Consider the following 52,652-nt stretch of genomic DNA (forward strand, 5'->3'; position numbering starts at 1 on the left):
TTTTGAGAGTCTTAACGGCGTCATAAAATTGCTGAACCTCTTCAATAAGTTCATTATAACCCAAAATACTACAAATAATAATGCGCAGAAAGTCTGGAAAACGCTTCGATTTTGCGTGGATGCCACAACGTGCTACATGGCGGTGCAAATTCAAAACTACGACGGGAATTTCGGATGCTTCATACACCTCATTGATTTCATAGGGTCGTCAGAACTAGTCAAATTTTTGGAGCGCGTGCGAGGAGTAGGCCATGAATGTCAACATCTTGCCGTACGCTTAAGTTTTCTTTCATTAGCAAGTAAAAATATATTTATTACGTCTTCATTTTCTGCATCATTGAGTTACACGGCGTTCGCTACTGGTGGCTGACAGACGATGCCAAGAGGAAATGTTCAGGAAGCGGGGCACCTTAGTGCCAGTTGATCATTGTCTGTAAAGCGCGGTCACTCGGAAATATCGTTTCCTTGAAAAATTCAAACTTCAGTAAAGGAGGTCTACACATGCGCTTTTGTTTCCTTTTCTCTATATTTGCTGCGTTATTTCTCGTCGATTTCCTCATTTATAGGTACGTTCCATTAGTTTGCCTGCAAAACCTTGAAGAGCGAGTCCTACAGCGTGAAAAAAAGACTGATGCCGCAGTGTGGTTAACTTTGAGTGCCAGTTTAGCTCGAGATTGACCCCTTTGTCATACAACTTATTTGACAGAACATCTAACAGGGGTTCCACCGAAATTATTTGCAGTGATAACAAGTTCAAGTGGTTGTGGTTGCAACACTAAAGCAACAGAATGGCCCAATGGATCACCAACGTCGGCACAGCGGGTGGAGAGGGCATTTCAAGAGATTTCCAATACTCTCCTCTCTTGTTGCTTTCGTATCACCTGTGCATTCCAAACGAGTGCGACGTATCCTGAAAGAAATAACAAGGAAAAGAAGAAAAAAGTTGGCTATATTATGTTTTATGGCACACAGACATCTAAGGATATTATGCGCCAAAATGAATAACGGGTACCAAAGACAAATAGGATGGAGGTGTAGGGCGGAAGCTGCTCGGAGATCCTCAGACAAGATCCTCAGACAAGTCTGTGCTGTTCAACCGTGTATTCTCTGAGTAACGGAACTGCGGCTGGGAGCGCGGGAGGCGCAGCCCTCCGCTGCGAGAGGGAAAAGGGAGGAGAAGGAAAGAGCGCGCCTGATGCGGGGGCGCGCGGGGTGCGGTCTGGATCCTTTGAAGGGACACCGCAGACTTCGACCGCAACGGCGTTCACCTCACGCTGCCGGAGGCGCAGGAAAGAAGCACGCGTAAGTTGTGCCGGCGAGAGCTGGCGCCATAGCTGGCGCCATGGCTGGCGCACTACAGAGGCAATCTTAGAGCAGTTGACGTGAAAGCCAAACTTCTCTCTGGCGTCATTCGCGGGAGTCACTGCACGAACGCGCGCCTTCTTTCCGTAGTGCAACAGGTCGCAACCACAACGGGTTTGTTCCTAAAAGGCGTACACTAGACAAGTGTGAGATCCGCTAACTTTTAGAGCGTTCAAAACACGGTTATGCTGATGACCAATGCGCACTCCGTGAATGAAGTCGAGAAGGAAGGAAGGGAAGGAAGGGAAAACTTTATTTACACTAATGGTTTTTCCTGCGGTTTGGGGGCATCTTCAGAGACGTCTTGGTTCTACCCCCAGGAGCCTTCTCTGTCGAAGTCGTCCGCCTCTAATCAGTGGTCGGTTGCCCTCAGTCCAGGGCTCCGCTGGCCACTGCCGCCCGTTGAGCTCGCTGTACCAGACCTTGTTGGTCTTCGCAGCGGTCGCTGGACAGCAGAGTCTCCCACTGCTCCGCACTCGGGTTTTGTATTTTGGGGACCACGTCTATGTTTTGGCAGGCCCATGTGATGTGGTATAGTGTAGGTTTTTCGTCGCACCAGGGACATTTGTTCGTGTATATCGTAGGGTGCATTTTGTTTAGTATATGTAGGTTTGGGAAAGAGCCTGTTTGTAATTGTCTCCAAGTGACAGCTTCCTCTCTGCTGAGAGATTTGTGCGGTGGGGGATATCGCATTCTTCTGCCTCTATAGTTTTGTAGTATGGCCAAGTATTCCCTGGGTGCTGGCGCGAGTTCCGCGGTCTCGTCGGAAGCTCGGAAAGTAATGTATCCTCGAGCTATCCTGTCGGCCTCTCGGTTCCCTGCCACCCCCGTGTGCCCCGGTACCCACACAATTTTGTGTCGGATCTTGTCGTTTTGTTCTTCCCGGTTTTTAATTCTGTCACTCGCTGCGAGGAGTATACGGAGCACGTGACGACCTATCCTGCCATTCATGTAATTTCGGCAGGCTGTTTGAGAGTCCGTAAGTATTGTTAGTGACCGCCCGGTTCTATAGCCCTCCGCCAACGCTAGAGCAACAGCTACTTCCTCGGACTCTGCAGCTGTGCAGCCTCGGAGAGACGCGCTGGTCATTTCGCGTAAAGACGAATCGACCACCGCCGCTACAGCGATTTTGGTATCTCCTCCTCTCCAAGACGCGTCTGTATACACGGTCGTGGCTTGAGGAGCGTATGTTTTCTCGATGAATTCGGCCCTCGCTTCTCTTCTGCCTCGATGGAGGTTGGGATCCATGTTTTTTGGTATTGGCGCTACCTTGAGGGTCTTGCGAAGCTCGTCGGGGATTGTTGCCGTCCTCGACATTTCTCGCATCTGCTCGCGGTATCCGAGCCTCTGCAGGAGCGCTCTTCCTGTCGTTGTTTGCAACAACCTGAGTTTTTGCGACTCAAGCTGCGCCTCTCGTAGCTGCTCAAAGGTGTTGTGTAATCCCAGGGCCATGAGTTTTTCTGTAGACGTGTTGCGTGGTAGTCGGAGCGTTGTCTTATACGCTTTGCGTAGCAGGGCATCCGCTTGTTGTATTTCATTTTTGTTGAGGCACTGGTAGGGTAGGCTGTACGTGATTCGACTAACTACTAGGCTTCTGACTAGTTTTAGTGTGTCTTCTTCACGCATGCCATGTCGCCTGTTGGTGATGCGGGTGATCATGTGTGCGACTTGTAGCGTTGTTGCTTTCAGTAGGGTAAAAGTGTGAGTACTGCGCTGGTTGGATTGAACCCACATGCCCAAAATTCTTATTGTTGTCTTTTCGGGTATGGGCGTCTATGTAGACGCCTTCTATGTAGACGTTGAGTTTTAGGTCCTCGTTGGTTGGGACGGTCCGGTTTTGCTTGCCTCTCCAGACTCTCAGCAGTTCCGATTTCTCGGTCGAGCATGAGAGTCCTCTTTCTGCGAGGTATTGCTCTACACAAGAGGCCGCTTGCTGTAGCCTTTCTTCCTTCTCTCCGAGACAGCCCGTGTTTGTCCAGACTGTTATATCGTCAGCATACATTGCATGCCTGATGCCTTCGATGTTTTCTAGTTTTCGAGCTAGGCCTATCATAGCGATGTTGAAGAGTAGGGGTGAGATAACTGACCCTTGGGGTGTTCCTTTGTTTGGAGTGCGAATTTTTTCCGATCGAAGGTCTCCTATGCCGATGGTGGCAGTTCTATCGGACAGGAAGGCTTTGACGAAGAAGACTGAACGGGTGAGTCTACGACGAGTACGGCTCAGGGCGGCAGACTTTTATACCGGTAGGTGACAGAAAATCCCGAGCGATAAGTTTTTTTTTTCGAGCTGTTTGCCATTAGGCATAATGAAAAAGGAAAGAAAGTTATAAAAAGGAATGCAAAAAAGCCTCGCTTAAAAAGCGGCACAAGTTCGCGATTAAGCGATTATCTTGAGTCCACTTGTTATAGTCGTCTGCAACGTCCCATCGCAGGCCAACCTTTCTTAGGAAACGTCGTCTCACGGAAGCTGTAGCCGGGCAAGTCCACAACAAGTGTTTTTCATCACACTGGTCGGGCGCAGCACCACAATGGGGACACTTGTCTGTCACTTGGTAACGTTTGTCACGCCACCGATGACGCACAGAAGGAGTCAGAGCCGCTCCTGACCGAATCCGGCGCACAGATACCTCCTCCTCCCGAGTGAGACACCTGGGGAGAGGGTACGTACACGGAGGAATTAGAGCGCGTGTTCGCTGACGCAAAGACTGTTTCTCGGAAACATGGGACAGGAATGGATCTGAGGGAAGAGGGGAATGTGGCGGGATATCGTATGTATCAAGGTGTGTCATTGCAGCCACATGAATATTATGCGGATGCTGGGCATGCCCACGAATCCAATGTATACGCACAGGACAGGGGTATTTTGTGCAAAGTTGGTGAATGGATTGTGTAACTTGTAATGTGCGTCGGACAGCCTTAAGCTGCTTAAGGGCGGCAAGGGAATCGGTGTAAATGTGTAAAATATCGAATGTAGGTACGAGTGGAAGGGAAGCAATGGCATTGTGTATCGCCTCAAGCTCCAAGGCAAGGGGGGAGCAAGTATCCGCGCTATATGTAGTGCGGGAGTTGAGATGAGGATGGGAGGGACTGTAAACGGCAGTAACTCCCTGAACTGCTGTGTGTGATGCATCGGTGTATATTATGCACCCTGAAGGAAGATTGGCGGCTGATATCGGCGTCGAAGCAGAGGGGCGATTGTCTGTGAGCTGACAGTATGATCATGGAGGAAGAGTCTGTAAACGATGAAGCTGAAGCGACATCTTGCGTGCTCTGTTTGCCTCACGCTGGTCGATAAGTTCACTCAATGTATTAAGTTGAGCGTACTCTTGCAGAATGGGTATGGGTGTGACACGAGGAAGATAAGTTATGGGACGCATAGCCTCCCGATTGATTGATTCAAGGGAGTCCCACTGTCGGCGAGTGAGGCGATGAAATTGCGCCTGGTTTTGTACAAGTCGCCTGAAAGTTTTGTTCAAAGTCATTTCTGTTATCTTGAAATATGAGGGCACCTTTCAAATTTTGCTATTTTTGTAATGTAAAATGAACATCATGGGTATCAGGGGTCACATGAAGAAAGTTTGATCTGAAAAGCTCCTCCACAAATGCATATATAACAGTTTCACACAAAAAATATCACCGTCTCTCCACCTGGAAAATCCATCTGCGCTTTACACTTATTCCAGCGCATTCCGTTGGGCCTGAAAGTGCCGATAGGTTTTAGCATAACTTGGGAATGAGAAGCTGAAGGAATGAGGGTGTGTTTTTACTTGAGACCACTTGTCTGTTTTAAAGGAGCATTTAAATCTAATGGCAAACACTTTGGTACCGACAATTAAAGCTACTGAAGTTGACAGCGGTGCTCGTTTGCAATAAATGTGTGAATGCAGCGTAGAAGGTTTTTGTCATATATTAATGTATAGATAAATGGTTTCTCTACGAAGATTTTCTGATGACGCTGTCAGCAAGATAGTCGCGTAATGCTGTCATTGATTACAGATTTTATTATGTCGAGGTCAGCACCAAACACCTGTGTTGGTATTTTTGAGCGCTGAACAGCTCTATTAATTTGCTTTGTTTAATTTTCAGATTATGATCAAGATAAAAGCCATCGCTGAAAAAAAGGTGTCTCAAATTGAAGAAGCGGCCGCGCAGAAGTTTTTAAACATCACCGAGTAAGCATATTCGAGGATGCCTCGTTATGTTTAGAGACACGGAATTTTGCAATAGCGACAGTTCCAGGGCAGAAGCCTTTCAATCTGCTCCGAGGCAAATCAAGCATTGTTCTCTTAAGTACTCTATGCCTTTTCGAAAACGAAAAAAAATTGCTCATGTTTCGGACTCTTTTGAAAACAAACTCCCCAGAATTTTAAAACAAACGGATCATTAATTGTGCAGGATGGCCACCCATACGTCTTTGGACACTACGGCTGCTTTGACTTATAGCATCGACCTGGACAGCAAAAATGACAGGGACCACCCTCTACTCAAAAGTCTTAACGCCATCTTTATGAATATAGCTGGCTGGCCCGCTGTGGCGATGTGTAAGTGTCCATTTTTTTTACCTCAGTTAATTATTGCCTGATAGCTTCCTGTTTCCATTAGGCGCCTCATAAGGCGCCTTTATGAGCTGGATTACTACAATGCGTCTTTTGAGTAGACAATGAAAGGCCGCTAAGCGTGCGTACCAGCACTCGATGTGCGTATGTCGAATAAGGTTTTTGAACATTGTACTAGGCACAAGCCTCCGTGAGCATTCTAGCCGCGCGGATGTAGCAGCTTGAGGCGCATATTTTGTCAGAAAACCTTATTACCCCATTACTAAAGAGTTTAAGGTAAATGCAAAGGGCATACGATTGTACGCATCGCAGTGAGTACTCAACACTGGAAGAAACAGCGGCTCTAGATCGTTAGAATCTTGTAAAATGGGGACACTCACTCAAGAAGACTCCGTAATAAAGTGCAATGCAGTAATGCAGGCATCTGTTGTGTGCACTAAGAGCGCGAGAACAGGGCCTACTTGGTTGTACATGTTTACTACGCGGTATATGATGCAAAGCGTATAGCGCGCGTTGTAAGCGTCATGTTGTTTAACACGCCTCGTGCTCGTGATTCGATGCATTCACAGGAAGGCTCCTTTCGCGTGCTTGCGAGGAGTTGTTGCGAACGGTACAAAACGCCAGGTAACTATCATTCAGAGTCGCTGAAGACATAAAAATAATGCGGAAAGGAGGTCAGTACCTGTGTGTTCGGTTCTGATAAAAGAACTTGGAAGGGTGTCTGCCACACGAATCAGGTTTGCGCTAGAATGGTTTTGTAATAATCGCTATACTTCTTCGCCGTTTCACGCTACTACTCGCACTATCGAAACAGCGAAAAATGACGTTTTGTATATATTTATTAAGCACTGTTTTATCAATAATACTATCAGAGACAGCGCACCAGTTCATGTGGTCGCAGGCATGCACTACGATCGAGAGTAAACAAGGAAACGAAAGAAGTATGGAACAGAAGGAGCGTGTAAAAAAAAAGCTAAAGTCTCTTGTAGGTGTTAATAATATATGGTTAGCGCTATTCTGCTGACTGTACGTGCTTCACGGAGTTCATCAGAGGTCCCTCATTAGTGCCTTGTATTCTGTGACCGTTAAATCAGGCGCCTTTTGTTCTGACGTGAGCGATATTGTGTTAAAAGATATCCCAAATCACCGGTCAAGCTTTGTGAACAAGAATAGACCTCATGGCGGCCGCAATGGCTGCCATAAAAAATAAAGACGACGCCTCCAAAAGCAGAACTTTCAGGTATCGTTGTGGGGCTTGACGGTAGAATTTTCCACCTGGTATTCGCAGTTCTAATGCCGAAGATCTACAGATTTCTTCCGCCCGATTACCCTCCGGAATCGAGCACCAATATGTTCAAGGCCTTCGTCTCTCACCTGATTGAAGAGCGCAAGGAAAAGGGCAGGGTAAGTTCTTTTAGTACGCATATGTGGATGAAATTTCTCTGAATATTTTTGAGGATAGGCTTTCGCGAGCGACGCGCTCCAAAGCCTTCTTGCAGACCGCCAAGAATATCTCGATGCACTGGCGTCTTTGATGTATTGTTTATTTTACAATCGCACATGTGAGCCGAGGTCACCGCGTGTCCGTATCACGAGAGCACTACAGAGGCCAGGGAAGAAACATAGCGTACTGTGAATGTTCCTGTCAGAAAGTATAATAATCACGGTATTCACATGCGCATGCAAGGACTGCTTTCAAGTTGTGTGAAACCATTACCTTAACCGTTTGTGAATTTTCATGCGGTAAAATTGGAGCTGTCGTCACAGAAAAACCCCGCTGATGTCCAAGACGAAATTCGCTGATTGGGTCGAGAGAGGTAACATGACCTTATGACGTCATAAAAACCTGCACACCATGGCAACTGGAAATTAAATGATTGGTCGAGAGAGGTCACCCGATTTTGCGAAGTCATCACAACCTGCCTACCGAGTTGGGAGCAACCTGGTTACGAGACAGAAGCCTAGATAGGGAATAGAAATAAAAAATTCAGGGGGCACTTTGACTGTCTAAAGTGCGTAGAGGCGAAAGCGTTCTCCGCACCACTTTCGCTGATTCTGTGGCACTGGTGGCGTCACGTACAATTGAGTACTAATTCCTAAGTGATGACAGATCACTAATTAATGGTTAATTACTGATTAATGCCTGAATACTAATTAACTGCTAATTAATGACGCTTAAGCTTCGCCTTTAGGAGTGGAACGCGCAAGCGTGTTGTAGCGCTGCCAGGGTGGTGGTGGTGAAAAACATTTATAATGCAATAAATATTTACAGAGAGGTGATTGGGGTAGGCCCTATTGGCCCTTTCCCCTAACAATACTAGGTGGAGCCCCTATTCCGGGGCCCCATTGGCAAGCAACGCCGCCCGCGTCCGGTGAACCAAGGCCTTTTGGGTCTTTAGGTCCTGACAGCCGAGCAGGGCCGCCTCCCAGTCCTCTCTGGTGGGGTTGGGGTTGGGGGGGATAGATGGGTTTGACTGACACGCCCAAACCATGTGGAAGGTGTCAGCCACCTCCCCACAGAACTGGCACGCGCCATCAAAGGATGGATTGAAATGTTTAAGCACCGCCGGGCACAGTACAGTGTTAGTCCACGGAACGCCACCACCCGTTCGGCGCGATGCCTTACGCTTTGAACGCAACGCTTTTTGAGGAAAGGAAATGGCGGAGTAATCCTCTGTCACCTCGGTGGACACCTGAACCGCACCGTAGAGGAAGGGAGGAAGTGGGAGTGAAAGAAGAAAGACAAAGATGGCCCGTAATGAAGAAAATGAAAATTCTATTTGAGGAAAGGAAATTACGCAGTAACTGTCTCACATATCTCGGTGGACACCCGTCAAAATTCAGGGGGGCACTTTTTTGACCTAACGTGTGGTCACTGATGTGTGGTTAAGATGTTAAGCTTCGCCTCTAAGATTGGAACGCGACAGCGTCTTGCAACGCTGCCAGGGAGTCCATAGAACGCCATCGCCCATTCGGTTCTACGCCTCGCTCGTCGGTACATTGGTTTTTGAGGAAAGGAAATGTATGTGCCTCTCATATCTCGGTGGCCACGTAAACCTCGCCGGAAGGAAAGGGAAGAGGATGGGAGTGAGCGAAGATACCGTATTCACTAGACGCGCCTTTGTTCATTTGTAACCTTCGAGTTGGCATGGCGGAGTGGATAGCATGCTCGTCTCGCACGCCGAAGACCGGGGTTCGATTCCCGAGCTCGACAAATTTCCTACTCTGTTTTATTTATTTATATAGCCTCACTAGAAAAGTTAATTAGACTGATTGGGTAATTAAGCAATGAACTAAGCACAGTCCCACTTACTTGGAGCGTCACTATACGATCCCTTCAATTGGTTGCATGGCTACCAGCCAGAGTACAATTGGCCCCGTTTGATATTCGCGCACTGTGACGTCACAACCGTTTCGACCAATTGAAAAGCGTGACATTTCTGTCGACAACTGCTGCTTACAACGATGAGACATTAAAGGCTTTCGCCTTAAAATTCGGAAAGAGGTGTGATATGTACGAACGTCGGCACCGTCACAGCTAAGCGGAAACCCGCTACTACAGCTAGCACTCCGCATATGGCGGTTTATAGACAGACAATTGCAAAGAAACTGACGCAAACACACACGGAAGTTACAACAGAAGCTGCGACAAATGTGAAATTTGAGGTTATCGCATTCCACTCTTAAGTTGACTCAAGCCTCCCTACCGATTTTTTTTTAATCTGCCGCGGTCTAGTGGGGAAGCTATTTGGTTGATTACTCTAATATATTCAAAATGCTTTAGCGTTCGTAAACACATGATAATTACACTGTTCTAGGTACGGTGTGCTCGAGAAGCCGAGTCTTATTATTTTGGAGGAAAAAGAAAAAGAGAGACGTACAGTTGTTCCTTCAATAATGTGCCTACGCTATTGTCTTTGAGAACCAAGATAATTTTATAAAAGTTATGCGAGCGACAATTTGAAAAAAATTGGCAGTCGTTTAGCTCTGGTTAAACCTAGGGGATTGCGAAAGCAACGATGAGAGAGAGAGGCGATGGAGAGCGCGCGGCAGCGGCGGCGGCCCCGGCACGCTAGTTATGCGCCGTTACTGCGCATGCGCAACTGGCGAGCGCGGCGGCGGCACCTCTGAGTCACCCACGCAGCGACGGCGGCAGCGCGCCAGCTGTGCGCCGTGTGACGTCACTGCTCCTCGCGCATGCGCAGTATGGCCTTCGTCAGCTCCGCGAAATGGCTTGGCTACTCGCGTAGTGTTGCTTTCGCAACAAAATGATGCACTGAATGACCACGGACACCACGGCAGTGGTGCGCACATAACGCCGATGCACTTATTCGGCACGCTGCCTCCATAGTAACGTGAAGCAACCAACGAGAGTGTTTCACTCAGGAGGCCAAGTAATTTGGTTTGGTTTGGTTTTACCAAATTACTATGGAGGCAGCGTGCCGAAAGCAAAAGCACTGGTGTGTTTTAGCAGAACATTTGTCCTCGTTAAAACGTGGTTGCACAGTTGAAGCAAAAGGCGGCGCCATTAATTACGCTGGTGGCTGAACACAAAATACTGTCTCGCAGATCCATAGACAAAAGTTTGCGGGATACGAATTCAAGGGGGAAAAAATTACTTGTGCGATTCCTTGCTAGGCATTCAGCTGGTATATTTTCAGAGGATGAAACACGCTGTTATGATAGCCGGCGCGAAAGCTGTGCGCCAGCTGGGAACTTTTCTTAGTATATGTTTGTAGTATTCACCCGTTACGTGCCGAGGCCAGCTCGTGCTTCGCTATCGATGCCATATGTGAGCGCGGCTATGTATAGATGTTGTGCTGTGGTACGGAGCACCGATGCCTGTACTTTTATGGTCGCTGAGGCTCCAGCCAGGACGGGAAAATAATACAAAGGCTCACAGCTGCACGGCGCGCGTGTCAAGGGTACATCCAAACGGCCTCCTATGCATGGGCTTGAAATACGTAGGATATTTATGTGAAGAAAACCAAAATGTAGCTAATCGCTCCTAATAATCCTAATCGCTCGTTCGCTAATGATTTCTCTTCAAAAATTAATATTCTGACGACCCGTAGAGGTACTGCGTGCGCAAACGTTTTGTTATTTTGTTTCTGTATGATTAGTAACGTGCTCTGCATGAATGTGTTGTTCAGGACGTGCGCACGTATACAGGGTAGTTTGGGCAGAAATGTACCGGCACCAGAGGAACGCTTTCGTTTTGCCCTAATGGACACGCTACACACACTCATTCTTTTCCGCCCTTCTCTCACCGTTCCGGCTTTTCATTTTTGTGCCATTTTGTTCAAATGTGTGCTACCTCCATGGTGCCAACCGCAATTCAGTAATTTCTCAGAAAAATGTATACTCCTTTCCCAACATCGGCCTCTTTCTTCCCTGGTTTCGAAGTTGACTTTTGTACTTTTTTTATTCGTTCCCATATTTTACAAATAATTTACAGTTAAAAATCTCCCACGGCATAGGGACGCAAGCGAAGATGATTTTTTAAGGACGCTTTTCAGGACGTGCGAGCAACAACTGAGGGAAGCAGATGCGTTACGTACCGAGGAGGCCTGCGTTCTATGCGACACATCTGCAATGCAGGCACCTAGTCCGGTCACTAATAACTCAGGCCTACTTTCGTCTACTCCACCATACGCGCGATCTAAACCCTTTTGTTCCGGCAAACGCGTTGGGACTCATAGAGCGCAAATATGTAGCCTTGCAACTGTAGCATGCAGTACCACGTACGTCATCACAACGTTTAGTCATCTGATCTTGCTTTCTCCGGATTGCAAGTTTGTGTTCGCTAACCTGCGTTGAGTTGCGCCCTGCTGTTCGAATGTGCTTCCCTTTCCTGCCATTTGAGAGCTTTGCTAGAACATATATGTGCTGTGCGCCTCAGATAACGAGGCAACATAGAGAGGACATTGCCCTGAGAAAAATTCTCAAGGGCAACAGCGTCCATAAAATCTCCAACTCATTTCGATTAAATACTTGTTTAAGTTAATCGTTTTTTACTCATTGTAGACTCATTGTAGAAGACGTAATCCAGCTGAATTCTCGAAATGCTTTCTTCAAAATAAGAAGCGAGATATGCAGTAGGATATCACAGACAAAGCTATGAAGCTGAAGGCAACCATGTGCATCTGGTAATAATTATGTTATGAAAACACTTGCAAACAGGTCCTTGGTGTAAGCATATCCTTTTCTCTTTGAATCATTGTGTTAGGCACTCTTACACTTCGTCTCATGTTTGCTGCTTCTTTTCACTCATCAGAAGGAAGATGACTTCCTTCAGTCATTTATGGATGCGGATTACGACTGGGAGGGCGATGGCCTCGAGAAAGAGAACAACGTCGAAGGAAAGAGTGAGAGAATTTATTTTTTGCAACATCAGCCTTGGAGCAATAACGAAAAATTTTAGCCTGATATTGTTCAGTGTGCACGAATGAGATGCAGGTGTTCCATAAGAATTTTTTGTCAAGTGATTTAACCCACTATTCGCACAGGATATATTTACCCCTGAGACGAGCACTCGGTCCCATTATGGCATGATTTTAAGCACGAAACACTTTTAGCTCCTCTCCTAGGCAAAAAATGGGGAACATTGTCTTGGAACACTGTCGAACATGAATCCGAACATGGCAGTGAGCATGAGGGCAACATGACGTAGAACTTATCCGAAACTTCTAGCCTGAACAGTACGCAACAGAAGAAAACCTCATAATAGCAACGCCTCGGGCGGGATTCAAACCGGCGGTGTCGCGAACAGAGCAGCTTCGCTTTTGACCTCCACCTTGCCTTACACCCCTTGGCCATCGCCGGAGCCTCTAGCGTTGCGTGTGTTAACTGGCAGCCTCTCGGGCTGCGTGCTGAGGCTGCTGAAAGGCGGACGAGCGCTATGGCCAGACAGACATTCAAAAAGCAACCTCAGGCGTTCAGCGCGCTTCCCGGAACTAAAAAAGAAGAGGCTGAATGCCATGTTAAGCAACAGAAACTGCGAAGGAAGCCGAGCGTGCTGTTTAGCTAACGAAAGCGTTTGATGACGGAGCATCCTCAAGCTTCTAAAGCAGTCTGGGAGACCATACGCTCTGCATGCGTAGGTCTAAGAACGCAAGAGGGTTATGGCTGGGGCACGTTCAGCAGATAAAAATGATGGCCAACTCCCGAGCGCTGCTACTGCTATCAATGAGTCGTCTTGTCCTAGAACGCGCTAAGCGTTCCCTGCAATATACAGGGTCTGTTCTGAAAGTAGCAGGACTGGTTTTTTCCTGGGCGAACGGGTGGACGAGAGGTGGTCTGCGCGTGCAGGATCGTTGAAGGGGGATATTGGGAATGCTGGGGAAAATCGGCAGTAGGCTCTCGGCCATTGAAGAGAGGAGGTCGCTTGTACTATGAAGCCCTGTCGAAACGTCTCGTCACGCAGAATCGTCGAGCGTTTACTGGATCAGCGATACGCGATATCATATTTCGAGTAAATCTTGGTAAAACGGGCAAAGAGACTCACAACATGATTAAGGAGGCCTATGGTGACGCTTCCATGGGTAGATCAGATGTTTTTTGATTGGTACAAGCTTTTCCGAGAAGGTAAGGAAAGAGTGGAGGAAGACGACCGCTCCAGAAGCCCTTCGACCAGCAAGACCAACTAAAATGTGTAGCGAGTGAAACATTTACTTAACAGTGATCGTATAATGAGTATCAGAAGGATTGCTGATGACTTGAGCATTCCTCAAACCCAAGTTTTTGAGATCGTGACAAAAACGTACCCACGAGGAAAGCGTGCGCGAAGTAGGTGCCAGGAGTGTTGTCAGAGGAGGAAAAGGCCAACCGGTAGGATCTTCTTCATCATGTGAATGAGGACCCCGATTTTTTGCCCAGCACACGGCGGCAACGCTGCCTCAGCACCCCTACAGCCTCGACTTGGCCCCGCCAGACTTTTTTCTATTCCCGAGAATAAAATCGACGCTCGAGGGGAAACATCACGGATCGATAGAGGTGGTCCAACAGGCCGTGACGAGGGAGCTAAACAGCATTCCGGTCCAGGCATTCCTGGAGGCGTACGAAAACTGTAAAACTCATTGGCAGCAGCGTGTAGGTGCGGAAGGGTGCTACCTTGAAAAATTGTAATCGTTATTACTGTTCTCTTGAATAAATTTTGTTTAAAAAAATGAGTCCTACTACTTTCAGAACAGACCATGTATATCATGTTTGCATCTCGATGAAAATACGGGCTATCAATTGTTTTTATTCTGTTGCACGAAATGTGATGGCGTCTTTTTATACGTCGTTAGCGACTACATTTGCATATATGCATAATAAGAATTAAAGGGATATCAGTAGTTGTTAGAATGCGCTCATGTTTGAAGTAATTTCCTGAAAAACATAGATAAATCACTCTCAGGTTGGTCGCTACGAAAGTAATGTAGCTAAAATGCCGAAGGGGAGAAGGAGTGCAGTGTTCTACAGTCTGGCACACAGAAGAAAAATCAATACCCTCTGTCTCTTTTTCTTTTTTTACAAAACATCCCACTTAAAGACATTGTACGACCATCCTCCCCATATCGTTAGTGCCCGAGTTTGCATCGCGGCTTTGCACTTTTTCTATATAAATCTGCAACATGAATACTTTTACTCGAATTTATTATGAGATTAGGAAGACTAACTCGCAGTGAGATAGACGTGTTCAGCGTTGACACGTGTGTTTCTGAAAAAAGTGGCATTCTGACTTCTGCGAACAGGTGCCGAACGATCGTGCTACCACTTGTTCATTGCTAGAGGTATGTGCACGGTACTTTCGAGCTTCGGCAGTAAAACGCAAACTGCTACACTTAAGACGGCATAGCTGTAGGTCAGTTGGTAAGACATTATAACGAGGAAAAATTGCAAAACACAAAGCGCGGAGGCAGGTGGCAACAGGAGGCGGTAAGACACAATAGAAGCAAGCGGCACTGTTCCATGAGACAAGCAATGGCCGTGAGACGTCGGACGTACCGGTCCAAAACCCGGAAACAAGATTTGAACAGAAGAGGGACTTGGCCGGACCAATCGCGTCTTGTAGGTGAGCCGTGGCATTTCGAGATTTAGGGGTTGAATAAAGAGTCAAACAATGCAATAAAGCTGTACAGTACAAACTGCCACACATTGCACACACTGTAAACGTGCCGCTAATTCAAAATTGCTTTCCACCGCGTATAACTACTTCTGCAAATCATGTTTTCAGTCATTTAGGAATACGGGTGAGGAGCAAAAGACTACAAAAAAAAACGCTATAAATGGAACGGTCTTTTGCGTTCACAGGAGTACAAAATATTCTAGATGCATTTATTAGTGCCTGAGGCGTATGAGGCGGATTAAAAATTACCAGCACTTGTTTTCCACTTTTCAGAGATGTCGCTGGACCAGATAACAGGCCACGGAATGAGTTTCTTTATCGCTGGAGTGGAGAGTGTTTCGGCTACCCTAGTCTTCGCTGCCTACTGCCTGGCTCTTCACCCCGAAATTCAAAATAGGGCAATTGCCGAAATAGACAAGGCAACCTCAAAGGTAATTCGGAGCCCTGTTTCCAGCAGTGCATCCAGCTGCTTCCCTAATAAAGAAATTGTCACTTGGGGAAGGCCATTTTGGTGCGAATATAAGTAGCTTAAACACACAGGGGGCCTATTTTGAAAGTATACTTTTAAAAGCAATCTCAGTGGTCTGCATTCTTATGATTTCGCTTTGGGTTCGCCATCTGTCTTGAGTTCGCAAACCTGTGGCTCCTCTAGGGGTCAGTTAAAGCACTATGTGAAGAGAGAAGAAGCGCTTTACGCGACCACTAGCGTGCCTTTCCTTTTGACAACTGGTAACCAAAATGGTGTGGCTGATACCTTCGGGCTACATTTACATTTAAAAAACGGTGGCAAGTGACACGCTGGCGCTGCGTCAATTACTCAAGTGGCCTCAGGGGTGCCCCACAGCATTTAATAAAGTGGCTTTGACAGGGTGGATGTCACAGCTGCTGTTCTAGAGTCACCTACCTGCAGAGTGACGCCCAAACATTTTTCACATAACTCGGGAATAAAATAAGCTTATTACGCATGCTTCTAGTTAAAGGAAATAACTATTGGCAGGTTGAACGCCGTCAGTAATTTTTGCTTTTCTCCTGTTATTTTCAGGGCGAACTGACGTACGATGCCCTAAATGACATGCCGTACCTCGAGGCCTGCATAAAGGAGACGATGCGACTGCGATCAACCGCACACTTGCGAGTACCATAATAAAGGAGACTACAACTAGGGTCGTGATAGCATTCAGTTGGCGAGCGAGTGTGTCGTTCGTGAGCGTTCAGAGTCCTTTCGTAGTTCTCACAGAAAAGCAAAACTGCAGTGCCCTCAAGGCCACTAGTGGTGAAGTACAGAACATATCTTTTATTACTGTTGTGGGATGTGAGAAGCGCGAACTGGTAATGTTCGTTTTTCAGCAGCTACGAGGCCTGCAGTATAATTCGTTGTGCTCAATAATATGAGCAAAAAATTTGTCGCAGTAATAATTGCCATAAGTCGAGTTGTAGGGAGAACCGTGGTGGTGCAATCATTCTTCGTGACATGTCGCAAGTGAGGAAGCGAAAGTACTTGCCGAATCAGGTATCTATTAAGTTATTTGTCTTTTGAACTTAGTCTGTAAAACGTACAGACGGGAACATAACAAAGCACACTGTCGCTTACTAATTTTTATTACGTTTAATTTTTATTTAAGTTTTTCTAGTAAGACAATAACCTGAGGACAGAAAGAAAAAAGAATGCTGCACGACTGCTTCACGGCCTCGCCGCCCCTAAATATGGACAGCAAGCATTAAAATAAACGAAATGCTTCAGTGGCCGCTTTTAAAACATGAAGTTTAATTTGGGTTTTCTATTAAAAATTGGAGATGCGGTATGTGCCTTCTGCTAGTAAGCATTGGTAATTTTTTTTTATGGACACATAAATTTCTCTACACCTGATAATATTGCCGTGGTTTAACTTGGAACCTAACAATGCACTGCGTTCACTTTGTACCCTCACTTGCACACTCCTGGCGCGCTGTCACAACGCCCGCAAAGTTTTGCAGGACAAACTTTCGCGCTAAGGTTTTGCACAGGTAACGGTCTATGGAGTGACTCTGAATCACATTGGCGCGTGCTTCCACGTTATGTTTGCATCTACCTCCTCAGCGCAACGCGTCTGTGCACGGAGGAGACCACTGTGGGCGGCATACACTTCAAGCCAGGCATGTGCGTGTGGGTGCCGTTGGCGGCCATGCACCTTGATCCAGAATATTTTGCTGAGCCCGAAAAATTCATTCCTGAGAGGTATGTTCGAATCCTGGGTTCGAGGAGCGAAAATGATAAGTGGAGTTGTAGCGGTAACATTTTTCCCGTGTTTTCACGCAGAAGTACTTGACGTCGTGGACGTTCGGTTTAGCTTGATGTCAAATCAATTAAGACGGTTGATGGAATTAGATTAAACTGCTTTATTTCTTTCAGTCAGTGACCATCTTACGTGTATGAACTTGCCGTTTTGTTACCTTAACTGTTATTGTCCTTACCTGTTACCAGTTATTGTCGCGTTCGAAGCAACATTTCCTGTATTTTATGCTCTCCTTATGTGATGCCTCTTGCGTCTTTAAAGATATAGCAAATGCTAATGATGATATCTCTCAGCGCTTTCATAATTTTGATAAGCGAGCTTCTTATAGCGATATAGAAATTCGACGGATTTACGCGATGCTGGTTAACATTCCTAACTATCGCAACGGCAGTCTCATCGCCAGCACGTCAGCACTTAGTGCAACGTGTCTAAACTCTAACGCGCGTCTAGATGCTTAATAAAAAGTACGGTTGAAAGAGGCATGAAAATCATTCAGCCCTACGTGGTGTTGTCTGACAGACACACACCAATGACGAACAGGCTGAGGTCATTGCAGTAATTAGTGCATAGAATAAAAAAACCTGAAGTAGATGAAACGCTATATGCTACTCACTTCCTATGTACATTGTGCTATTGTCTGCATGGTGATTAGCGATTTCTCTGCTACTTTAAATTTTATTTTTGCTGACGTGTGTAAAAATTATTTTTACGAAATTGGAGAACGATACGTGCAGGAAAACTAGCACTGGTTATTGCCCTGTGTTCACTAAGAAAGGAAAGTACTTTGCAGATCCTCTGGTCATAGCTGGGGCTAGGATCATTTATTATTGCAATGAAGAAACCAAGGAACCATTGATTTCCACTAGAAGTAGGGAATAACAAAAAGAATACGGCAAATCTCGTAGTATCAATAACATTCCATGAAATATACCTCAAACGCCATTTGAAGGTATTGGCGCAGCGTTCGTTACAGACGAAAAATTATCGCTTGTGGAAAAGGATAGAAGAGGCGGAACTGAGGACCTCACAGAATGGCCATCGTAGATTGTGGTGTGTTGATAATATGGTGTAGAATATAGTTGCTTGCATCATTAACGTATGCATGACATTGCATAATTAAGAGCTATTTTAATTTAATTGTACTTCACTTTGCTGTGATTGGTATCTACTGGTTTTACGTAACCGCTGGTTTTTCTCTCCGTAAGCAATAAAATGGGCTTTGTCTTGTTAGAGCCAAGGAAATCATGGGTCTAGTCGCTACAGTTTGTTCGTACTGCACTTATTCTAACTGAGTTTGCTCAACAGGTTTATGCCGGAGAACAAGGGCATGCCCTTCGGTGCCGGACCACGAAACTGCGTCGGGATGCGGCTGGGAATGATGCAGGTCAAGACGTTTCTCGCCAGCCTGCTTCGCCGCGTAAGGTTGGAGAGGTGTCCGGAAACCATGGTGAGTGTAAAACTTTGCGATGCGAGAAAAGGCTGCCGAATTATGTCCGTGCTTGCTCCTCGGCTTGCATTTTCGTTGTCCCACTGTCTACGTAACAATATGATAAGCTCTCTTACTCTTTCGCTTGCTGTTATGAGCACTTAGGTTTTGAAACTGTTAAATGATAGAAAAGTACTGAAAATATATTATTTAAATCACTGTTGACAAGAACAAAATATTCGGTATGGCGACCAAAAAGCAGTGGAAACTGGAGAGACAAGGAATGTAGACGGTTGGACACAAAGCGATTTAATTAACAGTTGAGGAACTGTCTTCAGTAAAACATATATTTGCGCATGCTCCGCTCTTGAAGCTCCGTAATATATATGATATGAACATAATTACATATAGGAGCGACGACTTGACAGACTGCATGAGAAGGAAAAGCTCTCGAATAGAAGACAGCTTGTGCACTCCAGAAGAATGCTATGTTTGACCAAGCGTGAAGAACATGATGGAAGCCAACAGTCAACGAAAGCAAGGAGTGTAGGGGATTTTTTTTGTCGATAAAAGAGAGATTAATTGGGTAATTATTTAAGGATAATTGATAGGAAAAGCCGTAGGAAAAACGACCACACGTCTCCGGTGGGATCCGAGCCCACGATCTCCGATTATCGCGTCCGATGCTCCACGAACCGAGCTACGGCGATGGCTGTCGAATCTTTTGCTTTCGGGGTTATTTATGTGTAGTGTAACCAAACCTTGAGAGTGTTCACCAGCGCCACTCTCGTCCGTAGCGGCGGATGTAGTACGTGCTGCATTACCGCGAGTGCCACGTGAAACGTGATCGGACTGTGAGTGCTGCATGGAGCTGTGCGAGAACGCTCTTATTTCATTTCATTTCATTTCATTTCATTTATTTCATACTCAAGGGCGCAAGGGCATTACATAAGGAGGGGCTACAGTTGGGGTAGATACAAGCATGATGAAGGCAGGCACAATTAACACAAACACTACAAATTATAAAGGCAAGAAAAATAAATAAAGAGCATCAAGGTATCCGTGGGATGATGTGGAAAAAACAAGAAATGCACGTGCGGCGGCAAGCAAAGTTGAAAGCCAATGAATGATTGATGATAACAGAGATGAAATGCTTACACATCTTGGAAATGACTGGCGAGTTTTGTGCGAAATGATTTACGATCGTCGCTTAAAACTATGTCGTTAGAGTAGTCCAGAGAGTAATCGCGTCGGGGAAAAAGGAACTGTTCATAGCTGAAGTGCGGCTCGTGATACCTGCTATGGGGAGGCTGTGGCTTAGGCGATTGGTCGTTCTGAGCGGTGGTTGCAGCAAAGGGTGTCTGGAAGCAGGGTGGTAAAAGAAACTGTGCAGTAGGCAAAGACGAGAGATGATGCGGCGCGATTTTAGAGTGGGCAGGGAGATAGAGCGTTTAAGTGCAGTGATGCCGGTTTCTTTGGAGTATTCAAAGCGGGTTGCACGATTTTGGATGGCTTCGAGTTCGGCGGGGAGGTAGGCTTGAGATCGGTGCGAGATTGATGATGCAACTTCTACTTCTAGTTTTAGACGGACGAAAGTTTGATAAGCCAGTTTTTTCACTTCCGGGGATGCTGATTTGAGGTTTCGCTGTAAATAACCTAGAACACGTGAGGCATCAGAGCATATTGTTTGGACGCGATTGACCCAAGATAACGAAGCTGAAAGATGTAATCCAAGGTACTTAAAAGGATGATGTTTTGGCAACCGGGGTAGCGTTGATGGTGTATGAATGCTGAATTACTGTTCGTTTGAGGGAGAACGACAGGAGTTGGCATTTGTCCAGGTTCAAAGGCATGTGCCAAGTGTCACACCATGTGGCTATTGTATCAATGTCTTTTTGTGGTAGGTGGCTATCGGTGAGATGACGAATGGGACTGTAGATGACACAGTCGTCCGCAAATAGTCTTAGTTTAGTATCTATATTAGCTGGGAGATCATTGATGTAAATGAGAAAGAGTAGCGGGGATAAGCCAGCGCCCTGGGGACACCTGAAGTAACAATGCTACCTAAGGCATCAAGACTGCCAGAGCCAAGGCCGTCGTCAGCTATTGAGCTAGGTCAATGGATAGCTCATCATCGATAGTGCTAATAGGTTTTCCTGAAAGCACTTGCATTTGCATTAACGCAGTCAAGAAGACTGGCATCACGGTGCCGTTTTGAGCTCGCCATATAAAATACGATACCACTTCTGAACATACTTCTCTCGGCATTCGCTCCTCTGTTCGCGCCGGCTCGATCATATCATCTTTCAGCGCTCAGGAGCACAGTTTATGCGAAGCCAGAGTGCTAGTAGCCGTCAGCCACATTGTATTTTAGCTGACGGGGCCTTCTGTGGCGCGCTCTTTGAGGCGTGCACGTCAGTGTTGTTTCTTTGGCATTTACTCTTTGAGTACCAAATGATTTATTCCCTCGAACGGAAACGTCTTGATTATCTCCCAGAACTGCTTGAGTTTATATTTTCATTATCGGCATGTCGAACTCATAATTGTGAATTCAGGACTAATAGCCTTTAAGCTAATGAGCTGCGTGGCATCGACGGTTTCATTCCCACCAAGTTGCCACACTTTCCAGTATTGTCTGGGACCGCGGTGACGTGGGGAAATTCGAGGCCTGAGTGGTGAACTCACACTGAAGAGTCAGTGCCAAAAACTGTGCCACATACCGTGTTACTCTTGCTTAACATGATGACTTAAAGCCACGGCCAATTGCATAGCTGACAGCCCGTCGTTTATAGCTGATACTCATACGGCTAGCGTGCTGATGTATACGATCCGAGCGGTAAGTATTCAGATGACCCGTTTCAAGTTAACTTGTCACAAGTGCTGCAAAAGCCCTGAGTGAGTCCCTGATTCCAAAAAATATTTTTTTCTTTGCGTTTGCGCAGGTACCTCTGAAATACCAGCCACGCCAGATTCATCCAGTGACCGTTGGTCCTGTGATGCTTAAGGCCATTCCACGCGCTACTCCCGCTAACTGAAACTTATGGTAAGGCTATGGCACGTACAGAATTTAGTAGGGATATAGGTCTGCATGAAGGCATAGGGGAATTCTTTTAAGGGCGGCGGCTTCTGCTGAAGCGGGAAGACGATAATTAACTAACTTTTACGTCGGCTTAAAGTTGCGTACGATGAATGAAATACACTTGCTCCATCACTGCTGTGCAAAGGAAACTTGGACTTTGAATAGTGATCGTAGATGTGAGAGCGGAGCGATATTTTATAACGATTCCTTTAGTTTTATTTTCATTTGGCTGGTTGACATTGGTGGCTGTTGCTACCACTAAGCGGCTGTTGTTACCATCTACTGACACTTCGTTTTTTTTTTTTTTCAGGTGGAGAGTTGGAGGGTGGACTTCTCGTGATATGTGCTCCCATATCTGCAGCCGGCACGCGTGTTTTCAAGTAGCTCACCTGCCGAAATGCCTCACTTTCACGAGTACATTGGTTGCTTTGACAGCTGCTGGTTCAACTGCAACTCAGACAAACAAAATTGCATGGAATGCTTTTCACGCGTTCGAAGTTCGTTGAGCGCAGTCCGTAATCTCAATCTTTCTTCAATTGTTCTAATGGACAGAGTCCATGCAAAAATGTACAGACTATACAGCTACTGAGTAAAGTATGTAATAAATCGGGGAGCAGGCACTAATGTAAGAAGAGAAGCAAACAGTATGTTAGTCTCTTGCAGTTGCTTCATTTTTAGCTAAATGTGCGACTGTTCTACGCTGGCGCGGCTCCATAGCAGAAAGAAAAACGCCGTAACCTTCTTAGTTTTGTCTCGAGCACATGGTACCTCTCCTCAAATTGTTAACTTCTTTGTGATGTGAACAATCAACACAGAGCGTCATAAAAATAAACACGTTTGACATAACTGCGCTGTCTTTAACAAAATTGTCCCATTTTTTCTTCTCGGAAGAGGTGGCCTCAATGGAAGAAGTGCTGTTTTTATAATACACATAAACGCATGTCGCAGGTAGCCGCAACTATTCTTACGGCACCAGTTGAACGCAATGCGCAATCTCGCTTTGCCATCTTCCTTCATCTAGGTCGCATCACTTATCTTGGTTCACAACTTTGGGGCCTCGCTTTTACATATTGCTGGCGTACATCTGGCTGTGAAAGGTGCCGGTTTTTTTTAAATGTATTTGTGCATTACCATAGTTCAGGCCCTCTTCATGTCTTAGCCTCTTATCGCTTTCGCTTGTGCAGAGTTAAAACCAGGAATAGCTTTTCTACTACATGACCTCTTCTCGCCTTTATTAATTGCGGCTCCTTGCAGGTCCTCAGCTGCAGGCATGAACTTTTCTGCCAGTGCCCAAGATTCTTTCAGTCGCAGCCTGACGGCCATTGCCTCTGTTCTCAGCAAATACTCTGAAGTCATTCACAAGATATGAATAAACGTACGTTCACAGCCTATCTTCGAGCACTGCGAACCATTAAGCACGAAATATCTTCAAGGACATGAAAAGCTGCTCACTGCCGTCAGTCAGATTGAGCTGCGTTATCGAAAGAACATCATTTCTCGGAGTGTATTGGCATATAAGCGTACCTTGAGCGCTTCTCCTGAAGCATCAGCTGTTCTGAGTGCGCACTTGTGCTAACTGGGTAATTGCTTACGTGGACGTAATAGTAATCTTGTTTGTGATCTTAATCCTCCGCTAAGACGTGAACCGAAAACAAAACAGACACAAGACAGTCGCAGGAACACTGGGGTCGCGAATACTGCTGCATTGTGTTATCTACCATACTACTTGATGGCGGACGCAGACCGCTTCCGAGAGACACTTTGCAAGTAACGCTGGAGTCTGGTAAATGCCACACACTCTAGGGCCTGCCTCAACGAAAGCCATCTGCTGCCCGGCCATGCGCGTCTGTGCGACGAAGCCTACTGACAGCTGTTCCATCCGGTTGTTGCATTCCCTTTCCCTTCGTTCACTTTTTCATCTCTTCCTACTGTTCTTTTCCAACCGCTAGTTGGCGCTGCGATGCAACTGGTCGCGTCGCGCCGAAGGGGCCCTCTCCCTTTGCCCAAGGACGCATTGCGTAAGAGCCTGGCTTCCGCTCTGCTGGCATGCGGAGTTCGGAGGTTCATCCGTTGCTTTCAGGAACGCCCCACAGCTATCCTCTCCGGGTGCTCGTTCGCAAGCTAGCGCGCTCTTTGCTGATAATCGCAGTAGAGACTTCGGTGGGTGTGGCCGATCGCACCGGCGTATTTGTCCGACGGAAGCGGCACTGTGAATAACGACGATTTACTGCTTTTCTCGAGCAAAAGTTTGACTGTTCGGACGACTTCGTTAAGGGACAAGGTCCAGGTGTTTTCTTTTTTTGTTTTTTTTTTTCAAAACGGAGCCGTGCTTTGACGACCAAAGACCATGCTGCACGTGATCTTCACGCTTCTGGTCTTCCTGGCATCACTTCTGTTTTGGTACGTACCTTACGCATGGTCGATTTATTCCTTTCTTGCCTCGAAGCGAACGTATATATTCAGCGTGACGTACTTATCTGCCATAGTTAAACAAGGAGCATGTGTTTTTTGTTTTCCTTTTGTGTTTTCGCAGCTGGATATTCAGTATTCAACGGTCCCAACTACAAATGTCGCGGCTTCATCTTATGAACACTTAGTGAACTTTCAATTCCGTAAGAGGAATAAAACCAAAAAGCTTCCCTAATTGAGCATTTTAAGAGAAATTATACTTAGCGAATTAATGTTAAATTGCACCAAAGCCGCGAACACGATGTAGTGGTGGATATGGGCAGATCGGACCTGACTGAAGGGCGCAATGACACTCTTTATTTCTTCTTGTACTCGAGGCTAACCAAAGTTGGCCGGCAAGGAAGGTTTTTGAAACAAGAAGGCTTGAAAACAGTCATGTGAACTTGTATTTATTTGTATTACGCACCTTCTCATAAACGCAGAAATATAACACTCTTAATGCTTTAAGGTAGTTTTGAATACTTAACATAAAATTCATTCAATAAATCTCTTGCCCGCCACCGTAAGTAGCAGGCGTCATAGATGTTTTCAGCCGAAGGTAGTCTGGCTTCGGATAACAGCCCTTGGGTCATAGTGAGTATTACAAGAATTATTTTGTTGTGCAGTGAATTGGGTTGTGCACCGTCAGAGAGGAAATAGCTGTGTGATGTTTCAGTTATTGTTTTGTTTACGTGAAAAAAAAAATCCCGTCACGTATTTAGACCGGCGACTTCATAAAAAAATTCGCGCTCTAAGTCAGCTTTGTAGAAACGGAACGGAGGCACCTTATCCAAACATTATGTGCGAATTTCTAGCAGGAATAGAGCACACGAGCAATTCTCCTGGAAGATCTTTAACTGAGTTTATATTGAATGATTCCAGCTTGTTGCATGTTCTGGCAGTTGAGCGGGCACCGCAGACAAAGGTGGCGATGGTCAGATTTCGTTTGGGTTGGTTTATGGAGAGTTTAACGTATCAATGCCACTCAGGCTATGAGGGACGCCGTAGTGAAAGGCTCTAGAAATTTCGACCTCCTGGGGTTCTTTAACGTGCACTAACTACGCACAGTACACGGGCCTATAGAATTTCACCTCCATCGAAATTCGACCGCCGCGGCCTGGATCGAACCCGTGTCCTTCGGATCAGCAGCCGAGTGCGATATCCATTCAGCCATCGTGGCGGCTGGCGATGGTAAGCGAAGAATACCAGAATATCTTAGCCTTAGCCTTAAACCCGATCGATAATGCCTTGAAAACTCAGCGGTAGGAATTAAAAGCAACCAAGGCATTACTCTTCACTTGACCGAAATTTGGGAAGCTTAGTGGCGGTTCTGGTTTAGAAAATAATATCGCGGCAGTTACTGCATTGTGAATTCGGCATTTAATACGCGACTTCAGCCGGAGGAGAAAACGAGAACAACAATGGAATTCGTGTTAATAAACCTACAGTGAGTTAGTGGCCATCGCGGCATTAATAATATCATATTACCCAGCTTATTACTCATGGTTAAATAAACAAACCTCTATGCGCGTAGGAAATATGCTAAGAAATGTCCAGCGCTTTATAGGAAACCTGGAATAGCCTAGTTTTATAGCCGCAGCTTAATTCTTAGCGTATTCCGCGCAGTTAACTAGGGACACGTTTCGAACATCACGGACACTACAGCGCTCCTGTGGTAGCCGCTGGAATGAGTTATTTAGTTAACATAGCCGCAGCTGCTACCAGCGCCCAGAGTCTTTTGCTGCTGTGGTGCTCTCAGTGGGCCAACCTCCCTCAAAAGTAAATTTATAAAATCACGTCTCGCATGCTTACTGCTTACGCTCAATAACCTCCTACTAAAAACTTTTCGCGTCTCCATTGCTTTTCAGTGGCCAAATGTAAACACTGGTTCGTTCATAAATAGGCGTGAAACTTCGCAACGATCTTTTAAGTGCTTGACTCATTCGACTTGGCACGCTTCTGCAGACAGTCGAAATGCTACAAACAGCTTCACTTTAAACCTGCGCTCAAAACACGTTCATCCGAAGGATCCGCCTCCGTGTTTTCTTCTCTTTATTTTTGTTTCGTGTCTTCAGACTGAGTCATGCTGCGCAAGCGGACGGGCGCGCTCGTATACATAAACTCAACGCCTACGTGCCAAGGCTGGCACTCAATAAAGGCCCCGCGTTTCTTTTCTGGTTCTCCCATGTTGTTCTAAGAAGGCTCGCCTCTCTCTCCGAGTCTAACCAACCAGTCGGAGGCATAGACCGGGCGTAGGCACAAGGTCGCAGCCCGCGCATGACAACGTCGCCGTGTGCGTCGAACGCGCTAAGACGCAGGAATGCAGTGCTGGCGTTGTCGCACCGCTGGGGTCGGACGACGTGCTACTTTCTTGTTTATAGGTCTTGCTGAACTATTCGTCTTAGCTGCTTAACTCAATTCTTCCCACAGTGCTCTCTCCTTGTACTTTTGTACTTTTTTCAGTTTTGCCACGTCACTGAGATGACTGTTAGCAAACTTGGCCACCTCCCCAACCTATTCATATTTCTGAACCAGGGACATTTGGCGCTTTCATTTCGTCTGACGTGCTTTCAATTCCATCACTTAATAAAGAACTCAGAGAACTTACTTAACGCATGTCGCGCAACAAGCACCGCTGTGGGTGTTATCCTTTATTGCCGTGCCGCGCCGTTTGGCACTAAGGATGACCAAGAGGCGCTGGTCAATGGGACATGACGCACGGAGCTTTGAAGTCTGACCGCTCTTTTCGTTGTCCGTTTCCGTTCTTTGGTGCTTGTTGCATGCGGTGTGTAATTTCTCGCTGTCCACAGAGGCACGTCCTCCATGTCGGACTAAATACGCACTGTTGTTCTCATTCTGCTTGTGAACTGATTTTTCGTAAATTGCCGCTGATAGCTAGAGGCCTACCGGTGGGTCGGGGTGTTCCTCAAGTAAATACTAGCTTTCTGGTTATTCCGAAGGCACAGACTCCTCGATTTGAAGTGTAGCGAACAATTGACACTGGCCGGTATGTTTTGCGAGTGTAACGTTCCGAAAGGAAGGCACCTGTAGCGACCAATGAAGGACGCGCCTGCTACTAGACAGAGAGATTAAAAGCTAGAAAGATGAAACGCCGCCTCGATGCACGTTGATGGCCGGGCACCTCGCGTTTCCGGTTGCTCTCGGTGCTCGGCCTTTTCAGACTTAAAACTTTAGGACTCTTTTTAGTCTTTCTAGAACTTAGTCAACTTCCTCCCATTTCATCTAGCTTCGGTTTACCCCTGCGATCAAGCTGTCTGTCGAAGAAATGATTAGAAAGCAAGAGATTATGATACTTGCTGTTCAGGAGTGAACCCTTTACCGAATATACTTGTGGTATAGTACTGGTTCATGTTCATGCATATACTGAAGGCTAAATAACTTCAAATTCATCGAAACCCTCTTATGTAGCTTCCGAGTTGAATGAACGCCTAGCATTAAAACTGAATCACGCAACAGCATCAATGATAGCTGAAATATGCGCTATTTATTTGACACAACAGTTCATAGCAGCAGTGCGAGATCCTCGTATGTGGGCAATCTTGAGCGACTAGCAGGACAAAGTAAAATCCCTCGACATCGCGAGATCAATATTGTAGAAGACTAGGTTGGTGTACTAACGCTTGAAGAATTCTCTGAGGCTACAAAGGAGCAGCATAGCGTAGTCTTCTGGGGGCTATATCATCATTGCTTCCTGGAAACGCCGATGCAGAGGCAGCGTCTAGGTACGCCAATGCCAATATGCTACACCATCTTTTATTCCATTCTTAGGATGTAAAATGCGAGCTGGTGTGAGCGAAAACATCTGGGTCGAAGGAGATTACAGAAGCTATGACCTTTACTGCATCAATCCACTGTCACGACTTACAATTCCCCTGTCACTCAACAGGAGTTTGGAAACTCATTCAGCGCTTGCGATTGGGAAAAGCGGGCATGAAAACCTTTCTACATAAAGTTAGGTGCGCGGACAGTCGATGATGTGTGCTTGTCTAAGAGGACAAGTATGAAACTCATAGGCTGCTTAATTGCCCTCAACATGACAACATAAGGCCCAACTGCAGAATGGCTTGACGACCCTTGATAAAACGCCTTTTAGTTTCCAAACGCTCTTCGGTCCATGGCTTGACGAAAACGGGCAATTGTGGTGCTGGAATCTTTTTTTTGAGGACAGCGGATCCTTTGAATTAACTAGGAGCTACTTAATTTTCTAGAACTTAGATTCCCTACTTCACTGACCGAGAGCTCTACCGCATGCTGTCTAGGGTTTGTCTACATGTTACATGCTCATTAGTTGCCTGACAAACAATTTTGTGTTATCATAATGGGCTGGAGATATTATGATCTTGAGTTGCATCCTTATGTCCTTGCTTATTATTTTTTGTTCACTTATTGTATTTTTCGATTAGTTATCATGTAATAGTGATTACGTGTAATTTATTTTGGATTTCAGTCAGCAGTAATAGCGCGTGCATTACATACCCCCATTGTGTATTTTGTGCTGAAACTATGTTCTGCTAACTATTGTGCCACTATTTCCAGTGTGGTTTAATCCCCTTTGTAAAAAGGCATGGCCGGCGCCGCTTACCCAGTCAAACCGCTCCCTATATGTTGATTTCAATAAATAAAAAAAAGAAACAGCGTGAGTGCAGTGCACCTCACTCCTTTTTTTAAAATGTTTATTCACTGTATGGGAACGTGCTGTGTCACGAAAAGTTCTTCTGCACGGAAGCTAGCGCTCAATATTCTCAACATGGCGCATGTCCATTTCAAGCTGAAAGACAGTTATATTTTAGTGTTAGTTGTACGGCGTACACTGTTGAGCGAGTCCAGGCAGATCCGTAGCGCCCTTGTGGGCCGCGCCAAAAAGAAGAAGAAGGGAAGGAGAAGTGTCTGGTAGCGCAGCTGTGATTAGAAGACCGAAATTTCTCATTTACTGGCTGCTCTATAACGGCGATGCCCCAATGCCACATAAGTTGTGAACCTCGTCGCAAGAGGGAACGCCCGCGTAACACCACAGAAGACAAAATACAGAAGGGTGACGGCGGCGTCGCTGCGAACCGGAGTTAATTTTGAAAGAAAAGGCAGCCTGGCGAAAGTGCGCCAGAGACTGTGTACGTCGCGCACGAATTGATGCAGCAAAGAGTCAACGGCGGAGCAAATACGGATTCGAAGCAGCAGGACACCGAAGCAGTTAGGGAGCACAGGGCGCGTCCTCGGGCGATAAACGAGGGGCAAGTGATGGCCCTGCGGTTTGGGCACGATATTTTGTTGTCTTCATGTTTATGTATCCTGTCGAATACTTTGAACTCGCCTCTAAAGGGCTTTGAAGGAGGAATGTTGAAATTAGACCCCCGCATCCATTGATGCAGAACATCCTGCGCATCAAGTAAGAGCGCAGTGCACAAAGTGACATGTAATACACGTATGTTGTTCGAGAATAATTCCAGCAAATTTTTATCGAGAGGGAAACCCAGTAAATGAGATTGAGGAGCCTGGAATCGATAACAGCCACTGTGACATACCAGCTTTGTAATATGTATGTAGACTTGGTTACCGCACTTCCTTGTATAGTGCGGAGTTGCTATATCCTCTACAGCCCTTTTAGCATTTTTTAAAGCTTAAGTATTAATTTAAATTGCTAACTGGATTTCGTGCTTTTTCCTATGGATTCCTTGACTTGCAGGTGGGTTCGAAAGAAGTACACCTTCTGGAACGACAAAGGGGTGCCGCATCTGACCTTCTGGCAGTACTTGCGTTTCTGCGTCGACATCTACAGAAAGGTACTTCACTAGTTGTTTTTTTTCTGATGCCAAATGGAGGGTATAGAAAGGTCATCTACAGGCGCATGCCTCCTTGAACGTCTTTCATTAAAGGTCAGTGTTTTAACTATATAGGGTTAAGTGCCCGTTCAGCGGAGAACCCGGCGTAGTTGGCGTCGTCGCTGGTGTCTACGGAAAAGCCGGATTGGTCGACAGGGTCGTGACGTCACGCTTGAAGCTTCGAAATTAAGAGTGATTAAAACATTAGCAAACTGGTGATTACAAAGTCACAACGTGTCTCAAACGTCCTTACAACATGTGCGTACATAAAGCAAATGAATTGCACTGGAAAGAAAATTAGGGCATTTAGTTAGGAACCCTTGACCTCTGGGTTGCGTCAGACTCTCTACCCCTAGGCCATGCAGGCTAGTACGGTTTGATTAAAACTGGGCTTTATATGCTTGCCGTCCGGTCTCTCATGCAATGGCCAAGAGGAGTCGCTGACGGGATCCATTAATGCCATCGCTTATACCTTGAAAGGTCGAGCTTAAGCGTCCCTCAAGTTTTTATCTCAAACGGGACCTCCAAAACGACGTTAACGAAATGTGTGTACCTTCCAAGAACTTGAGAACACGTTTTCCAGAGCAGTAAACGTCGCCGCAAATGGTGGGCATTACGCGTGAGAAAGAGGTAAAGGGAGAATATAGACGGAAAAAATCACAGCGTAGTGACATTCTTTATTGCTTTTGCTTCCACAGCCATCATATTCTAATAGTTAAATTTCAGATAGCTCTAAGGACGTAGACAAATACTCTTTTCTGGTTTTGTTATGCTCTTCTCCAGCCCAGAACTATCTCGCTGATATCAAGAGAACTCGAAAGAAGGCCACTGATTAAAGCGTTACAGTTTTTTTTTGCGACGGTCACTTAAGGCATGTAAAATTGTTTGTTGCGTCTAATGTCATATTTTTTTGCAGCCCCTCAACTCTGTGATAATACGGAACTACACACGCTACGGCCGTCTTTATGGGTGAGTACGAAAGGAAGTTGACTCCGGCTGCACAGCTCTTGAAAGAGCTTTTGTTTTGTTAATAGCAAGTTTATCTAGTGTATGTTAGCTCACATAAAACAGCTCTGACAAATTTGAGGAGAGTGGACATATATGTGAATAAGCGGCCTTCGACCGATAACGCACCTGTCGAATTCGGATAAGACTCCTCTGTCTTAAAAGCAACCAAAAATAACCAACTACAGTGAAATGACAATAAACCAACTAGCCCAGTAAGCAACCGTTCTCTGTATTCCCTTCTTAGATGATATTAATGGAAGCCTCAGCCTAGGGCAGCGCAGTCCAGACATTTTAATTTTAAAATGCAATGGGCACAATCACTTCCTTGACAGGTCATATCAAGGGACAGTGCCGTTGCTTGTGGTCGCAGACCCAGAGATACTACGCGAGGTGCTGGTCTCCAAGTTCAAGAACTTTTCTGACAGAACGGTAAGACGTTACAACTTGTTCGAAGAGTACCTGAGTTGGCAAAGTTCTGCGGCTGGACTATACTGGGCGACAACTTATTGGGGCAATAAAGGTGAAGCTATGGGGGCGGACCTTAACTGTGTTCCTCCGCTAAATATTTCAGCCGCAGGGCGGTGCACCTAGCTATATCCAGGAAGCCTGGCACGTTTCTCGCTGCTCGGTTGCTTCGCTCTGTCGCTGTTGTAGCTGGCGCCATCTATGGAAGCTTCTCGCAACAGTACTTCCCTAGAAGATTCGTTATAATAAGGGAAGGTGTTTTTGCAGTGACTCTGTATCATTGAAAATTGGCAGTTATATTACAAGTATGAACTAAATAACCAATACTGCTAATATCCTATACTTTAAGAAAAGCTATTAATTGGTGCTGGGCTCTACATTGAGCTCCGTAAGACGAGAGGGCATGTTTCGGCACCACAGCTTTGGCTTCATTGCAAGGAAAAGTTGTCATGGAGTGTAGATAAGGATAACCTTGAGGAATAAAAGCATGGGGACGAGTTTTAAGTAACATCTCAGAAGCTGCATTACAGGCACCGCAGCGGTGGCACAATGGTTTGAGGATCCGCCTCGCATGAGGGGGGTGCGGGTTTCGATCCATAGTGCCGTCGAGAACCAGCCGGTGGTGCAATGGGTAGAAGCCTTCCCCTGACCTAGTGCGAGATTCTCTGGGGTGAAATGCTTGAAAATGGGTCTTTGATCACCCCTCTGCACAGAAAAATGGCTTGTTCCATGGCGCTTTTTGGCCAAAGCTGCCTTTTCGCCACCAGAATTCAACGCTATCATGATGTAGTATGGACATCGCCTGTGCTTATGCAAGATAGTCAAGATGCGTGGTTATTCGACTGCTTCAAACGCCTGCACAAAGCTCATGCTTGCTTAGCTATTTGGTCACGCGTACGTCAACAGTCTAACAAGCAGTCAGTGGCTTTGTTAGAGAACCGCTGAAAACTCTTCGATGTTTTCAGTAAGCGTTTTAAAGCTTAAAGAATGCGAAATCACGTGATGAAAAGGCGCTTCTTGGCATCAGCTGCAAAGGGTTTCCCATTGACCGCTGCAGGAAGCTCAGCGCACCAGCAGTGAGGTGTGGCGAAAGTCCATCATGAACCTCTCCGGCGACGAGTGGAAGTTGGCCCGGAACATCTTCACGCCGGCACTTACCGCCAGCCGGCTGAAAACGGTACGCACCTTCCGGCGCTTTTAGAGAGATTCTGCTAAGCGCTTGCTTGTAATGATGCATTGTCATACTTCCCTTATTTTACTCTCGGACCGAGATGTCGCCACCCTGCAGGGGGCATTAGGTTATTCTTGCTACGCAGGTTCGCAAACGTATACTGTCGCGAAGCTTCGTACTGTTTGTGTTTTCATCAAGGACATTCTGGCAAGAATAAAAGAAAGTTTTTGAAGCGGGCCTGTTATAGCGGGGACCTGGCGCCCAGTATTTTCACTCGTTCATTCATCTGAAGAAGTATGTGGCTGAAAAACTATTCGCTGATTATGAATTCACGGCAACAGTTCTGATGTAGTGTATATATAGGGTAGGCGGAAGACCACCGAATCCAAACGCTGATTTCCGAGTTAAACTATTGTTTCGACAATAGAGGCAAATATAAGGAAAAATAAAGAAATGTGAAATTATTACTTTCTAGTTTTGTGGAGTATGAACTTTCCACAACTATGCTTGCCTTTGTATCTTTACTTCGCGGACATGCGCCCGTCACTCGCTTTTACAGTCTCGGGTGCGTAGCTCTAAGAAGCACGCAAGCGACTGCTAGAAGATTATTGTGAAGGTGGTTTACCTAGCTAATGTTGCACAGTAATGACGGCCTTCTTGTAGTAACCGTGCGCTCATTGCACTTTTTTCTTTGAAATGGGCTATCGTATCCTCACAGGCCAGCAGTGGTTTTTTCATGTTTGACGTTAAAACATGGAGAGTCAACAAGCTTACCGATCAGAAGTGTCGAACTCTGGAACGATTCGAAAAAATTATTTTTCTCGCAATTTGTGAGCTGTCTATAGAGATACATGTTTTGAGCAGATGATTTGATCGATACAGCAGGACCACAAGCATCACGCAGGTCCTTGTCAGACACAAAATTCATCGCATATTAATTGACGCACTTTCAGATTCTCATGAAAATCAAAACGGTCGCTGAAAGAATGACTTCTAGGCTCTTGGAGGCTGCTGCGCAAGACAAGCCCGTGAACTTCTCCAAGTGAGTAACAACCGAGTGTGGGACAAACAGGTTACGGCTGTGCTTTAATATGGAACAGAGAAAACAAAACCATTGTTCTTTTTACTTTAAACTGGTCTCTTTCCGGATATACTAACGCTGTCAAGGGGCAAAGCCGTGAATGTCTTCGCGGCCGCTGGCTCTCCAAGTTTGCGAAATTCAGGGAGCCGAGAATTGGTGCTTTCTACACTGAAAAGTGCCTCGCATGTAATAAGGGAGAAGGTATATAATACTAAAAGGCGAAAATATATGCAGACTACCAACTGTTGATTTTAAAATCAGAGGCTGCATTGCGTTTCTCTACTCTTCGGGATCCTGTGGACCTTTGGCATTGTTGCCTTTCTGCGCACTTGTTCGCTTATGCCGGACCTGTGCGTGAAATCCAGATAGCTTACATAGTGCGCAGAACTCACAAAGTTACGCTTTTTGGCTTGCAGCCCTTCTTGCGTAGTGAATTGGCCTATTATGTTCGTTTACCAATAAAAGGATGTAATAAATAAAACACTAGCTGAATAAGATAAGCAAAATAATTAAGACAGAGAAGATAAATAAGATACTAAATAAGACATTTGCAGAGAACGTGCATGCCTGTAACCGTGAAGTAAGGCCTTGGACACTGAAATCTTCGCCGTTGGCCGTTTCCGCGGCAGAAACAAGCATACTTCGCTTTTTCACTCCTGGCTGTCTTTTCTCAGCCAAGCAATAAATAGCACGTGTTCTCAGGTGCAGTGCCCATAAGAGCTCAGGTGCAGTGTAAAGAGCAAAGCGAAAATTTCTCCGTCATGCACTTGTGCTTCACAGTGAATAGTGCTACAGCGGTATCGCCAGTGCTCACTAAAAGAACAAAGAGAAAAGCCGATATGTTTGGCGTTTTCAAACGGTCTTTCGCACATGAAGGGCGCGGCGTGTTACTACTGGCACACATAAAAAAGCAAGCGATTTCGGCTGCTCCACTTACCTTTCCACTTTCTTTATTTTACACTTTTTGCGAATGAAGTCGCTCAGTATTGGAGCGGAGTGGGCACCTCGTAGTCCCGACGTCACCAAAGCCAAGGAATAGACAACCGCCGTACTGAGGCGCCCTTTCCATCCACCGCTCCAGCGCTTTCAGCATTTGTAGCCGCAGCTCTGTACTCTCGAGAATACCGTTTCTTTTCTTGCAAACAACTGTAGCACAGCAGAGAGTGGTCGAGATACAAAAATTGCTGTGGCCCAACTCGGCTGAGCTAGGTTATACGGAGCGAAAGGCAACCGAACCAGTGGCCGATGTCGACGCGGAGTCGTTGGCAGCACTCGCTACCATTTTCCGCTTGAGACCCTCTTGTTGCCTGTGCCGCCGCTTCTTTAGACGTACAGTCTTTGTCAAAAGTAACCAGGCTCCATGGTTTGCTTTTCATTCGTATAGTATAGCCCTCGTGTCTTCCCTAAAGATCAAAAAGCTCTGTGAAGGTGAGAACAGGGGTTTTTGCCATACAGAGATTTAGAGCTTGAGGGCTGGCATAATAGCTTTAATACACAACTGAGAAGAAAAACGTGCAGCCTGGTTACTTTTGACAAAGACTGTACCTGCCGTTCTTTATCGGGTTAATCAACCAGACGAGCCTGCTTTCGCGATGTACGCGGCTTCGTGACGCTCTCTGTCGTAGGGATCGCTAGAAGCAGCCTGGCGCCTCCAATGCTCAGTCGAAGAACTCGTCCCGGTGACCGATTCTGGCTCCATGTCCTTGCGGTGTCTAGGCGGAGAGCGCTGGTCTTTATTCAGCAAGAGCAAATATCGTGGTTAGCAGCGTGACACAACTGACGAGAGCGTGCGGTCGGCGCGGCGGCGGAGCGAGTGGTAACAGCTGCGAGCAGCCACGTGGTATGACGTCACAGCCACCACACCCGCGCCGAGCCTCCAGTTTGAGGCCAAATCCAAGCGTAATGCGAGAAGGGAAGCTTTTCGATTAAAAAAAAACACAAAAAGGGAGCTGAGCGCTTTGTTTTCTCGCGGTTGTGAGAATATTCGACCCCGAGGGCGCGTGTTACTGAGACCAAATTCTTTTGAAACCATACATGCATCTCAGGATTAGTTTCTTTTTCCTTAAGCGAGAATAGATAGTTTTTGTCGTGGCGCATTCGAATACTCTCCGAACTTTGCGTTTCTCCGAGTCCGAACGGAATAAGGAACACCGGTGTTGAGGAGCGTGTGTTGAGGACTGTGAAGCTCGAAGAGGCTGTTTATATCAATGCGGTCCTGAAATGCCTTGCTTTACGAGTCAGCGGTTGAATAATTCTTAACGAAGCAAACTACTTTTGACGGCATCAATCACCTTTAGGCAAGGACAAGGGTAGACGATATCGCAGCGATGAGACAGCCAGAACCAAGAACCCTGCCCCGAACTGTGCGCTCTTTGCTTGTCTTGAAGTTCGTTTATAAGATGTGCATAGACCGCGCGCAATCGATAGAAAAAATAGAGATTGCTCGTATACGCAGGTTGGCCGAACACGCATCGCTCGACGCTACGGTAGCGCTCAACTACAGCGTCGACTTGGACAGCGAGAATGATCCGAACCATCCGGTGATGAAGTGTGTCGATTCTCTCTTCAGCAACACTGCCGGTTGGAAGGTGCTGATGATGTGTAAGTTATTCAGTATTATCATTTCGTGGATTGAAACATAAAGAAATATTATTGAACAAAGTAGTGAAGGAAATTAAGTGTATTTGGCAGTGGCAAATTTACCTTTATTTTTATATTAGAATTATGAGTGGACCTATAAATCCCCATAGCTAAACGTCATACTTGCATGCAGCGGAACGTGTTTTGCATGCAGGGAGTTTTAGACAGTCTTTTATTTTCCCGAAGTAATTCCTTATAACCAGATGAACACTTCATAAAGCTTTTTCCTTCTCTCTGCTCTCAGTGTTAGGTTAGGTTGCGTGCAAGTTTGTGCTTCCATTTGTGAGTGCTCCATGCGATTTATTCTAAGCAGCATGACTATAGATCACTTGCTAAAAACGAAAAACGAGATAAAAAAAGAGAAGCACCATTATACATGCCAAACAGTGACAGTTTCTTACATCGTGCATGTCACGATGCGCTTTCGCAGTTATGATGCCTAGTGTCTACAAGGCTTTGCAGCCAGACTACCCACCAAAGTCAAGCACGGATCTGTTCAAGGCTTTTGTTTCCCACCTGATGGAAGAGCGTAAAGCTAATAACAAGGTAAAACACTGTGCCTGAAAATATCTTTCGACTGTCCCGGCTGAAGTTTGAAGGAACTGACACGCCTCTACGGATGTTTGCTTAGAAAACCGGGATCGTGGGAACAGCCCGGTTCTAGATTTTACTTAAACCAAAGCAGTGCAATAGAAAAGAGTGTAAATGCTCACTATCGGACAGGAAGCTTCCCCGCGGTGCATGGGAACTTACTGATATGGATTTTTAGCTTTTAATTGCTCCAGGGGACGCTTTTCGTGAGGTTTCATTTCATTTTAATTTCATTCGATCGTGACGTCAGGAGGTAAGGAGGCAAACGGCCAATCACAAGCACGACCTGTTTGGATCTGACACTCTTCCTGTAGCCGCCCTATATTTGCCGCATCCTGTCCGACCGTGTCACATGAATCGCTCTGGGTCCATTATTCCCACAAACACTAAAGAGTTTGTTTTCTGAGCGAGAAGAATGGCCGATAAAATTTGACAAGCAAGTCAAATGCTCTGTCGTGCTCGCTCCTTTATAGGCGTCGCTACGCCAGTGCGGCATGAGGGTGGGTGCGTTTAGGCAGATAAGTGGTATCACGAGCGTCTTTCTGATACGAGCTGTATGACGTCATGCTTCATGGTGTACGTCACCGGTAGCAGCGACCAGTTGAATACTACCGAATAAAACGGGAATGAAATAAATTATTACAAAACGCAGCCGAGGGGTATGAAAAGGTCATAAGGCGCTGTGGCTTACAGAGGTGTTAAATGCAAAAGTTAGACAGAACTTTACAGTCAGTACTTATGTCATTCGTAAATATAACGCACGATGTTTCAGGATTTACGCAGGCGAATTGAATTTTGTTACCGACTTTTAACAAATACGCCACTTTCTGGTGCGGGCAGCTAGCGAAGATAAGCTGCGCATATTAATTATTATTTTATTAGTGGACGCGAAGTATAGCTTTCATACTTGAAGCAATGGCTACAGGCAGACATTCTTAATCGTCAGCAACAGATTAATTTTGGGGTGTTGGCCGGGCACAACACTTTGTTCGGGCCAGAGAAGAACTTTAATAGCATGTCGTAAGAGTACAATCAGCATATGCTGCCAGAGCTTCGAATGCTTCCTTGGAGATGACGTCTTCCTTATGAAGATTGTCTAGAGACAGTCTATAGAGTTGTTATAGACTCTATTGCCTTCCTATAGATATTTCTTTTTGCCTATTCATAGTGTGCAGACTGTCTATAGAAAAAAGTTTATTGAAAGTGTATGGTCATAAATCTATAGATTATCTGTAGACTGTCTATAGCATTTGTGCTGTCTATAGGCTGTTCTCTAGGATTTGTCTAAAGAGAGTCTATTGACTTTATAGATAGAAGTCGATGGACAGTCGGTAGACTGTCTCAGTCCGCATGCAACGAAATGTTCCATGGAATTTCAGCTTTTGGTATGCTAAGGACTAGGTTGCTTCCTTTGAATTGTGCAGCGAATATATGACTGACATGGATCCTTATTTACTGCGTTTCAGAAAGAAGATGACTTCCTTCAGGTCTTTATGGATGCAGATTACAACTGGGAGAGCGATACTGACAGGACGGAATACAGTGAACAAAAGAGTGAGAGATATGAGTTTCTTATTGTACCATCACCTGAAAGTTGACTAGTAAACAAGCGCAGATGTTCACATCTTAGTATTTCACATGACTTCCTGAAAAGAGAACGAAAACCATCGAATTGAGTTTCGAAAGGTTAGATATTTTCAAGGACATTGCTTAGTTAAAAAATTGCAGGCACTGGTGCCAGCCTGGTTCTAGCGAGATTTAGCTTTTAATATTTTAGCTACCACAGGATAGTCAGAGACCTGATTTCAATATACTTAAAGCTATAGTGCAGCCTTTTGTTTGTGCATTACGTGAATCAACAGCTTTGTTTTGCAACAATTAGCGATCATTATAGACTAGCTATTGTTATTTACATGGCTATCTAGGAAATGGAAACACCCAAAAGAACGCCAGCAAGCGACCACCAGCAAACTACGGCTTGCGTTGCACTCTTCTAAAGCGTTTTGTTTCATTCAAAATGCTTGGTGAAGTTTCCTTAGGAGCCCTGTTATACAACACAGAACAAAACGAAGTGTAGGGGAGGAAGTCTCAGTCTTTTTAGCAACGTTTCGGGAAGGAGACCTGTCTTCGGCGGTCTTCTTAATGAAACGGCCCCTAGCGGACTAAGCCGCTCCTCTTGTGACCCTTCTTCGTGTTGTTTTTTTTTTATCAGGGAACCTATTTTCGTGGTTTTCTCTCTTCCGCGTAGCTATGTTCTAGTGGTTAGAATCTTGTCAGAAAATGATAGCTTTGACACAGATTTAAAATGTGTTTGCAGAGATGACGCTGGACGAGATAACAGCCCAGGGGATAGTGTTCTTCCTTGCTGGAGTGGAAAGCGTCTCGACGACCGTCATCTACACTGCGTACTACCTGGCCCAGTATCCTGATGCCCAGGAAAGAGTTATTGCCGAAGTGGACAAATTTTCCTCTGAGGTATGCGAGTCACACCACTGCTTACATGATAAACCTTGTTAGCGATGGATGAACTCGTCAGTTCGCAAACGCATTTTCTAAAATAGATTAAGTCCGTGCACTCGGGTCTATGAGGCGCATTAAAAAGGCCTTGCTTTAAATAAGTCTTAAGATCTTCAGTACAAGCTGACTCATGGCTGAGACGAAACTGTGCGCGTCAAAATGAATTGTATTGATAAGCTATGTCCGAAGCAGTAGGAGTTTTTAATTATGCAGTTTGCGTTCTCCATTCTATGTTTCAGGGCACATTGACATATGATGCAATTCAAGACATGGCCTACCTCGACGCTTGTATCAAGGAGACGCTTCGTCTCAGCTCATCAGAATTTTTGTGAGCATTTTAACATTAAAATATTGTACATGTAGTGCGCTAATGCCATAATATAGAGTAGGCTCAGTGATTGAGCGAGGGGGTGGCTGAAAAGTTTTGGAGTTGAGTTTCCGCATGAGCTGTTAGGTACACAGGTGCTAATGTTAGCTAATCAACTTGTTAGCGTGCAGGCATGCCTTATTACCACAACAGGAGAATTGTGTGCGCCTTGGAATGTATGTACTGCAATTTAACAGGCCTTACAGTATGGGCGGTTGAAACAAGATTGAACGATACATTGTTCCAGGTAAAGGACAGAGAATGTCTTTCGCTCGTGGTTGTGACAAAATTACGAGGAACTTTAGCGGCTAAAGTGGTGAAAGGCGAAAGCCTGAGTGCTGCATTCTGCTACGCGATTGTTCACTGCACATTTTGTTGGTGCATTAATTAACTGCCAATTAATGACGCCTAAGCTTCGCCTTTAGGAGTGGAACGCGACAGCGTGTTGCAGCGCTGCCAGGGAGTCCAAGGAACGCCACCACCCGTTCGGCGCGATGCGTTGCCCTTCTTTGAACGCAACGCTTTTAAGGAAAGGAAATGGGGTGTAATTCTCTGTCATCTCGGTGGACTCCTGAGCCACACCGTACAGAAAGGGAGGAAGTGTGAGTGAAAGAAGAAAGAGGGGATGTAATGAAGAAAATGAAAATTGTATTTGAGGAAAGGAAGTTACGTATTAACTGTCTCACATATCTCAGGAGACACTAGTCGAAAATTGTATTTGAGGAAAGGAAGTTGCGCTGTAACTGTCTCACATATTTCGGTGGACACCCGTCAAAATTCGCGCGCGGTGAGTCACGACAATTTGGACCACTCTGAAACACGGACAAATATGCCTTGCTCGTCGGTAAATTGGTTTTTGAGGAAAGGAAATGTATCTGTCTCTTACATCTCGGTGGACACCTAAACCTCGCTGTAACGGGAAGGGAGGAAGATGGGAGTGGACGAAGACATCGTATTCACTTTTGTTCATTCCAAACCATCGAGCTGGCATGGCGGAGTGGTAGTGTGCTCGACTCGCACTCCGGAGACCGGGGTTCGATTCCCAAGCTCGGCTAATTTCTTACTCGGTTTTATTTATTTATCTGGTCTGACTAGAAAGGTTAATTAGGCTAATTGGTTAAGTAAGCAATTAACTAAACTCCGTACAACTTACTAGGAGCATCGCTATACGATCCCTTTAACTGGTTGCATAGTTATTAGCGAAAGTACAATTGGCTCCGTTCGAAATTCGCGCGCTGTGACGTCACGACCGTTTCGACCAATTGAAAAGCGTGACATTTCTGTCGACAGCTCCTGCTTACAACGATGAGACATTAAAGGCTTCCGCCTTAAAATGCAATACGTATGTTAGAATGCGATGAAATGCGATGCGATAGAAGAAGTCCATTCTTCTGTCAAGTCTCTTGGGTGAGCTTGATCGAAAGCACGATCTGAAATAATTCGCACTCCAGCGCTAATGAATTGAAAATTTCTTGCAACTAGAAATCATTTATGAGAATTTGAACACTGTTTTTGACATCAGAAATTGAAAAATTGTGATGCTGTTGACGTGACGTGATTAGTAATGTGTCGGTGACGTCATAATCATCGAGCTGCACTGATCACGTGAAGTGTTACGCTGACGCAGACCAGTGCCAACACTCACGCCACAAAATGAGCCACTAGCAGCATCGCTGCAAACGAAGAGAAACCAGCTGAACAGTAACAGTTGTATCGTCGTCCTGAAAGTTCTCAGCACACTCAGGCTATGTTGAGAAACTTGAAAGATGGGCATTTTAGCGCAATGTTTAAGGGCATCTCCGATGTGCATTTTACTGCAATGTTTAGAAAGATCTTTGAAGGTGAAGCGCATTTGTAACAAAGGAGTAATCACTCATTGGCGTTTACCCATGCGCAGCCATACAGCGTCAAAGGAAAGCGATGCAGCTGCCACAGAGACTACAAATACGGAGTTTCGGTGAAAGCTGTACAGCCTTCCTTTTAAGGCGAAAGCCTTTAATGTCGCATACTGTCGTTAGCAGCCGTGTCAGATGATTTGTCCGCATTTCGGCGTCACTACTTGAAAAGAAACTGCGGCCTCGAATCAAACAAGGGCCTTTGGCATTTGAAGCGGAGACGCTACCACTCCGCCACGAAGGCTCAAGGTTTGAGCATGAATAAAGGCGCATCTAGTGATGCATGGGTTTCATAAATAAAATAAAAGGAATAAAACAATAAAAAAAAGAAAAGGAAAAATAAAAACAATAAAAATAAAAACAGCGCTTGCGTGGATGCTAATGGGGAATGAATCCCTTTCGTGCATTTTGCGCAGCATTGTGCGAAGGTCTACCATTTTTTGCGCCATGGTCTTTGGTGGTTTCAGCCTTAGTGCAGTTTTCCATGGAAAGGACCCGCACGAAGGGAGTACCTAATCTGCTTTTGCGTTGCATTTTGTTCTTCGCAGTATGGCGCGTCTCTGCACAGAAGAGACAACAGTTGCCGGCATTCCCTTCAAGCCCGGCATGTGTGTTGAAGTCCCGTTGGCGGGCATTCACCGCGACCCTGAATTCTTTCCTGAACCTGAGAAATTCAATCCAGACAGGTAAGCCGAAACGATTAATCAAAACAGTAAATACTGCATACTGGGCAGCACAGAAGTGATAGCGATAGCTATAAGAGCTCGCTGAGGGCGCTCACGACTTCGCCACAAACTGTCCTTTCGCTTCTCTATTCATCGGATGTCTTTCTGGCTCAAAGATGTGGCCTCAAGGTGCGAAATAGATGTCATGTTTTTGGCACATGATAAATTTCTCAGCCATCTGGCGAGCTTTCATCGCGCGCACGTGAATGTCACCTGCACCTATTCAGATGACTTGAAACAGCAGCGATGCGTCTCCTGAAACTGTAGCAGCTGACCAGGTGAAGGTTTGAAAGCACCTCTCTCTCTCTCTTGCCCACATCTTTTAACCTCTGAAGAAGGAGACACGTGGGCTCGGAATAGCCGGGTTTCATTTCATGAGACTTTTGGTCGGATTGTCCGTTTCTTTCTCTATACTTGACAGCTTGTGCTCAGATCTAAGACAGAAGACAAAGTCAGCAAGAGGATGCACTCATGGTCATTGCTTCCATCTAGCACGTCAGTCAGCCAGCTCCATGCAAGCGTAATGTCGCTTGTAAGTTACCGGTTTTTCAGGGCCTGATTTTAGATGAAAGAAATTGGCCAGTGCGTTAGCACTCGACTGAAAGAGGACAACTATTTTCACATGAACATTTCAAAATTTCAAATGAAGACTTGGGAGTTCGAATCGATTCGTGATTGGGGAAATAAGCAACATTGTACAGACAGTAAAAAAAAAAGCGCACAGGCGAGACAGTGGACACTTTTCGTAGAACAAAATCGGCGAGTTCGGGCATCAGCAGGCTCGGACGTATTTGTTTATTAGTATTAAATAAATTACTCTCCGACCTAGTTGATTTCTGGTTAACCCTTGTTTTGTTGATTTTTCTGCCCGTATATATAACTGTATATATAACTGTATATAACGGTATATATAACTGTATATATAAATTTCCTCTACAGGTTTCTGCCTGAGAACAAAGACAACGTGAAACCCTTTACATTCATGCCTTTCGGGTACGGACCACGGAACTGCGTCGGCATGCGGTTGGGAATGATGCAGGCCAAGACATTTTTGGCCTGCTTGCTTCGACGCATAAAGCTTGAGACTTGCCCTGAAACAATGGTGAGCACATGACTCGACAACCAAAGAAGTCAAGATAAGAGTGTCCTAGTGCACTCTTTGACTTCCCTCCAGTCCTCACTGCCTAGCTTGCTAATGAGCTCGCGCCGAACTGTTTTATTGCATTCCTGCAATTTGTGGTTCTTTAGACTACAGAAGGCGTTTAACGTGCGACTTAAATTTCTCATTAATAAGGCAGTGAGCAATACGATCTGTCACTAACGTAGGAATTAAGTGGACTTCCCGATTGCCAGCTCGAGCTACTCCGCGTGCTGTGCTGCAGTGCTTGTCCGCACACTGAGGCCTCGCAAGCAACGGTCACGCTGACCGCGCAGCGAAAGCGGCGCATGGCGATACCCGTGCGGCCATCCGGACCCTTTTCACATAGTGATGGCGCCATACTTTTGTCTGCTGAATCCTCGCAGGCACCACGCTCTCTGTGGTGTGATCCGGAGCGTCAGTACAGACCCATACTTCATATCAACCCCAAATGTGACTTTCGCATGCCGCACAATCTAGATAGGCGTGGCCATAATTGCCTGCGCCGAATTCGCTTGTACATTTTTTACACAGAATCGTTTCTTAATAAAACTGGTGCATCAAGCAGCCCCCTTTGCTCGGAATATGTGGCATGTGAAAAGATATCTAACGCTTGCTCTGCTGCTGCTAGAATTTTAATACACACCGCAAGACATCGCTATGTACTTTAGGACCCCATCTGGACAGCGCCCTGTGCATGGAGGATGTCCTTGGACCTTGCAGTGATTCGATTTCGGCTGCGCATGGGACAGAATCCCTACTAGCTTAACTCAGTGACACGCGTTTGATAGGCACCATTTGGAAAAAAAATTGGTGGGGGTTTAATGTAGTTTAGCCGAGAACACGTGCGAAAGCAGGTGTTCATTCTTCAACTGGAGAAGGCAGTTAAGCTCCGCCTTAAGAGCACGACGCGATACGAGCAGACGGTGAATGCACATGTATGCAGAATTTTTCATTCTCTATTTAACATTCATATATGGAGTTGAATCCTCATACCACTACCAGCGCAATGGCGCAGCGGTTAAGAGATTTATCACTGCACTGGCAGATGGCTGTTTATACCACAGCCACCGGTAGGTATTGTGCGGCCCATGTTGCTCTTCCCGAGCAACCTCTCGCGCAGCTGGCCCGACGCTCTTCCGAACTTACCCGAGCTCACCCGAGTAACTCGGGTAAGCTCGGGTAACTCGGTTTGCTAGGCGCTGCGCCATCTGTTGGAGGGCAGCTGAAGCGGTTTGCTAGGCAACGGCAAAGGGGGGGTCCACAGACCACGCGACGAGCGGCTAGACCTGCCGTAGCATTGCTTTGGCAATAATATCCTTTGTGTTTATGAGTGTGCGAGTGTTGTTCATGCTTGATTTCACCTTTCACTCTTTTTTTTTCGTTTCCCTCTTTTCCCCCTCTTCCTTCACCCTCATCGGGAATAGCATGCCAGGTTACCTACCAGGCACACCTCTCCTGCGATCATTAAAATCTCTCTCCCTCCTCTTTCTTTCATGCATTAGCTGTAGCCCCCATAAACGAGAAGAAACGCCTTATAGAAGTCTAGCATTTTTGAGCAAGAAGGCTAGACAAAACATAAATACACTCTGTACATACAGTAAGGCGCAAGTAAAAGCTAAAGAAACGTGGGGAGGATCTTCCAAAGGCTTGTGGGGAGAGCTACCGATACCACGTGCTGTTGCAGTGTGCCTCACATTGACTTCGTTTTTATTTTTTGAACCCTTTAAGGTCGAAAATGATGCCATAAAGTAACTAGTTGCAACTTTCATGCATGTTTAGATCACAGTCAACTCTGAACCAGATGCTTGGTGGTAACAGCCTAGATAAGCTTTCCGCAATGCGGGTTTACCCTCCTTAATGCTTCACTGTAGTTGATACTTAACAAAAAAGAAGCTACAATGGTGCCCTTCGATCTGTATCTCTCTGTAGATAGTAGATAGATAGTAGTAGTACGTATCTCTCTGTATCTCTAAGCGCTCTGTACTATCTTCTCCTTCTTCCTGTTTTGTGCTTGCGCTGCTGATACATACGGTCTGTAAGGCCCTTGTGAAACCGGCGGTGGGATTCACTTTAAATTTAATGAAAGGTTTGTACAACGCTGCTCTAAGTAAATAAATAAAGCAAAGCAGCAAGAGCAAAGCCTCCAACCGTTTTGTGTACAGTCATAGCGTATGCACGAACACCCAGTTGTGCGTGGTAGTACACACTGTAAGAAAGCCGCGGTAGTTAAAACGCTGTAATTTTCAATACAGTAAAGCAGTCTACGTTGACGTGCAAAGTGACACCAGCACTAAAAACTGCAGGAACGAATTATAGCTATTAGATTCTTACGCATCGAAACTAAAACCATATTCTGTAGTGATGACTATATCAAGCATTACATAAATTTCTGATACGAATGCGCTAGTATCTATGTTATGTACAGGGTGGTTGTGCATCTCTTGTGCATGGTCTAATAATAGCAGAAGTGACTCTTGCGATGTTCTTTGTTTCATTTCGTGCTTAAGTGATGCTTATATATTTTCTTTCCTTTCTGCGCAGGTGCCTTTGAAGTTCAAGCCTCGTATGCTTCTTCCTGTAGCAGATGGTCCGGTGATGCTCAAAGCGGTCGCACTCACCACTTCGAGCAGCTGATTCGCAGATCTGGTGGAAAGGCAACGGTACGCGTTGAGTGCATGAATTTAGAGAAAAGTAGTTTGTGCCCGAAGAAGTGTATTAGTTATGTCGAGTAAAAGTTGATTGTGAATAACACAATTTTAGAGAGACAGCAAGCAGTCTTAGAATACGTGCATGCTCATTGCTAAACATGTCGAAATGGATTTGCTAGTCAGATTAAATTATCTTTTTTTGTAAAATCTTGTATAAATAAAGCTTTTAGGTCAGCTAAACACTGAAATAGGATTTACTAGGGCAGAAGAAACCTGGCGCTTAAATCTACTAAAATTAGCGGAATCAAAGATTTTTGAGCATTGGCCCCAATTTTTGAATTTTCAGCAGTGGTGGCCTAAGCATTTGAACATTCGCCCCGTATGCAGGAGGTACGGGGTTCATTCCCCAGTGCCGCCAGATTCCCGCCGGTTTTGCAGTGGGTTAAAGATGGTTCCGTTTAGGTTTTGTGGGTTCGGCAACACAGGCTAAAAGGGCGCCGTTGTGTAGGGCTCAGGATAACTTCGACCACCCGGGGTTCTTTAACGTGCACTGACATCGCACAGTACGCAGGCCTCTAACATTATGACTCCATCGAAATGCGACAACCCCGGCCGGTATCGAACCAGCGTATTTTGGGTCAAAACAGCCAAGAACCGTTTACGCAGAACCATTTACGGTGTGTTACCTAGATTTCACATCCTGATTTGCTGCTGTCAGCCCGCTCCATTACAGTTTTCTATTTCATCGCCCTCTTACTTTTCCACATTACGCAGGTGCTGTGCAGCTAGCCGCTTACTTCGGAACAAGGGGAACGCCTTTGTGACGTATTCCTTGATATTCCAGCCGATTTCACAAGAGTGACTGTTACTTGGCATGCTTGAAGCTGTCTGCTTCCGTACTGCTACTCCGGAATTTCGACGGCGCTGAGAGCATTGCCTCGGTGCCTTTTACTAAATACTGTCTTTCATAAATTTCGGAACGGTACATGTCTACTCCTACAAGATTTTGTTGTCATCATGAAATGTACATCATTCAGCAATTGCTCTTCATATTCGTTTTTTTTTGTTACTTTAAACATTCTTACGGAAATGAGATTCCCTGTTTTGCATGACGGCTTGAAAATTAACGGGTATTTTTAGGTGTTAAATTTGCACACTCTTTCTATTTTGCTGTTGTGTTCATGAATGAAACGTCTGCAAGATAGCAGGAAAAGATGCATGGAGTCACGTTTCGTTTGTAGTTTTTGAAAATCTGCTAAGACTTACTGGATCAGCACGTAAAAAATAGAGAAGGAGCCAAAACAGTTGCTTTGAATCATTCAGCCTACGAAATGAATTGAAAGGGGAAGGATATTACGAAAATAGAAGTCCATTTCGTGAACTCCTCGGATAAATTTCACAAGATTCGTCCAAAAGCGTTGCCTATTTCCACCATAAGTGAGGTCAAGGAAATACTCACATTTATGTTTATCTTCAAAGATGATATGCATGACGCCACTGCATTGTGTTTTGTCCCGTCCATCTCAAGCAGCTCACCTGGTGTCCTAGCCAAGCTAGCTTACGAAGCTCTTAATACAAATTTTGATAGCAGTTATTACTGGGTACCCGCGCGAATGGTCACAATTACGAAAAACTGTTGGTAAACTTTCACAACTCCTTGTTCTGGCAGTTAAAGCTAGTGATTTAAATATGGTGGCATATTCGCCTCACAAAAACTAGACATAAGCGTGACCATTCCCACGCTCTTTATAGTATTTGTGAACGTGTATTCTCAGCAGTTGCTTCAGTTTCATCTGTGGCGCCGGTGGCATTTAGTTGATGCGTTCATTTGCAGTTTGTAGCACGCAAAATGCTTTTTTCACCAGGAATGGCTGCACGACCATTGCGGTATAGTCACTTGCTTGTTTTGTTTACGATGTGCTTTGAGTACGCCAGAATGATGACCTGCAATTCGCTTTTTCCCCGCTTACGAAAGGAAAAAAAAATAGAATCATATTCAAGAAGAAATTTTCACAGCTTCGTTCTTCGAAGAATATTTAAATATGTTGTGCTGTAACTTTTTTTTGCTTTGTATGAATTATTTTTTATTCCTCGCAGCGGCGATTCCAATTGTGACGTCTACCAGTCCTTCTAACGTAACTGTTTAGCGTGCACTACATGCAAGGGACGGTGTGTGATATCCGAAGATCGTAGTTGGGGTGTTCACACATATTTTCTATTTGGAGTGAATATTTGTTGTGATGACCTGACTAAAGAAATTTTGATCTTCCACTTCTTTTTGTGTGCTGCTAAAAATACATTTATTATGTGCCAATACTGTGCGTATAAGTGGCGTTGTTCTTAACCCCATTTAAATTAAGTGCTATAGGCGGGTATATCTTTTTGTATCTATAACTTTTGTGATTGTGATAATTTCTGTTTTGAGTGTGTGCTTTGCAAACTAATATGCGGTCCTGTAAATTCAGTCAAGCAATAAAAATGGTATACTGATTGCAAATTTCTTGGTCTCCACACTATGTATGCTTGAACTACATCTAGGGATTTGCTGTTTGTTTAGCCCGATAAAAGGATTGGTGACCAACTTACCTCAACACTTAAACCTTTCCGGGTAAAAAAAAATGATATTCAGAGATTAGCGTATGTAGGAGAAAGATAATGTTAAAATGTCAGAAAATTTAAATTCCGTCGGCTCTATACAATTTCTACACGATTCCGAACAGAATCAGTGGGACCTGGTGAGAAATGCCTAATTCTGCCATTTATTTGGAATCATAAGTACTCCGTTATTTTTGCATTGCGTGGGGGCCAGTGTGCGGTCTTATGGAAGTGCAATTCTTGAATTGGTTGAAGGAAAGAACTGGTTCTTTTGAGAGATTTTCTTTAAGAGGCAGGGAGACCACGGTCCCAGTATCCACATTTCCTATCTCCAGCTCATAACATCTACTCATTGCACTAAATAAAAATCTGCAATGCGAATTTCTCAAAGATTGAGTCAGTGCAGAAACATTTCAAATATTCGCGCAGTGAAAATGCTCCTTGCGGTTGGGGATCAGATCCATGGTTTCTCTGTTCGTCATTTTTAGGCTTTTCAAGTTCACAAAAAGCACCATTTTAAGTGGATCAGTTTGCTTGTTTTCAAAGATGCTGCTTTTATTCATACAGGCCAACTTCAGTTTGTTTTCAGCGTCCCTTTAAAAGCGAAATTAGTAAGAGCTGATGAAATCTGATAAATCGGCATCTCGCAATATTCGAGAAAATAGGCATTTGGTCCATTTTGTGCAGCTAATGTAATCTATGTGGAGGTTCAGCTCGAAGTCTTTATTCCTAATTAATGTTGCACAGACACTTTTTGTACTGAGACACAAGTAGAGATTGGATATTCAGCAACGAATATCTCTTTCCCCATAGCAGGTAATTTTATTTGATATGTGGTATTGATATTTTACATATCTTACATATATGTAGATGTTCTCTTTAGAAGGCCACTTCAATGCCCCGCACACCGTATCTTGATAAATTGCTGAGCATTAAATCAAATGGCATTGATTCAAATGCTCTCTTAATATCTAAAAACAAACCTAATGTGACATTTTCTTTTTTAAATGTTTTAAATTGTTTTATTTCGGTCTTTGAAGCAAAAGAGAGCTTGTTCAGTCAACCGATGCTTCCTAAGGACATACTGACATGGAGTTAATATTCATGCTTTGCAAAAAATCAAATGAATTTTCCATGAATAATACTTTGAATTATTTTAGATATTCCAGGAAGTACCGAAATAGGCAGGTGGTTATAAAGTATTTGTACCTACACCTTTGAATGCTGCAGTAACTTTAGACATCGATCTTAACCAAGCCTTCTTCATGGGAAATGTGAATAAGGTCGGATGCTTCATCTTTACGCACAGGCACCTTGCTTTCGCACTTCATGGAAAATTTCCTTTCGGCTGACTTTTGATCGCTGCCGACATCAACACCTTGTTTCTAGGTGTCAAATGCTACTTCACAAAAAATGGGAGTTTTTCCCTCCTGACCAAGCATCGAGGTGTCTATCTTCCTTTTCTGAACTTTGTCAGCAGATCATCGCGCTTACTGCGTCTTACAAAGCGAACAACTTTGTGACGCACATCCGTTTTAGGAGTGCACCAAACGACATGTGTCGATGTCAACCATACTATCAGTGCTTTCCTCGACACTGTCGCCTATATTGCTTGCCGCTTAAAGTGGGTCGTTGCCATCTCGGATGCCCTTTATCTCGAGGTTGTTGAGCCGTTGGCGTTGTTCGAGCTGTTCACGTATCTTCCATAGCCTCATGTTTCCGTCTTTCAGTTCAGTTTTCTGCTCGAGCAATTCTCACATTTCCAGCCCCAAATTCTTGATTTCTGTTCCAACATCTTTGATATCATTACAAATGTCAGGGCAGTAGTCGCTTATATTGTTTGTCGCTTCAATTGGGTCGTTGCCATCCGGGACGCCCTTTATCTCGAGGTTGTTGAGCCGTTGGTATTGTTCGAGCTGTTCACGTATCTGCCATAGCCTCATGTTTTCGTCTTTCAGTTCAGTGTTCTGCTTCAGCAATTCTCACATTTCAAACCTCAAATTCTTGATTTCTGTTTCAATATCTTTGACATCATTACAAATAGTGCAGTAGAATACACCTTTCTTGAGCTCCCACATAACATCTATGAAATGACGCCTCAAATTCTCCAGAGCCTTGGTCATCTGAAGCAAATCTTTCAAGTATGCAACGCCCTATTGCTCTATCCGCATCTTTTCCCTCCTTCACTGAACATGCAAGCACTGGTACAACAAAGTACAGGTGACCAAGGTAGACTGTTCACCAGCGGTGCAATGCAAAGCTTTACAGAATTTATGGCGCAAAGTTCCTCACCTGCTGAAGGGCAGAACGATGGGATGTTGGTCCGTGCTGTATGTGCACCGCTGCCGCACTTTGCAATGCATACGAAGGGCCATCTTTGATGACGTAAGTTGTCTTTCCAGACGCCGCCGTAGTTCTCACGGGACCAGCATTACGGCGCAGGTACACTTTGCGACGTATGTGTGACAGCCTTTAGTGAAGAAAAAGCGAAGACAAAAAACTGTCTTCAATAAAACGTCAGAAAGCAATATTTGTTGATACCATGTTCTTGAAGCTCCGTGTTATGTATTCTATGCAGATAATTACTTGTAGCAGCCACGGCCTGACACACTGAACGAGAAAGGAAAGCTTGTTACCTGTAGACAGCTCGTAGACACCAGTACAGTGGCATCTTTGAGAAAGCCTGAAGTAGTTACCCTTTTAACACATTTTTGACATGTGGGTGTAAATTTGTAACTAGATACTTTATACCTATTTTTTAAATGCCTATACACGCAAAGAAGTTTCACGAGTGTCGCCAATGCTAAACTGCGGAGCATGAAAACAGTTCGCGCTTTTTATCGCTTCTTATGTCTATAGCGTCCGTCTATTATGTCTCCCTTTCCATTGAGGTAGAAGGTTACCTCAATGAGCGGAGCTGCGTCCAGACTGGCCAAACCCTTGATTGGTTTACTTCCCTACTTCCTGTTGCTTTCCCCGCTATTGACGTCACGACCAAATAAAATGTCCGAAAGTACGACCTCAGGGTAGCGAAAATATTTCAGAGTGAATTTATGAAGTCAGATGCAAACTTTTCGGGGGGGGGGGGGGGGGGGGGGGCTAGGAGACAATTTCTTCGAGCTCGCGCCTTGTACCTGTTTTAAACTGCAGTGTACCGGTCTTCGTAGTGTAAAAACATCCGCTGCAACCTTTAACGTTGTGATAAGTTTGAATTCAGAGCTTGGTATCTACTTCAGTCAAACATTTTGGGTGTGAGGAATCGTCTAAAACTGTAACCCCAAAGAATACAGTCATATACATTTCTTGCAAAAAAGCACGGACTAAGTATCTTGTCAAATTCTGTAGCTTCGTTTTTCTTCCGGGAGTGATAACCCCAGTCTGCTTGTTAAGCGTCTTTTAGCCTGAGGAAGAAGTGTTTTCGATTATAATTTGGGTTTGGGCTATTTGGTTTATACTTGAATCATAGCAGGGCAGCGCAAAAAACGACACGGAACACATCAGCAACACAGTAGGCAGGACAGGCGCTGCGACATAGAAAAATTACCGATATAAATGAAATTTTTTAGATTAAAATATGTGTTTTGGCTAGTTGGTTCATATCTGAATTATAATCTATGTCGCAGCGTCCGTCCTGTTTTCTGTATTACTGCTGTGTTCCGTGTCGTGTTTTGCTCTGATGACCCTGAGGAATAAGATTGCTCTGCAGACCCGGCCA

At 45.2% G+C, this 52,652-nt stretch overlaps 2 protein-coding genes across 3 annotated transcripts; both read left to right on the forward strand.

Moving 5' to 3' along the window:
* Nucleotides 1-5,457: 5,457 nt before the first annotated feature.
* On the forward strand, nucleotides 5,458-22,654 carry LOC149364161 (cytochrome P450 3A41-like). The gene is made up of 10 exons (XM_089574148.1): nucleotides 5,458-5,534; nucleotides 5,758-5,903; nucleotides 7,207-7,322; nucleotides 12,196-12,286; nucleotides 15,304-15,461; nucleotides 16,073-16,161; nucleotides 17,108-17,245; nucleotides 18,609-18,750; nucleotides 21,672-21,772; nucleotides 22,119-22,654. The coding sequence occupies exons 2-9, from the start codon at nucleotides 5,759-5,761 to the stop codon at nucleotides 21,762-21,764; spliced, it is 972 nt and encodes a 323-aa protein (XP_089430274.1). The 5' UTR covers nucleotides 5,458-5,534; nucleotide 5,758; the 3' UTR covers nucleotides 21,765-21,772; nucleotides 22,119-22,654.
* LOC149364162 (cytochrome P450 3A41-like) lies at nucleotides 22,121-48,814 on the forward strand. Of its 2 annotated transcripts, XM_089574147.1 has the most exons (16): nucleotides 22,121-22,222; nucleotides 23,063-24,208; nucleotides 29,958-30,054; nucleotides 31,010-31,062; nucleotides 31,434-31,530; nucleotides 32,624-32,743; nucleotides 33,691-33,779; nucleotides 36,274-36,419; nucleotides 36,889-37,004; nucleotides 38,516-38,603; nucleotides 39,367-39,524; nucleotides 39,806-39,894; nucleotides 42,377-42,514; nucleotides 43,493-43,655; nucleotides 46,236-46,354; nucleotides 47,117-48,814. In XM_089574147.1, exons 2-15 carry the CDS (start codon nucleotides 24,156-24,158, stop codon nucleotides 46,326-46,328), a joined length of 1,500 nt encoding a protein of 499 aa, XP_089430273.1. In that variant the 5' UTR covers nucleotides 22,121-22,222; nucleotides 23,063-24,155; the 3' UTR covers nucleotides 46,329-46,354; nucleotides 47,117-48,814. The 2 variants fall into 2 exon arrangements, with proteins under 2 accessions (XP_089430273.1, XP_089430272.1); XM_089574146.1 differs by lacking the exon at nucleotides 22,121-22,222 and having other exon boundaries at nucleotides 22,759-24,208.
* Nucleotides 48,815-52,652: the final 3,838 nt, after the last annotated feature.

The sequence above is a fragment of the Amblyomma mixtum genome, chromosome 2 (assembly GCF_055824585.1).
Source record: "Amblyomma mixtum isolate Tamu chromosome 2, ASM5582458v1, whole genome shotgun sequence".
In the NCBI taxonomy this organism is placed as follows: Eukaryota; Metazoa; Arthropoda; class Arachnida; order Ixodida; family Ixodidae; genus Amblyomma; species Amblyomma mixtum.

Excerpts from the sequence above, each read along its gene's own strand:
- LOC149364161 (XM_089574148.1), top strand. The coding sequence starts at position 5,759 with ATGGCCACCCATACGTCTTTGGACACTACGGCTGCTTTGACTTATAGC. Across the intron at positions 12,287-15,303 it reads GAACAACGTCGAAGGAAAGA|AGATGTCGCTGGACCAGATA; the intron begins GTGAGAGAATTT and ends TCCACTTTTCAG. Across the intron at positions 17,246-18,608 it reads GAAAAATTCATTCCTGAGAG|GTTTATGCCGGAGAACAAGG; the intron begins GTATGTTCGAAT and ends TTTGCTCAACAG.
- LOC149364162 (XM_089574147.1), top strand. The coding sequence starts at position 24,156 with ATGCTGCACGTGATCTTCACGCTTCTGGTCTTCCTGGCATCACTTCTG. Across the intron at positions 37,005-38,515 it reads AGCGTAAAGCTAATAACAAG|AAAGAAGATGACTTCCTTCA; the intron begins GTAAAACACTGT and ends ACTGCGTTTCAG. Across the intron at positions 43,656-46,235 it reads AGACTTGCCCTGAAACAATG|GTGCCTTTGAAGTTCAAGCC; the intron begins GTGAGCACATGA and ends CTTTCTGCGCAG.